Below are 72,089 nucleotides of genomic sequence, written 5' to 3' on the forward strand. Positions count from 1 at the left end.
ATAAAGTTAGTACGTGTGTGGAGTTGAGAGTAGGGGACAGTGAGTAGAGAGTATGACGTACGTGTGTGGTGAGGTAAGTGTGTTGAGAGTACGAGTACGTGTACGTTATGTTGTCTGTGTTGGAGTTAGGTTGTCTTTCGTGGAGTGTCTGTGTGGTTGAGCGTGGATTTAACGAGGGATGTCTAGCTGTGTTGCGGATAGTGGCCAAAATACCGTGCTTCCCGACCAGTGATGACGACTAGGCCTAGGCCTAGCTCTCGGGGTTGACGTAGTGATCGCGGAGGAGCGACTGAGATGTCGCCGCCCCTGCGAGTTGGTACCCGGAGTTAGCTCGGGTATGTTTACGTTTATTTGGGAATAGCAGGCCTCGTTTGCAATGCTCGAGGAAGCCAAAGATTCGCTAACTCCGGATATCACGGGGAGTGATACCGCGGGAAGACCCGCGAGTCCACGGCTTGTATGCGGTGGGAGAAGAATGGACGGAGAAGCGAGAATGTGAGAGTGACTGGGAGTAGTAGAGAGTAGGCATGAATGGAGTAGGAGACGAGAGAAGAGGAGTTGGGAACTGACCATGGTGTCCGAGAGTTGGATTTTAGAGTCGCTCGAGTACAAGTCGACCCAGTAGTCGAGTTCGGAGTCTTGAAGCGAGTGGTTGTGAGTCGGAGAGCCCCAAAGGTAGGCCTCGACCACACCCTTGGCTGATGTCGTTGGAGCTTGTGGCTCTATTTGTTGTTTTGGAGCCGTTTGTCGTGATTTTGCCGTCTTGAGTTACCGCATTAGTTATTTTAATTTTATTATTATCTAAAATGGTGTTAAGTTTTGTGATTCGTCGTCCACGAGGGGTTCCCGATGTCATATTCAGGTATTTATTTGTCTGATGGACCGAGAGTACTCGACCACGAGCCGCTTAGGCCCTTCACGTCGCTCTCGCGTCCTTTTCACGATATTTTATGTAGTTTTCATTCCTGTATTTTGCTTAATTTAATTTTAATTAAGCACACACATACATACACACACTCGGACATCATTCTGAAAATAGTCAGAATAGCTTCCTAGGACCTCAAAACGTCGACATCTGATGAAAACTCGATTTTCGAAAATCGGGGTGAAAACAATAACTTCCCGAAATTTTTGAAAATCGTCGATTTTCTTAGCGGGAAGTTAAAAAAGTCAGAGAAAACGAAAAGATTGAAACTTGTTTTTTGTGATAAAAAAATTTTTTTTTGACGTTTTTTGGATATGTCTTGTTTTTGTTTCTTTTTCCCTCACATTTACTGAGTAACAAACGCAAAAATGAAAGATAAAAAAAAATGATTTTTTCATTACAATTATGATTACTCAATTAAAGGAACAAAACTTGTTCCTTTAATTGTTTAGCAAAACTTTGATCAATCACCCCCAAAAAACGGTTTGACAAATTAATTTGAAGATTTACAGGGTTATTGAAGGGTTCATTAAGCTAAAAAAGTCCTCAGAAACATTAGTCTGTTTATCGATATTTTCAGAGTAGGGTTTGATTTACTAAAAAACTAAAAAAAGTCATTTTTTTAACTTTCCGCTTAGAAAATCGATGATTTTCAAAAATTTTGGCAAGTTATTGTTTTCACCTCGATTTCAAAAATTGAGTTTCCATGAGATGTCGGGGCTTAAGGTCCTAGGAAGCTATTCTGACTAATTTCAGAAGGATGCCCGAGTGTCTGCATGTGTGTGTGTGTGTGTATGTGTGAATGGTCTATAACTTTTTAACTAATGAAATGATTTGGATGTTTGAGGCGGCAATTGGAAGAGCTCGTTGGCCAACAACTTTCCTAAAAATTTCAGATCATTTTATCAAGCAGACTCGAAAATATTGGCGAATTACGAAAAAAAATAAATTTTTTTTTTAGTTTTTTATTGACTTCTCAGAAACGAATTGAACGATCGACGCCAAAATCTAATCAACTCAAGAACTCAATAAAACGTATCGAATGCTGCCTTAACCATCTCAATCGGTTAATTTGTTCGAGAGATATCGTTGGAGAAATAAATGGTCAAAAACGGCTTTTTTTCGAATATCTTCAAGACGTCTGAATCGATCGCTTTCAAATTCTAATCAGCTCTAAAATTCAATAAAACGCGCCTATGGCCACCTGAAACGTCAAAATCGGTTAATTAGTTCAAAAAATATCAGCGTTGAAAAGTTAACAAAATAACATTCTATGTTATTTTTTCCAGATACATCAAAATGTACTGTACTATAATGTATCTAAAATCTTACAAATTTTTTCTCTCTATGGTCTCTTTTGATCTTCATATAATGTCATCTAACTTGTTCTTCAATTAAAACCATATTATCAACAGAAATGATTTCTGCCTCAATTCATTTAGCTTATTAAACATACACTAAAATTAAAATTTAAAAACCACTTGTTCATTAATGATTTTCGATCCTTGAACTTTGAAACTTGAGCATAAAACGTAACTTGTTAGAGTTTGAAAAGCTCATAAAAAAACAATCGCATGCAATAAGATTTTCGAGCTCGAAAATATAGTCACATCGATATTTTCGAGCTCTTTGAGCTCGATTACAGAGGGAAGTTTTGGGGCTGGCCCGCAGGGCCAACCGACGCCCGGATTTTTGTACTTACTTCTAATGGAAGTTAAAAATAAAAAAATTTTTTTTTTCTTAAATGATGAGAGGGTCTTATAGGGGATTTGTTGAAGTTTTTAACGCTGCCCTCAAATTCACTGTGCGATTATTGGTTCCCTAAATATCAATGATCAAAGCCGAAAGGATAATTTTTTTGTTTGAAGGCTGATATCTCTGCGACAAATCGTCTTGCAAGGTTAAAAAAATCCAAGTTCAAGCTGAATAAATTTGCTTAATGACCTATGCATTGGTTTGATTGAAAAAATTTTTCCACAGTCCGTGGGCTCTTCGGAAAAAAAAAAAATTTAGAAATTTTTTGGCTTCCGGTATTTCTCATGTTTGCACAATAACCGGAGTTTTCAAAAATTTTAATAGAAATGCACCAAAACTAAAGATTTTAAGCTATAAAATGCTTTTTTTTTAATCTTTACACGATTATTTTTCACAAAGTTACAGCCTCCCAAACATCACTAAAAAATTTATAAAATTTTTCTGTTTCTTTAATTTTTTGCGTTAGTGTAAAATACTTGGTAGTCGTTTTTTACTTTTTCATGCCAATAACAATATTATTACTGAAAAAAAAAATGGTTAAATCTTTAACAAAAATTTTTCATAACCTCAAAATGAGATATTATTTATATTATAAGGAACGAGAATTCTTCTGATCGGCTCGAATAATCGAGAAATCCCTATCAACAGGAATACAATTTCATAATTAAGTTTTATCTGCGGATATTTTGTCGTTTGGTCCTCGAATATATTATCTGCAGATACCCTCTAAAAATGAATTAGTGAAATTCACTGCGAATCTGTGGATAGTTACTATTTCTACAGATTTAAGTATATCTCTAATTCAATTAGGAATATACTTATAGCTAGTTTCCAGTAAATATTTACTAATTCCAAGTGATTCACTTTTAAAAAGTATGTAGTCATGGCACCGATTTGCATTAGTGTTTCCGACTACAATATATTAAATAACATAATATTTGCGGGACTCGTTTTCTCTGTGTAAAATTTACAATGGAGGTGATGTGATCATTTTCCTCACTCCCATAGATTTAATACTGTTTGTTGTGTAACTCTCACATTACTACGATGGTGTTAAAAATTTTCTTACTACACCGTGGACTCACAATTTTTTACGAAGTGGCGCTTCACAAAGAAAATTTTTGTCTGTTTAAACACGTGTCTTATTTCACTCCACTCTTTATGATGACTCACATTTATGATGACAAATTTGGATATCATCAAACTTTGAACAAAGTTATATGAAATAAACTAGTCATAATTGAAATAAATAAAGTCGAAATTATCCTTGGAAGACTGCTGAATGTAAACTTTGAACGATGTTTAAGTTTATCATACGAATATATTTCATACATCATGAACTTTTATTTATCTAAACTAAAAGTCAAGATTTGTGATTGATATATCATGAAAAAAGTTTCAACTTGATTTATGAATTCAAACATTTTTGTAATTTGTTTTTATGTCTTTCAAACATTTTAGAAGTAAATTTTTAACTTCAAATTATTTCTTTTTAAGTGAAAATTAATTCAACATTAAATTTAATGATTTAAAAGCATTATAAATAATGTTTACAGATATTTCAAAAATTATAAATATTTTATTTTTGGGTTTATAAATCTAACCATTTCCATGAGATAAGTAATTCTAATGTATAAGTGTATACAAGTAAGGTAAACGTCATATATTCTGTCTGAACCAACTCTTCATGTCCTTTATAACACCCTGTCAGTAGTCACCCTCAGTAGGACACCCACTTTAACTCCCTTTTCCAACCCTCTAGGTACCAATGAGGGTTGCAGAGTGCGCGTTAGTCGCTGCGCCGTTTTCACGTTTCTCCTCAGTATACCGTTTGCCGTCGGTCGAAATCCACGTGTGTTATGTAACACTGCCGGTATCAAAACTACTTTCGAACTATTTTATAAATTCTTTGTTTTTAACTATTATAGAGAAAAAAAATTTATTTCATTGATTTTTTCAGATAATACATTAATTAAGTGATAATCCTAACAAAAAAAATATTTCCCCATTAAAATGATAATTTAAAAATTTATAACTCATTATCCACGTGTCTTTCGTTAATACATCTTTTCAATATTTATAGTGATATTTATTCTAAATATATTAGTTGTGAATATGTTATTTAAGTGTGATGTTTCACAAGGGAATATAAAAAGAATTAATTAATGAACAATAATAATCATAATAATGAAAATAACGTTATTCAATTTTAATGTGATAGTATTTTGAAACGAAAATAGAAAATTAATTTTAAATGTTAATACGCAGTCGTATCAAAAAATTCACAATCACCGTAATTCTTGGAGTTAATTGTTGAACCCAAAAACTGCTTGCTGAAAAAATTCAACTACTTAAACGCATTTGATTTCGTCTAAAAAATAAAAATAAGAAAAATGTTTGTGGTGAAACTAATTTTCGTAGTTACGGTAATTTTTTTGTTAAAAAATAAACAAGAGCAAAGAAAGTGACATCAATTGTTATAAAATAACGACGAATGCTTTGAATGTTGTACATGGATAAAGTAAGCTAGTGCTTAGTGATATACAGATGAAAAGCTAAAAGAGTGATCTGTTTTCTAATAAAACAAATTTAAAAATATTTTACTCTTATCAAAATTTCGAATATAAAATTTAAAATTATTTCATTTAAAACAAAGTTGCATTAATTATTTTATAAAATTAATTCATATTCTTATTTTTTGTTAAATTAATTATTAATTCATGAAAGCTTATAACTTTTTTACGTTTTATTAAAACTATACTTGTGTTGTACTAAAGATAATATGGAAATTGAGTAATTAAAATTTTTATTTTTTAATTGATGAAAAAATTATCATAAGTTAACGTGAAAATATAAAAAAACAAGTTCGATAATCGATAATTCAACATGTGGAGTATTGCGTTAATATTCTTGGGATTAGTAAAACTTTTTGATTTTACATTAGGAACAATTTCTTCAAAAAATGAAAAAAGTGGTAAGTTTTTAATAGCATATTATTATTCTTCATCACTCGAATTTTAAAAGTTGTAGGTTATTAACAAATTCCTTATTCAATTTTGATGCGTCAAAATAAATAGAAGAATAAAAAATAAAGGTAAGTCCCAGGAAATTTGACCTAAAAGTCCTGAAGAAACTGGTGCTGGTAAAAAAATGGCGATCTGTTGCAAGAACAGAATCTTTACTGACCCAATAGTCTATAAATGTGTAGGTTATGCTATAAAAATTCGCAACGTGTTACTACTATGTGTCACTTCTATTGGGTTTTTTCGATACAGAAAGTAGATCATGGGAAGATGTAGAAAAAAAGTTTATTTAAGTATATATATATATATATATATATATATATTCTTACTGTCTAGTGATAATTTATACAATGAGGAGAATTATATAATTGTGCAAACACCACGTCTGTATACAGAAATACAAATGCATAATTTAAAAAATAATAATTTTAGATAACTTTATTCATTATTTAAGACATTTTCATAAGAGATATCAGATGTGTTGCTGTTCTATGATGATTTATGAATCAGTCATACAATTCCTCATATTTTATTAAATGTCGACTGTTTAAACTCAATGTAACAGATATGTGGAGTTAAATATTAGATATATTAACATATCCTTGCATTTAGAGATGAACTGAAACTAAATAGTAGAATTAATTAATAATCAATGACCCCTCTATGACGTCAAGTAGTAACCAAAGAGCGTAGCTCTAGTCAGTTTAGCCGTGTTGAATTAATATAATATAGCAAACTCGATAGCGAGAGAAATGCGTTGTAGCTAAACCAGAGAAAGTTAATATCTTCATCAAGTCTTGCTAAGTTACTGGTGTTTTGTCATATTAATTCTTCAATGTTTATCAATAATTTAAATAAACCTGGCAGCTCAACTTTTTTTCAGTGCATGATAAAATAAGTTTAATCGATCGAATCATACATTATTGAAGTATGTAGTTAAATTTTAAGTCTTTTTAGAGTTCTAGTTCATTATAAAGATTAATAAGAAAATTTCAGTAGTTAAATTTACAATGTAGTTAAAATTCACAATCGAATTGTGTTCCTTTTATGCAAAAAGGGCCGATAATGAAGGAGATAATTATCTTATTGGGATATGTTGTCACACATCAATGAAAATCAACAGTATAATTTTTATGACGATGATAAGAAAAAACAATTAGTTCATGATATTCACCGGTTAAGAAGCATTAAAAATTGAAAATATGTCTGTCTTGTTGATTACATAAACTAGTTTATTGACTCGTATAAGATATACTTTTCACCTCTGAATTCTCAAATTTCATTAAAATAAAGATCACGATGTAAATGTTTTATCCGTTAATTCTTATAATTATTTTTTCTTTATATTGTTATAGAATTTTAGGTAAAACTGTTTGAATAATAAAGGCACTCAATAACTTATTTATGTCATAAATTTATTTAATGTTAAATTAATTATACTATCGATAGTTATATAACAAAAATCATTTTTTCTGTCACTATCAAGTATACCCTGGCTAAAAATTTTAATTGAATCCGATTGGGATCCGATTGGAATTAATTGGAACAATACGGTTTCAATCGGTAAAAGATGCATACAAATATCAATATTTTCTTTCGATTGAATCCCAATCAAAATTTTTGATCGGAATGAATCGGTTTCATTCGAACAATAATATTTTTGTTCCGTTATTACTTTCCGATTAAAACTGATTAAAAATTTTGAGTAGGATTCAATTGATCTCAATCGGAATATAATATTTTTAGCTGCTTATTTTTAGTTCGTTATTGTTTATCAGCAATACTATATTAACGTCATAGAATTATAAATAAGAGCTAAGAAATATACATACACAATGATGAATAATCCGGTTTTGATAAATAATAAAGCGCATATTTGATTAATCTGAAAAAACTTTGTTATATCTTAAAATTATTCGGATGTTGACAAACATAATCATTTTTCTCTATTGCATCTGATGGTGCTGAAATACGAATAAATACTAATTTGCCAGCAACATTTGCAAGCAGTGGTGACAAAGATTGTTCATCATACACTGAGAAAAAAAAATACTTTTGTTAAGAACATTTACTTGATACAAGAACATATATTCTTGATAATTTTCAAGAATATATAATTTTGCCTGAAGAATTTGTAGAATTGAAGGAAATAATTTTTATTTAATTCAAGTAAAGCTATTCTTTTGTTTACTTATAATATAATATCAAATTCATATAATAACAAAAATAAATTTGATGCTCTTTTTTCAAAAAATTGATAATTAATAATAATAAAATAAATATTTTGAACGGATTTCTTGAACCAAGAAATTCTTGTTTCGAAAATAGTACTTTTTTTTCTCAGTGTACTTGATCACTTTCCATATATGTGTAAAGTCATTACAAGATTCAACGTGTAAAGTTTCTAAGGGGACATCCATAAATTACGTAACACATTTTGAGAGGGGAGGGGGCTTTCCAATTTGTTATGCATTGTTACGTTAAGGAGGGTGGTCAATGCGACGTATATTACGTAACAAAAATTGAGTTACATTGCTTAGATAAAAATTCGAAAAAAAATTCTAATTGTACGTCCCGAGTCGAAAAATTGATTCTCTGTAAATTTTTTTGATTCTCTCCTGTTTTTCACAACTAAAGAGAACCAAAGGAGACTTTTATGAGATCCCTGTTTAGAAAATCTTATAGAATCTAATAGTTTCTCATAAAGTCCGATGGAGATTTTATAAGAATAAATGAGTTCTATGAGAAGTGCTATAGTTAAGTATAAGGCTTTATATATACAACTATAAGAATCTATCGGATTTTTTAAGCAGGGATTCCACTTCCTCATTTACTCTATGTAAATTTGATTATGGTGTACGTTATTTCCAAAATCAGATTTGTTTACTTGGCTATGATATAAATCATTGATTTATGATTCAAAAATAATAAAAAAGTTGATTCCAATGCCGTTTAACCCTCCTTGAGCAATGATACTTTACCATTTCAGTACACCGAGAAAAATTTACTGCTCTTCAAAAAAAATCTTTTATATTTTTTTCGTAAATCCAACGATTTAGGAAATATTAACAAACTTACAAAATTATGAGTATTGTTTATTTATAATTTGATCATATTTTTAGAATTTTACTAAAAATAAATGGAAATTGTACTAAATACCAAGTTTATTTGAAACTTCTTTTCTGCATAAACGAATTCACTAGAGTACTGATATAATGATGATCTATTGAAGCCAAGTTAAGTATTTAGTCTACAATCACAAACATGGATACTCTTTTTTTGGATAGGTGTTGTCAGTTAGTACTCTTGAAAACGATTGGCAGATTTTTATTTGATTGGATTTTAATTCATAAAACTTTTTGAGTAAATTTTTTAAGAACAAAGGAGAATCAAAAGCGAATCATCGTCCATAACTATTGTTACTGAGAATTAGAAACTTCGAATAGACAACTCAGAACAGCTTAGAGACAACTAAAAAAGCAAAAAAAATGAAAAAAACCTGGCGAGAATGTAAGAACATCAAAAGAAATCTAATGTAGGAGAATCAAAGAAAATAATTTTAAGAAATTGAGGGAACCATAAGAAAACTAATACTTCGATTCAGATATGAATATATAGCAATTATATTGTGCAACAAATTTAAATTTAAATTATTCAAGAACTTTATCTGTTGCGAAAAAATTATAATGTTACGTAACAAATCTTTTAGAGGCATGGGGGTCTGGTCATTTGTTACGATTTGTTACATACCAAGAGGGAGGAGTCTGAAAAATCTTCAAAATATGTTACGTAATTTACGGATGTTCTCTCAGTCACATTTACGATAAATGGTTTAATAGGTACAAATTTTTATTGAATTAATTATGCAGCGTAAAAATTTGTCAACTTGAATCATTTTAAATTGATGCTTTATTTCAATTAGATTTAATTAGAAATTTTCAATTCATTTTAAAAGGTTTCAGTCACAAATTTCCGATTCGTTTCTATAGGATTCAATCGGAAATTTCTGATCAATTTCAATGGGATGTAAGCGGACATTTCCTATTCATCTTAATCTGATTTGAACAGAAATTTTTTATTCATTCCCATGGGATTAATTAGGAAATTTCAAATCGAATCTTATTAGAGTGAATTGGATTCTTCAACCAGTGATTAACTACTTGTATTGATTTTTTTCAATTGTGTTAAAACGTACGAACTAACAATTGAAATTCATGAAAAGTGAAAATAAAAAAAAATTTTATTTATTCATTTCATCTTACACTGAGAAAAAAAAATACTTTTGTTAAGAACATTTACTTGATACAAGAACATATATTCTTGATAATTTTCAAGAATATATAATTTTGCCTGAAGAATTTGTAGAATTAAAGGAAATAATTTTTATTTAATTCAAGTAAAGCTATTCTTTTGTTTACTTATAATATAATATCAAATTCATATAATAACAAAAATAAATTTGATGCTCTTTTTTCAAAAAATTGATAATTAATAATAATAAAATAAATATTTTGAACGGATTTCTTGAACCAAGAAATTCTTGTTTCGAAAATAGTACTTTTTTTTCTCAGTGTATCTAAAAAATCTTAACCGTTAAAGTTATCTAAAAAACCAGGTCTTTGTATTCACACAAAACGAACTTTAGGTATTTTTTCTCTGACCCTTAATTTACGAAAATCAATAACATTATTATTTAAAACTATATGTTAAGAAAATTTAGGACATGTGTTTCTACACATTAGATTGAACTTATCTTCCGTCAGACATAATGCAAATATTCGTGATGACGCTGATGTTTACGTATAGACATTTTTGTATGTGTAAACTATATAAATATGTTTAATATAACCGTGACGATACGTGATCGATCAAAAACAAGTGTACTCTGCCGTTATCATTCATCATTCTCACGTGAGTTTGTGGATGGCTACTTTTCACAGTAAGTATTAAATTTACTCATAATTCTTCATCTATCATCAACAAGTGAAATTTTTTCATATTTTTATGTATATTATTGATATTGTCAAGGCATCTTTATGCCATTATCAATATCCAGTCAAAGGTTAGTAATTATTTCTAACTTAACTAAAGTACACTGATTGATAATGATTACGGTAAAAATTTGTGAGTTCTATAATTTTATTTAGAAAAAAAAGAAATATTGTGTTCGAAAGTAGGCTGACTCAATTAATCAGCTAACTATCGACCTGCCCGACTAGAAATTTCAGTTCGTTTTTCATTAGTTCCGAATTAGGTATGTCCCATTCCGCGTTCACGCGAACTTTTTTTGTCACGCATTAAATTTCCTTTAAAAATATGTAACTTGACTAAAAAAAATTTTAATATTTCTAGTAGTTACAAAAATCCAAAATAGAAACAAAGAATTTAGAAAACAAATCAATATTTAAGGCACGGTTACAAGGAAACGGCTCGTTTTACGATAATTTACTAAAAGAGACTTTTTGTAGGGAATTCAATTTTCTTCAAGAATAAACATTGTTCAAATTTTTCAGATAGATGATTTACGAGTTTTGGGTAAAAAATGTAATTTCTGTTAAAAAATGAATAGTTGTAACAATACACTTCTTAATATCAATGTTAAGGGCTCAAACTTGCACTATAATTGTTTTTGGTCATCAGCAATTATATTTTCACAGTATCGAAAGAAGAAAAAAATAGTCGATTTTTTTGGCTCAGTCTAATATATATATATATATATATATATATATATATATATATATATATATATATGTATATATTTATAATTATATTAGACTGGGCCGAAATAAGTGTTTTTTTTTCGATTAAACGTATCTGAAAAGTTTTTTGAATATAAAAAAAAAATTCTCCTAAAGTTTGAGCTCAATATCTCAAAGATTGAGCTGGCTCAAAGGGCCCTACAAAAAAGGTTTCTTAACATTTTTTGCTAAATTCACTCCTTCTGAGTTATTCAGGGTTGAAGCTGAGTTAAAACGACTTCAATAACTTGAATAACTTTTGGAAAAGTGAATTTAGCAAAAAATGTTGAGAGACATTTTTTGTAGAACATTAAATTTCCTTCAAGAGTATGTATCTTGACTAAAAAAATTTAAGTATTTCTAGTAGTTACGAAAATCTAAAATAGAAACAAAGAATTCAAAAAACATATCAATTTTTAAGGCACGGTTAAAAGAAAACGGCTTGTTTTACATTACTTTAGTAAAAGAGATTTTTTGTGGGGAATTCAATTTTCTTCAAGAATAAACATTGCTCAAATTTTTCAGATATATGATTTACGAGTTTTGGGTAAAACATAAAGTTTCTGTCAAAAAACTAATAGTCGTAACGATACACCTCTTAATATCATTATTAATGCCTCAAACTTGCACAACAATTTTTTTTTTTGGTCATCAGGAATAATATTTTCACAGTATCGGAAAAAAAAACAAATAGTCGATTTTTTCGGCCCAGTCTAATATGTATGTATAGAGTTGTTTCAATGTTTACTCGTCAAACTATTTTTTCGATAATCGGAAGCTTGAACGGTTAGTCAAAACTAGGAAACTGAGTATTAGCATACATTAGGACTTGAGTTAGAGTTGAGGCGTAGCGAGCTCGTAACATTTGAATGAAGCTCTCAAGTGAAGTCTAAAACTTGTGTGGGACGACGGACTCGAGCTTTCAACGGAGCTAAAACGAGGATCACTAGTTTGCTTGTATGGCTAGTTGGATGGCTAAAAGTCGGTTACTGGTCCTTCGGAAGTTAAAACACGTTCTCTGGACGTGAAGAGGTCCTCGAACTCACTTCGTTGGATTCGCCACCAAATCGTCGTGCCAACATCTCTTTGTTTCCGCCTCAATTTTTATTTTTTCATTTCACCCTTCTACACTGTGTATATAAAATTCACATTACAATTTTTTTTTTATTACTAATTATTATTCTTTACGCCTCATTTCCCATACAAAGTGTATGAGCGTATAGTATATAAATCAGATTTTCTTCAAAAGATTATTACAATTATCATCGTTGTGCTAGTGGTAATCAGTAAATAAATATCTTGTATTGCTGATGATTACGTACTTGACTTTGGCTATTCTCAGCTTCATTAAAGTTATAATCACAATAATAGTAGATGAAATGAAAATGAGGGGACATTGAATTTGTTTGTGGAGGTAATTTGTTTGGTAATTATAATCATATTTTAATTGAAATTATTAACTTTTTTTTTGTTCCAATGAAATGGTTTCATTATACATAAACATATAGGAAGGAAGGCAGAACGGGATACTCAAGAAATTGTATAGAAAAGTTTTTTTTTATAATATTTCTAAATCGGTAATTAGTGACTTCTAATATCATTCGGAATCATTAAAAAGTTTTTGGTTTGAGAAAAGTTTGTAGAAAATAAAAATACAAAAAATTAATTTTTTGGATATATCATCGTTGAAATAATTGATAGCACTACATAGAAAAAAAGGAAATCTTGACTCAAAAAATGTTTTCTTGCCGCAAGAATATTTTTTGCAATTGTGAATGAATACAAAAATGTTCTTAAATTTAGTCATCTTGGCGTAAGATTTTTTTTATTCCATCGATAAAATATATGTTTCTTGAATTAAGAAATATTTTCTCAAAGTGAGAAAAGTAAGTATTTCGCCCCAAAATATAATGAATAGTTCGAATAGTGAAATATTCTTTCCTCAAGAATAATTAATTTTGAATCGAGACGATCTGTGATTCTAGTCAAGAATTGAAAGTATTCAACTCAATGGTACGAAATATTTCGGTTCAAGTTTTTTGTTGTGTTGCAGCAAGTAAACGTAGACGTTTGAACCAACAGCAACTGCGCTCATGGCTCAACGCAAAAATTCTCTTGGGAAAAGTAACTATACTACACTTAAGCGACGTTATTGTAGACTCGATATTGTCCAGAGTGCTTACTGGATATATACAAAGTAAACTAACGTTCAGGAAGGGTCGGATAGCATAACTGGTAAAGCTCTCGCTTGACGCCGAATCGGTTTGGATTCGATTCCTAGCATGAGCAAACTATATATTTTTCTCAATTTGTTCATAAACATTTCATCGAAAAAGTTTATTCCTTATTCCCTCTACTATCGTACTGTGATATTTTGAATATACATATAAACTATCCGGCTTCACAAAAGTTAATATTTATAAAAGGTTAATACAGATCAATATATATTTTTAAGCAAATTAATTTATTTTCTTTAATCGAGACAACGTTTTTTTTTTTTCAATCGAGAGAAAAATATCATTAATTCAAAATATAATTTCTTTAATAAAGGAAGTAATTATGTTCTTTTAATAAGATATTTGTATTAAATGGGAGAATTTTACGTCTTCGTTTAAGCAAATATTTACATGCTTCAAGAAAAGAAATCTTATTAAATTAAGAATACAAATTGCTTAAATTAAAATTAAAATAATTTCATTCCAATAGACCATTATCTTGAATCGATAAAGTAGTTTTCTCAAATTAAAAATAGTCTTCTGCCACGCAAAAAAAGTTCTTGGTTTGAGATGTTAATATATATAGTGACAATTAACTATGCTCACCAACTACGGCAGAAAAGCATCTTGTTTCGATAGTTTCTTTTGCTTGGTTAGAAACAAAATAAACTTGACTTCTAATAAATATTCGTAAATGAAGAATATTTAACTTGAATTAAAATTTGATGATTCTTGATACGATATTTTTATGATATTAGTCGAAGAAAATGTTTTCGAATTAAAAAAAATACAATCACTCAGCCCAAGAATAAAAGAATAAAGACAAACATTTTCTTGGGCCAAGTCAACCTTTTTTTCTGAGTGGGCTCATATAGTAGCCAAAACTATGAATTCATAATAGTAGTGGTTACTAAATTTACACTGTTATGATAATTTAATCGAATTGGGCTTGCTAACAATAGAAGTATGGTTGTCGTAACAATCTTCTTCTGGACATGCTGACTAAGAAATAGTTAAATTTACTACTAAATAGTCACCTTTACCAAACTTTTCTGTTATTGTTAACTAGTATCATATCAGTTAACGAAGCTGCAGTTGATGAGATGGGGGACTCATTTAGCATTTTCTTTTATAGTTCAGACAACTATTTTTTTCTCTCTGTTTCATTTTTAATAACGGTGGTAGAGCGAGATTCAACTGGGTTCTTGATGAATAATTAATCAAATTACATTAGATTTACTTCAAAGATTTATGTAATTATAATGAAAAGTGGACGAATTTATTATTTTTTTTTTTTTCAAATCAAACATATTAATTAAATTGCTTTATATATTTTATAAAACCAAGTAGTTTAAATACACTCAAAAAAATTTAGACAATCCAAAAGTGCACGACTCATAATCCTCATTTATCATGAATCATAAAATAATAATAAAAAAATGGCGGGAAGCACGAATAAATTTAAAATATATACAATTTTCTTTTAATAAAATTTGTTATTTATTTTTTTTTTTTAATTATCTTAGTATTTTTTAGTATTTTTTTATAATTATAAGAAAACTTAATTAAAGTATCTCGATTAATAACAAAAAAAATATATGTAAAAAACAAAAATAAAAAATAAAAAAAAAGAATTGAATTGAAAAAATTCAGGCTTACCAATTAGCAATAACACAAAAAAAAAAACAGCTGTACTAGGACGGTTATCCGAAAGCTCCTCTGGTGGAATAAATTTACGTATAATGTATAGGTGTAGATATATCACCATCCATGTTAATTTTACACACATATAAATATATATATATATATATATATATAAATATATATATATATATATATATATAGTTATACGGCCTTTTTATTCTTTTATTAATTGTAATTAAATGACACTGAGTTACCTAGCCATTTTCAATAGGAGATCTTCAAGTCTTTCAAAGAATTTTTTTTAAAAAAATTTGATTCAATAACTGGATTTTTTCGCAAGTTATTGTGTATACGGGAACCGTACTGGACGAACAGGAAATTTTTTTAAACTATTTTGATGTTTTTTTCGGTTTTATTTAACTAAATAAATTTTTCAAAAGTATGGAATCAATCTCCATTAAATTATCTTCAAAATAGTATGCTAAATATCTTAATTCCGTGAACTAACAAGGGTATAATAATTGGAATAGTTGCCAAAGTGAGGCGAAAAAAATTTTTCGTTCGTAAAGCACTCTCTAATGCTTCGCATCATGAGTCGTGTAATAAGTTGATCATTTGAAAGTATCAGTTGAACATTAGTCGGTTGGTTCAGTAGCTACCGTTCAGACCTAGCAATCAGAAAAATCATTAATCTCCCTTGAATAGTTTAAACATTAATAATCTTTAACTCTCTCGCATGGAAACAAAATATATAAAAAATATATTTCATGATGAATGTGAAATATATGTGGCATATAAATAACATATAAGTAAAATTTAATTAAAATATGTGTGAAATATACACACGTATATTTCACATATATTTTCATATAAAATAAACATATTTCAAATACATAACTTTTGGCCGTTTTTCGTATCGCTCGCTACGCTCGTGCAAGAAAGATGTATGTACTCGTTCTCGTTAGGAAAGCGTCATAGCCCAAGACTTGTGTCGCCAATACAAACATACCGCAAAACCTTCGCTTTAATCCTTTGTATCGAAAATAGCTATTTTGTATGGCAAATATATATGACGAAATGTAATCGACATATATGTGAAATACATTTTAAATATATTTCCGTCATTTAAGCATAACTTTAGTGTATGTGTGTGTGTGTGTGTGCGTGTGTGGGGAAGGCGGGGGGTAGCAAAAAGAATGATCAGAAAATCCACAAGGCTCAGGCCGAATGACCAAGCGCTCTAGCTTTCAGACTGTTCAATGATGGAAGGGCTTAGATATTTTTGTACGGAGGGGGGGGGGGAGCAGAAAAATATTTGAGCCCTACCAACATCAAACAATCTGACAATTAAAGCCATTGGTACTCCAGCCTGAATGATTCGGATTTTCTACTCGTTATTTTTTTGCTTCTCCTCTACCCAACAAAATATTTTTTTTTTTCAGTTTATTCAAAATTTCTTAAAAACGACGTGATCGATCGATCCTAAAATATTACCAGCTCTAAAACTTAATGGAACGGGTCAATTGTCTCAAGAGCCGTCTTAATTGGATCCGTTCAAGACATATCGCGGGAGAAAGAAGTGATACAAAAACGGTTTTTTCGAGTATCTTCGAAAAATATGTATTAATCGATTTTTATTTCTAATTAGCTCTACACCTCAATTAAAAGCGACGAATGCCGCCGTGATCATTAAAATCAGTTGATTAGTTCGTTAGATATCAACGATGAAAAATTTAAAAAAAAACAATTTACTTCATTTTTTCCGGACAACGCATTATATAATTCATCATATGTTACAAAACTTATACCGGCTCTTAACCTCTATAGTGTTTAAAGATCTCTAGAAATATTATTGCAATTGGCTTGTTGGTTTAAATCATGTCATGTTCAAAAATTTTGAAAAATCATTGATTCTGACAAGTATTTCGTATGTTTTATATAAAAACTTTCTGATTCAGTTTATAGTTCATGTAACTCTCCATTCTGATCATTTTTAACAATTTCTGTTCGGAAACATTGAATTTATTTATCATAATCGTGAGCACAACTTTAACAAACAATCTTCATTGATTATTTTAAATTTCTTGAATACTTCAAGATTAATATGAAACTTTTTTTGAGCTCAAAAATACAAAAGTACTCAAAGGTATTGTTGAGCTAAAAGAGTTTGAACATGTATTGATATCTATGTTTTCGAGAGACAACCCCTGGACAACCACGATGGTTGAGCCTGAGGACTTCTATTCGAAACGGTTTTACAAGACGTTTGTATAGTGATGTGGCACATTAACAGTGAGATAAAAGTCAGCCGTGTACACACAAATGGCGTTAATTGTACATACAAGTAGCCGGTAACTTACCATCTTATAATAGATTAAATAAAAATCAAAATATTTTATAATTAATTTTGTTTAAAACCGTACGATGGACGGTGGCGTTACAGGTTTAGACCATTTATAATTTTTTGGAAACTTCAGTATTAGATATGAGACAAGATGTGTTGGAGGTGCCTCACTGATAATTCCACCAACACATCTGGGATGAAACCTAATATTGTTTGGTGTCTGTTAAACTTTAAGTTTGATAAAGATCATAAATTTTGGTGAATCAACGCGGCAAATCACACATTTCAATTACACGATATCTACGAATTACAAACTAGTTATTTGGTAGATATTTAAGTGTACACGAGTCAGTTTAACATCAAAATGGCGGTTTGTGTATCATCGTCTTTACATTACTCACAACATCAATTTCTTGTTTAGAGTTGCAACTCTGAATAAGATTAAGGGGGTAAAATAACTGAATACGAGTTCTGGAGAGAATTTGTCGTGGGACCTTTTGTCTGGGGACGTTTTGTCAGGAGATGAAAACGCGTGGAACCAAAAAAAAATCTAAAAACAATGATATGAATGGTATTTTTAATTTCCCTTTTTAATTCTTAAGTTAATTTTAGGACGGGGGTGATAATTTATATGCAAAATATATATTGTTCAATAACCGGCAAAGAAAAATTATGTATAATTTGATATAATCATATAAAATTCCATATAATTTTATGTAAATATGTATAATTATATTGTTTTATATATAATCATCCATATTTATAAATTCAGTCGAAAATTTTTTACATAAATTTATATAACTACATAAAATTTTATATAATGGAGTTCTAAGAAATTCTATCTAATGGGAATTTCTGAGTGAATATAAAGCTGTTCAGGTAGAATCATATCATTTTTGGAAATAATTAAGATATGATCGAATAATGGATGATTATTCGGAATAACTGATTTTACAATGATTAATGAAATTTTATAAACTCTATGAAATTTTATAATTTGCCGCTTTAATAATTGTTATAAAGTATACAAATTTCTTACGAATTTCTAAAATATACTTTAACAAGAACAAAAGCAGGATGGCAACATAAAAATTTTGTAGTTTCAACAATGAATTAAGTTGCAAAAAACTGAGATAGAAAATTAAAAAAATTTTAGTTGTTTAAAAAATTTTCACTTCTGATGTTTTTTTAATTTACCAAAAGAAGTCATCATCGCCCCGCTATTAGTGGCAATGCCGCTAATGGTCTCTTTATTCTATGAACAATAATATAATTTTCTAGAGTGCTAATAACAGAATCGATTATTTATTGATGTCTTTGATTTTCTTAAAACCATTTGAATTCAAATAAATACAATCAACTCATCCAGTCAAGTGTTTAATACGGCACTGCGGATAACAGCTCAGACTCCGGACCAGAAAGACCTGGGTTCGAGTCCATGAGTCGGCGGGATTTTTTTTTGTTTTAGGTAGATTTTTTTAAAAATCTAAATATTGTATTTGTCCTCGTGTTCGAGTTTTCAAGGAATTTTGTCATAAACTATCATAATTAGTTGATTAGAGTTAAAAAATACCATTCGTTAAAAAATTTATGTACATTTATATATATATATATATATATATATATATATCTTATTGAGAAGGTTTGCATGTTTTAGGTTTCCACTATATTAAATTGGTGTTAATACCGTACGATGGACGGTGTGGCTCAATAAGTTATAGATCAAATTGAACGGAATATAGTATAGTGCCGGATAGCTCAACTGGTAGAGCACACGGCGCGATACCGACATGGTCTGGGTTCGATTCCCAGTTCGGGCTATCTATATTTTACTCAATTTATCTATAAATTGTCTTATTGAGAAGGTTTGCATGTTTTAGGTTTCCACTATATTAAATTGGTGGATTTTTATATAGTGGAAACCAATTTAATATAGTGGAAACCTAAAACATGCAAACCTTCTCAATAAGACAAATTATAGATAAATTGAGTAAAATATAGATAGCCCGAACTGGGAATCGAACCCAAACCATGTCGGTATCGCGCCAAGTGCTCTACCAGTTGAGCTATCCGGCACTATACTATATTCCGTTCAATTTGATCTATAACTTATTGAGCCACACCGTCAATCATACGGTATTAACACCAATTTAATATAGTGGAAACATAAAACATGCAAACCTTCTCAATAAGACAATTCATAGATAAATTGAGTAAAATATAGATAGCCCGAACTGGGAATCGAACCCAGACCATGTCAGTATCGCGCCGAGTGCTCTACCAGTTGAGCTATCCGGCACTATACTATATTCCGTTCAATTTGATCTATAACTTATTGAGCCACACCGTCCATCGTACGGTATTAACACCAATTTAATATAGTGGAAACCTAAAACATGCAAACCTTCTCAATAAGACAATTTATAGATAAATTGAGTAAAATATAGATAGCCCGAACTGGGAATCGAACCCAGACCATGTCGGTATCGCGCCGTGTGCTCTACCAGTTGAGCTATCCGGCACTATACTATATTCCGTTCAATTTGATCTATAACTTATTGAGCCACACCGTCCATCGTACGGTATTAACACCAATTTAATATAGTGGAAACAAAAAACATGCAAACCTTCTCAATAAGACAATTCATAGATAAATTGAGTAAAATATAGATAGCCCGAACTGGGAATCGAACCCAGACCATGTCAGTATCGCGCCGATTGCTCTACCAGTTGAGCTATCCGGCACTATACTATATTCCGTTCAATTTGATCTATAACTTATTGAGCCACACCGTCCATCGTACGGTATTAACACCAATTTAATATAGTGGAAACCTAAAACATGCAAACCTTCTCAATAAGACAATTTATAGATAAATTGAGTAAAATATAGATAGCCCGAACTGGGAATCGAACCCAGACCATGTCGGTATCGCGCCGTGTGCTCTACCAGTTGAGGTATCCGGCACTATACTATATTCCGTTCAATGTGATCTATAACTTATTGAGCCACACCGTCCATCGTACGGTATTAACACCAATTTAATATAGTGGAATCCTAAAACATGCAAACCTTCTCAATAAGATATATATATATATATATATATATATATATATATATATATATATATATATATATGGCGAGTGCCACACAGTTGAACTCGTCAACTGTCGGGCTGAATCGGCCATGATCGATGATCGCCATCGATCCCCACTCATCGCATCTTAGATCGGGGGCTTGCCGAAAATTCGAGTGGTCGGAGTGCCGAATTTTCGACGAAAAGATAGATCGTTTTTAGACGTTGCAATGGTAACATGATTGTGTGTTTTATATTCACTGTGTTTAATAAATAATTCGTATAGCGGTTTAACAGTGTGTTATAATTTAATGTAACCCTTACCAGATCGCTATATTGGTGACCCTGACATGATACCTTTTTAAGGAAAACGTTGAATTAATTCAACGAATTATTATTGCAAACACGTGTAAAACCGTAATACCTTTACGACGCTTCGGAAAAAGAAACTACGCGTCATATTTTTTTTTTTTTTGCTTACATGTATCACTATTCAGTGAATTGTGTGGTTTAAGTGCATTCTTTATCACCACCGGTGCATTGCTGAGCACCCTGGACGTTGTGCTGCACTGGTGTTAATTTGAGGGACACTCGCGAGTGCAAATCAAGTCGTGATAAAGTGTCGAATCATCTATTCAAAGATCTTAGTAAATACCGTAAACGCGGGTTTCTAAACCAACGAGTTTTCGTCAAAATTTTTCCCGACGCCGTTACAACGATCCATAGCAGATCAGAACGTTCGTTGGCAACTACGTCACCCGGATAATATCTGGCATTCCACAACGGATCGAGATTGATCGGTCAAATATTATTATTTTTCTCTTTCTCTTTTTTAACTTCCCGCTAAGAAAATCGACGATTTTCAAAAATTTCGGGAAGTTATTGTTTTCACCCCGATTTTCGAAAATCGAGTTTTCATCAGATGTCAACGTTTTGAGGTCCTAGGAAGCTATTCTGACTATTTTCAGAATGATGTCCGAGTGTGTGTATGTATGTCCGTGTGTATGTATGTATGTAAACTCTTTGTAACTTTTGAACTAATGAATCGATTTGGATGGTTGAGGTGGCAATCGAAAGAGCTTGTTGGCCTTCAACTTTTCTGGAAATTTCAGATTATTTGATAGAATAGACTCGAAAATATTGGCGAATTACGAAAAAAAAAAAAATTTTTTTTTAGTTTTTTATTGATTTCTCCAAAACGACTTATACGATCGACTTCAAAATCTAATCAGCTCTAGTACTCAATAAAACGCGTCGATTGCTACCTCAAACATTAGAATCGGATAATTTGTTCGAGAGTTATCGCGGGAGAAAGAAATGGTGAAAAGCGGTTTTTTCTAAATATTTTAGAAACGACTGACGCGATCGATTTCAAATTTTAATCAGCTCTAGAATTCAATAAAACGCGCCGATTGCTACGTCAACTATCAAAATCGATTGATTAGTTCAAAAGATATCGGCGTTGAAATGTTAAAAAAATAACATTTTATGTTATTTTTTCCGGATAAATCATAATATAACGTAACAAAATGTGCCTGATATCATACCAACTCATCTTTTTTATGGTTTCTTTTGATCATATAATGTCATCGAACTTGGTTTTTAGTTTAAATCATATTATCAACAAAAAAATCGATAAAACGTAGTTTTTAATATTTTTATCGGATATTTTATATTTTATTGTTTCTTACATGAGTCAAAATTTATTTAAATCTTGATTTTGATCCCCGACACTGATTTCTGCCTCAATACACTTATTTTACTGAACATAATCAGGAACTAAATTTCAAAAACCGCTTCATTGATGATTTTCGATTCTTAAATTTTCAAACTTCAGCATAACAGGTAACTTGTTAGAGCTTGAAAAGATCATAAAAAAACAATTGCATGTGATAGCATTTTCGAGCTCGAAGAGCTCGAAAATATATCTACACTAATTTTTTCGAGCTCTTTGAGGTCGAAAACAGCGGGAAGTTTTGGGGCTGGCCCGCAGGGTCAACCGACAGACCGATTTTTCTTTTTGTTTCTTGTGAATATAGTAACTCGTACACAACATGAACAACGAAGGAAACGACGAGTTTCAAGACGCCAAGCCAATAATCGTCAGTTTAATGAAAGCGCCACCATTTTGTCCACAACGAGTGGCATTGTGGTTTGCAAAACTCGAGGCACAGTTTGCAATTCATGGCATCGTGGTGGAAAAAGACAAGTTTAACCACGCGATTTCACTAATCGACACTCGCTATGCTGCTGAGGTAGAAAGCCTTATCATTAACCCTCCTGCGAACACTCCGTACTCGGATCTAAAAAACGTTCTGACTGCCTGCTTCTCTAAATCCGAAGAAGCCAAACTTCGCCAACTCCTTGATGGTGAACAAATCGGCGACAGGACTCCATCACAGTTCCTAAGAAACCTCAAAGCACTCGCACCGAGTGTTGACGAAGCCGTAGTAAAAACAAAATGGCTATCTGGCTTACCCGAACAAACATGCGCACTCCTCACAGCGCAAAAAGACGCTACCCTTGATGATCAAGCGCAAATGGCCGACAAGCTGCACGAAATCATGCAAGGCCATGTCGCCGCAACACAGGCGGTTTCCACTTCGACGCAGTCTCAACTGGAGCAGCAGATCAGCGCGCTAACGCTACAGGTCGAGGCCCTGTCAAAGCAGCTGAATGAACGACGAGGAAGGGGGACCTCTCGCAACCGCCAGCGCAACAAGCAACGCAGCCCGTCAGGTAGGCGCTTAGATACGAATACTGGCATTTGCTGGTATTACACCAAGTTCGGTAACCAAGCGCACTAATGTTTGCCTGGCTGTAAGTTTCAGGAAAACGTCAACCAGAGTCATTAGAGACGGATAGTGACTCTACGACATCTTCACGCCGTCTATTCGTCAATGACCGAGTCAATGGAACACAACATCTCGTGGACACTGGCTCGGATCTCTCAGTCTATCCACGCGGCTTGCTGAAGAAGACCTCATACACGCCAATTGGATACCAATTGTACGCAGCGAAAGGTTCGACCATCCAAAATTATGGATTGGTCAACCTAGCACCGGATCTCGGACTTAATCGAGATTTCACTTGGCGATTCATCGTCGCTGACGTAACCAAGCCGCTCATCAGGGCTGATTTCCTGAGTCATTTTGACTTAACCGTCGACCTCAAACGCAAACGTTTGCGTGATGGCATTACCGAGAACTACCCCAGCAACTTCTATGAATACAGCATCGTTCTCTTCAATCAAAGCAATCGAAGGCAATTCAGTCTACATTATGCTACTTCGCGATTACGAGGACATCACTCACCCAGACACAACGTATTCCCGGACTAAAAAGCACTCTACGCAGCATCACATCAAAACAACCGATGGTACACAGATCAAAAGCAAAGCTCGTCGTCTCTGCCCGCAGAAACTCAAAGTTGCGCAAGATGAATTTAAAAAGATGATCGAATTTGGCATCTGCCGACCTTCCGACAGTGCCTCTATAGAAATATAGAAAAATATTGTCTATTAAAAAAAAAATAAATTTGGGGGGTGGGGGTATTTTTTTTTTTGGAAAAAAAATGATCGATTTTCGAGCAAAATTTAAATAAAAATCCGAGTTGATTTTGTTATTTTCGGTCTAGTTTCAGGAAAAGTGGTCGGAAAAAAATTGAAAAATGTCCTCTCCACTGCACCTTGTGCAAAAGAAGACCGCTGAATGGCAGCCATACGGGGATTATCGCCCTCTCAACGCCGGGACGGTGCCAGATAATTACTTCCTGCGTTACATCGACGACTTCGGTGCTAATCTGCATGGCAAACGTTTTTTTTTTCCGTTTTGGGCTTGGTTCGCGCGTTCCTCCAAATCCACGTCGCACCGGAGGATATACCAAAAACGGCGATCATCACAACTTTCGGGCTATTCGATTTCATGTATATGACGTTTGGACTCCGAAACGCTGCACAAACGTTCCAGAGGTTCATTGACGAAATTACTCGAGACCTGGACTTGGTCTATCCCTATATTGACGACCTCCTCGTCGATCCAAAGACGAAGACGAACATCTTCAGCACCTGAAAATTCTATTTCAACGCCTCTGTGACTACGGATTAGTTATAAACGTACTGAAGTGTCAGATTGCGCAGCCCGAAATCAAGTTTTTGGGCCATCTTATTAACAAAGACAGAATCAAGCCACTCCCAGAAAAAGTTGAGACCATCCTCAAAATGGAGCCACCGAAAACCGTTAAATCTCTACGCGGATTCCTCGGTACAATAAATTTTTACAGGAAGTTCATCAAGAACGCCGCAAAGATTTTATTACCATTCAATAAAATACTTGAAGGTCCGAATGTCAAAGGATCACATCCCGTCCAGTGGACCGTAGACCTTCAACACGCGTTTGACGCCGCGGAACAAACTCTCGCCAACGCGACCCTGTTGGTTCATCCAAACAACGACGCGAAATGAGCCGTTTTTACTGACGCGTTGGAATGTAGCATCGGTGCCGTTCTGCAACAGCAAGTCAACAACAATTGGCAGCCACTGGCGTTTTTCAGCCGCAATCTGACACCGTCCATCCAAAAATTATCGACTGACGATAGAGAATTACACGCGATATACGACGCGGTCAAACATTTTCGACACATATTTGAAGGACGAAGCATCACGATCTTCACCGACCACAAGCCGTTGCAACATGCATTCCAACAACGCACAGACCGGGAATCGCCATGGCAGTTCCACCGTCTCGACTTCATCTGACAGTTTACAACCGATATTTAGCTCATATCAGGCAATGACAACATCGCCGCAGTTATGCTATCTCGCATGGAGGTCATCGCATCATCGATTACGCCTCAAGAACTATCTGACGCCCAAAAAAGCGATAACGAACTGCCACAGCTGCTGCAAAACACGACAGCCTTAATTCTCAAGGTCATTCATCTCGACAATGGACCTGCAGTGTACTGTGACATCGCGTCAGGTACAGTGCGTCCATATGTCCCAGCGCAGCTCAGAAAAAAAGTTTTTGACTCACTGCACTCGCTCGCGCTTCCCGGCGCTCGAGCATCACAAAAACTCGTAAGAAAACGTTACGTTTTTCCGTCAATCAACAAAGATTGTCGTGAATGGGCGAAAGCTTGCATTGATTGTCAACGCAACAAAGTACAACGACATGTAGCATCTCCGATAGCGAACTTTCAACCACCACCCGAGCAATTCAAGCACATCCACATTGACCTCGTGGCACTGCCAGCGTCAAAAGGTTACAACCAGTGCCTCACCATCGTTGATCGCTTCACACGTTTTCCAGAAGCCATACCGTTGGAAAATGGAAATGCCGAATCCGTTTCTCACGCATTAATCCACCACTGGATTTCTCGCTAGAGCGTCCCACGGCAAATCACCTCTGACCAAGGCCGTCAATTTAAATCGTCGATCTTTCGTGAATTAACCAAATTATTTGGTATCAAACACATTCTCACTACACTATACCATCCGCAAGCCAACGAACTCGTCGAACGCCTGCATGAAAACCGTCGAGCATGAAAATCGCGCCAAAAGAATTATTAAATACGTTAAAAAATCATATTAATACCTTGGCACCGGCCGAAATGTCGTGACATGGAAAACATTCTGTTTTTTGTTACAGGAACCTACGAACGTGTTCACATGTGCTGGTACGAAACGACCTTATCGAACCGTCGTACTCAACACCGTACGAAGGACCCTTTCGCGTCATCAGCCGTCATGACAAATACTACGTTGTTGATTTCAAACGTTCTCCTAAGGCAATATTAATCGACAGACTCAAGCCCGTATATGAAGCGAACAACGACGAAATTACAGTTCCGCAGGAACCACCTACACCCATTAAACCGCCAAGAAACGTCAAGTTTCTTTGAAATCACTTATTTTTTTGTTTTCGTTTTTTTTTTCTTTCCTTTTTTTTTCTTTTTTCTTTCTCCTTTCATTACGCATAATTTTCATGCATTAATATTTATTCGTATCATAATTACTACATTCACCATTGTAAATATCCCATAACTAATCATTCTTTACTCCAGTGTAATTTCATTTTACTCATTCAAAAAAAACAGAAAGGGGAGTACTGTGGCGAGTGCCACACAGTTGAACTCGTCAACTGTCGGGCTGACTCAGCCATGATCGATGAACGCCATCGATCCCCGCTCATCGTATCTTAGATCGGGGGCTTGCCGAAAATTCGAGTAGTCGGAGCGCCGAGTTTTTGATGAAAAGATAGATCGTTTTTGTACGTTGCAATTGCAACCTGATTGTGTGTTTTATATTCACTGTATTCAACAAATAATTCGTATAGCGGTTAAACAGTGTGTTATCATTTAAGGTAACCCTTACCAGATCACTATATATATATATATATATATATATATATATATATATATATATATATATATATATATATAAATATATTTACACATATATATATATATATATATATGTAATAGAACCGACTTTTGAGGACACGATTGCGTCTACAATTCTTATCCGATCTTAGTGAAACTTTCTACACTCATTTTACGTGTAATTACCGCGGTTAAGTTCGAAGATGAGCTGAATCGGTCGATTAGTTTAGAAGTTATGGCTGTTTGAAATTTTATATTAGTGAATAGTGATCGATTAAATAAAAATATTCACAAAGTAAAATATTTTAACATCGGTAAATAATATCTACACCAGTGGCGGTGATATTTTAACACCGGTCTAGAATATTCAGACCAACGGCGACGTTATTTTAACACCGAAAAAAAAAACGGCCATTCGGTAGCCGAAATCGAAGGTAGATTTTTCAATTAACCGATGTAAAAAGTTAGTTTTATACATGCATATCTTGTGATATATGCTAGTGTATAGTCACGACATGGAATTAAACTCATTCTCTAAGAGTGAGGGTAAAAAGGACAACGATTATTTTTGATAGAGAACATCAGATAGTTGATTTGACATAACATTATATTGGCAGGGAGCCTAGTATATAGTAGGGACAACTGAATTGATCACAGCGCTCGCTGTGGACATAATTTCGTTGAATCATGCTTTCGTTGAAAATAAACATGTGAAAATTAAATATAAAATGTTAGTGGAATGAGAAAAATTTTATATCTTGCTGGAAAATAAGCGTACAGCTATAACTAATACTAATTTTCAAACTTTGACTTATTTCTAAAAATTGACGTCTTTGTTTGAAATTTGATTATTCTATCGCATAGACATACAATTAAATGCTATAAATTTTTTTACTTTTACTATAACTATATATTAATTAATTAAATTTATATACGGATACTTGTTTTATAAATCCTTAAAGTTAAAACTCCAAGCGGACGCAGCTTACCCCGCTTTTACAACGGTATTACTCAGCTTTTACACCCGTTCTACTCCGCTTTTACACTGGTTACCCCACTTTAATACCGGTATTTTTAATCCCGGCGAATTACTCCTCCTACTCCGGTGTAATTTCATTTTTACACCAGGCAGAGTTAAAATGAGTCCATTTTTAACACCGCTCTTTTTACAGTGTAAGAATAGTCTATAGTAATGTTAAATTATAATGTTTCATAGTTTATAGTAATAGTAATAATCTTTTACTTTTAAAATAAAAAAAACTGAAGAACCAGTTATAATTCTGGAGATGGAGGCAGCGGAGGTGGTGTTACCGCATAATGTCTGTCTTGCTGCTGCTGGTCCGGCCTCATAATCAACAATCCGCCAAATTATGGACAATTGCCGATTTTATAATTCCAACTTCGTCCTTGATGAAGTGGAAAATTTTAATCGCAGGATGTCGACACAATATATCAAATTCCGAGGCCCGAGATAATGGATACCCGAGAATTAAAAAAATCTACGCTTTAGTACAATCATTTATAACCAGAAGAAGCGCCAGCTTCTCGATTGTAATGATTGGTTGGCGATGAATGTCTTCATCACCAACCAACAACAAAATAATTTGCTCTCTAATGAGCTTAAATTTCTTGAGTTTATCGTACTCCAGCTTCACCGAAACGAAGACTGGTACCACTACATTGTAGTCTAGCCGTCTTTCAGTGAATCCGTAATGTTTTTTTTTTTTTCATGTAAAAATAATAATTCAATGAAAAAATAAATATTTATGCATAGTATTAGTCTTAAGTTTGTAATTAGGAATAAATAGAATAGGTAAATTTATTTAGTAATTACGTTAATGATAATTTTAAATGTAAAAAATAGTTTTAAGATACAAAATCATTATACTTCGTCATAAATTTTTTAAATTAATTAATTGTAATATTCATGAATAAAACGATAATTTTCTGAGTAAATAAAATTATTTTTTTATGAGTTAAAAAAAATGTATGATGCAGTAAATGATTAGTAAGAATAAAAAAATATTTTTAAGATATTAGATTCCTAATATATTAGTTAATTTATTAATTTACTTATGAACAATAATAATTTTTTTACAATTATCACTAACATTATTATTATTTATTAATATAAAAATTAAACAAAAACGGCTTACCTTTTTTTTTAGAATGTTTACAGATGTATAATACGCAGTTCATTTAACTTTTGTGAAAAAAACAGGCCATTCAAAAGCCAAAATGGACGGTAGATTTTTTAATTAATCAATATAAAAAAATAGTTTTATACATAAATATTTTGTAAGTGTATAGATACATGTTAGCCCTGATTAAACAAAACAATTTGTGACGATTAAAAACGATTAAAAATTAAATTATCATCAATCGTCTTTAATTGTCATAATCGTCATAGATTTTCAGATTTAATCGTCCCAAATCATCAAAAAACAATTTATTATTTTATAAATAAAAACGATTAGTGACGATTAAAATTTCAAATCGCCATGAATCGTCTTTAATCTTCATTCGAAAAATTTAATCGTTTTTAATCATCAATTGACGACTTAAAACGATTAAAACAGTTTTAATCTTCTCAAATCGTTTTGTTTGATTAGGAAGTGTATAGTCATGATACGAAATTAGACTCGTTTTCTAAAAGTAAGGGTAAAAAAGGACAACGATTATTTTCGATAAAGAACTTCAGATTGTTGATTCGACATAACATAATTTAGGTAATATACAAAACTAACCTTCATGTAAATAAAGTATTGAAAATTCAATTAGTATGAGGTCATAATTGTAATTGTTGTTACCACCCTGCTTAAAAAAGCTCATAAGATCCGATAGCTTCTTATAAATTCTCATAGGAATTTTATGAGAATCAATGAGTTCTATGGGAAGCGGGAGTCCTCTTCTCATAGAACTTACTGAATTTTATGAGATTGTATAGGAGGTATTTAAAAAAATTATTTTCTCATAGATTCTGATAAGGGATTCTTTATAAGAATCTATCGAAAAATACAAATGTTTATAAAAAATGAGTTTTTATAAGGTTGGATGGGATAAAATATTCACGGGATTTATAGGGATCTATAAGAAAATAATAAAATTTACAAAATTTCTATTCAGTTGAGAATGTATGAGGAAATGATTTAGTCACTAACAAATGGAATCTATGAGAAAACAATAAAATTAGCAAAATTTTTGTTTTAATGAGAACGTATGAAGAAATCATTCCGTCAGTAATGATGGGATTCTATGAGAAAATAATGAAATTAGCAAATTTTTTGTTTCAATGAGAACGTATGAGGAAATCATTCCGTCAGTAATGATGGGATTCTATGAGAAAATAATAAAATTGACAAAATTTCTATTTGGATGAGAATTTATAAGGAAATGATCTCGTCACTTACAACTGGAATCTATGAGAAAATAATAAAATTAGCAAAATTTCTGTTTCAATGAGAACGTATGAGGAAATCATTCCGTCAGTAATGATGGGATTCTATGAGAAAATAATAACATTGACAAAATTTCTATTTGGATGAGAATGTATAAGGAAAAGATCTTGTCACTTACAACTGGAATCTATGAGAAATTAATAAAATTAGCAAAATTTTTATTTTAATGAGAATGTATGAGGAAATGATCCTGTCACAAATAATTAGATCCTATGAGAATATAATAAAATTTATAAACTTCCCGTTTGGATGAGAACGTATCCGAAAATATTTTTATCAGTCACAATTGGATTCTAAAGGAAAACAATAAAATTTACAAAATTTCTGTTTTAATAAGAACGCATGAGAAATTGATCCTGTCATTAATAATTGAATTTTATGAGAATATAATAAAATTCATCATATTCCTGTTTGTATGTTCAATGACTTGTTGTCTCATGTAAGTTACGGTATTTACGCATATAAACATATTAGTCTAGTCAACAAGTGCCTTTTTGACGAAAATCTGTCCAAGACCACCGAAAATTATGATTAAGGTCTGATTTGATTCGAAATGGCATCTATAAAAAAAAATGAAAGTGGAAATTTGGGCCTGTCAAAAATTGTAAGTTATTAACAATTTAGTAAAAAAAAAAAAAAAAAACAAAAGTGGTTTGGTATTTTACAAATAGTTCAACAACTATTTACGATATTCAAAATCTGTAAAAAGATCCTCAAAGAGCAGGAAATTTCCAAAAAAAGTCTTGACTCCCCGAACTGTACCAACAATATTTATAACTTTAATTTAGCGGTGAAAATGGAACTAAAAATGGGTAGCAGCGCATGCACGCGCGTTAATAGAATCAATAGCATAATCGAGAAAAAGTATTTTAACCGATTTAATATAAATATTAAGAAATAAAAAAAATTTGGTTCTTTCTAAACACATGGATTAATAATAATCCACCGAAAAAAAAAAATTTACCTCAATTTTTCAATTAACTATGCTTTTGTTATTTAGTTCATTTTTACTCGTTTAAAGTTTATATAAAAACCCTAATTATTTCTAAACTAAGAATCCAGGATTTTGTTCACTTCGTAGAGCTGTTCTTGAAAGAGTTTAGAAAATATCGCCGTTGGAAAAATTAAAAAATTTCGATTTTTCACTTTTTTATTTGCGATCTGAGGAATTGAAAAATTGAAAATGTAAATAAAGCAATTAAGGAATTTTATTTTTTTTTATTATTTTGTTTTTTTATTGCTAAAAGCTACTTAACAATAATTTAAAAAAAATTTTACTGACATCGTTCAAATAATTATTATAAACAAATGCATTGTTAATAAGATTTAAAAAAATTTTTTTTTGGGAATAAGATGCTTGATGAAAATAATGATTTTTAAGAAAAAAATCGTCCCTTAGAAAAATTTTTTTATTGCTAAAAAGCGCATTTGCTAATTAACAATTTTTTTTTGTTGCTTAGTATTAATATTAATGAACTATTTTTTTTTAATTCATAATTTATCATGTTCTCTTGTTTTATACAAAAAATAATTTTTTTCATAATTTTTCATTTGTTTATTAAACAAACAATTTGTTGTAAACAAATGAATTTTTACGCTATATTGTTTTTTAATACTAAAAACAACCATGTGTTTTTTTTTTTATCGGAAAACATTTTAGGAATATTCGAGTTGAATTTTATCTGCTTTTTCTTGTAATTTAATCAATTTAATAAAATTTAAAACTGCCATTTTTCAAGAGTATGAAAAAAGAAAAGAAACAATTGAGTAACTTTCTTAAAAAAAATGCATCAAATGAATTTAAAACTATTAAAAAAAATAAAGAGAACATCATATTATCAAAATTTCAATAACAAATGAAAATAATTTTTTTTAAGGTTAGTCTTGGCCATATATAGTACTAGATAGCTTTAAGTAAAAGAATAAATTTCAATTTTCAAATGCATGTGGTGGCTGAGCGTGCTAAAGCACTTGACTTGAACTGTTTTCAGAGCTTCAATCGAAGGGTCGTCAGTTCGAGTCCCATCACATGTTGGAAAATAATTAAAGATTTCCTTCTTTACCGAAGTTGAAAAATAATATACAGTAAACTCTGGTTATAAGTTATATTTCTGTCTATACTCTTACTTACAGAAAAAAATGAAATTGACGTGAAAGTGAGTAGAGCGTCCGATGTAACTTATAACCAGAGTCTACTGTATAACTCTCAGTGGGTTAAAATGAGTTGTCAACTAGTAATTAAATTATTTTTTTAAACAAAGAAATAAATGATTTTGTTTTCTTATTCAATTCAACTGAAAATAATTTAAAAATTTAAATTACTCCAAACAATTTTTAATTATCTTAGGAAACAGAAATATACGATATTTCTCTTATTTTTTTATTATTATCTCATAGAACCCCATAAGTATGTCGCCTATGAATTAACGTAAAAATAATAAAACTATTTTCTCATTCATTCTTATACAGCGGTAAGAGTGGTATAAACTGGTACCCATCGAATCTTATAAGAAATCGACGCATTGCAAATTATTATCTCATAGATTCCCATAAGAATGTCGCTTACGAATTCACGTGAAAAAATGAAAATTTTTTCCCACTCATTCTTTTACAACAAGAAGAAACAAGACGTCTATATTTCCAATTGATTTTTTTACGAAATATATAAGTACGACGCTTTCCTAATCATTCCGATAAAAATGTGAACATGGACAACAAATTTTATATAAGAATGAATGAGACATAAGTTGAAGAATTTGGTAAGTTTCTATCGGATTATGCTCGGGTTTGAATATTCTCATAGGTTCTCATATGAACTATCATTTTTCGATGGAACACTTTACCGATTCATTCTCATAAAAATTTTTTTATGAGAATCTATCGGATTTTTTAAGCAGGGCACGACAAGTTCAGTTATAATTATAGGGCGTACAGGGACCATTGAAACATCATAAATAATAAAAGCAATATTTTTTAAATATAAAATAGCTGTGAAATTGACAGGTTATTTTGTTCACAATAAAATACAAGTGACAAAATTGTATTACAATGGGAAATGCATAAGTTATGTGGAATGAAAACCATATTTTCAATATTTTTTGATTTCATTAAAAAGTTCGAGGCTATCAAATTATTGGAAGAAATTGGCAATACATAAAGCTTAAGACTATAAATAAAAGATTATTAGACAAGCTTTCATATACTTTTTACGGAAATTGTCTATAAATATTAGTTTTGGAGTTATATGAGCTTTAGCAGTGATTAAAAAATGATTTTTACCAAAAATCATGAAAAATTCAAACAGCCATAATTTTAAAACTAAGGTACCTGCGGTTAATGAAGCCTAGCTAAAGGATATTTTGAATAAAATCGAAAATATCGCATTTAATTATCAAAATGTATCATTAATCGTTATTTCAAAGGGAACGTGGTATCGGGACTCTATAAATTTGTCGTAACATTTCTATGCAAGACCTTTCTACTAGAGATACTAATAGTCAGAGAAAATATCATTTGAGTAACCTTGACAAAAGTATAATACATATACTAGATATGGAATTGATTTTTAGATGAAAAAAAATTTTTAACTTCCTTTTTTTTTGCATAAATGGAATATTTTCTGGAATGGAGTTAGACAATTTGCTAATTAGAACGTCGATATATATGTATATATATATATATACATATATATACATAGATAAATTTTTTAGTGACTGGTATTTTTGAACTTTACCCAACTAATTAAGATAGTTTATGTTGAAATCCCTTGAAAAATCGACCATGAGGACAAATACAATAGTTAGATTTTTAAGAAAATCCACCTAAAATATAAATGTATATAAACATAACCACGTGCTGTCAATAAAAGTAAGACAGCATTTGAAGATGAAGTATGAGAAAGACATGAAGTATGAGACATAAGATAAAGAGTTGGTGACGCTGATTTACCGATGCTATGTGCGTTCACGAACACCGCACATATGATTTAAATAAATGATAATAAACAGTAAATTTATAAAAATATACTGAATAATAATAAATAATTATAAAAAACACTTTATTGAGATAATTTGTGATCAATGTCACATTCATTAATAGAGTGAAAAGTAGTCTCAAAACTGTAGTTAAAAAAATTCGGGAAGAAATTAAAATTTGAAAATTTTAATCGAAATTTTTATTTTACGAAAAATTTATTCTTCCAAATTTTTTTTAATAAAAACGCTTACTTTCATAGAATGATCTATAAAAACTTTATTAATTGATTCATTTTTATCTCGTACTTTTATTAAAAATTTTTTAAATCTCATCAATTTCCCGCCATATAGTCGCGGTCGATAAACGAAGTCGATAGAATAAAAAAAAAAGGCAATTTGGCAGCCGAAATAAAAGTAGATTTCTCATTAACTAATTATTTCAACTTTTCAAATAAACATTAATTATAAAATGAATGTTTTTCTTGATATTCTCTAAAATTCTCAAGGTTATAGACAAAGAAAAATTGGCAAAAAATTTTAAGTTTTATGAAAAAATTTAAGAATTAAAATTTAAAAATCGTAAAAATTATCGAAAAGATAAGTTTAATCACGAAAATTGAAGTTGGAGAGAATTAAGGTAAATGTCCCAATACCGGAACAAGACCCAATACCGGAACGATTTGATAATCATTATATTATATTTCAACTCGTACGCGATGAAACTAAATAAAACTTTCTTTATTTGAAACCTTAATCTTTCAGTGAAAAAATAAGATATAAAATAGATTTTAGAAAAGATTTCAAATATAAAAAAAAAAAAGTTAATTAGAGCAATAGTCTCGGATTCGTGACTTTTTCATGCCTCAATGGTTTTGCTTAGAAATCAGTCAATGGTCTTAAGCTTATAGAAAATGCATAGAATTACTTTTCAATAACTTTTTTTTTTGTATATGCATCTTGAATGACATGAAATTCAAGAAAACATATTAAAAATATGAAAAAAATAGTACTATTATATTAATTTTACTGTTTGTCTATTGGTACACCAAAATGAACCCGTGCCCAGTACCGGAACAGCCAATCATATTAATGTTATCGATAGACATTATCGGTGAGTTTTATTGACTAGCTAAATCAAGTACAATATTAATTATTACTGGAGCCTTAATATTTAATGCAGTATGTATGATTAATATAAAAAATAGATTAAGTATAGATAAACTCTAATTTAAATTATAAAAAATAAATTTTTGTTTTTAGTTTTTTTTTTTCTAATTATTTTTCTAGTATAACCTCAAATGATTCATTTTGTTTCTATTCTTTAGTTCAAAATATTTATTTTTATCGAATATTCAATCATTTTGAAATATTAAATATATTTTACATTATGATTGTGATATAGCAGACATCAGACAAATTTAAAATTATTAATAAATCAAGTAAATAATTAATAATATAAAATTTAAAAAAATGCAAATTCAACAAATTTTGAAATTAAAAGTGCTTTTTTTGTAAATATTATTCTTTTAATTATTTATCTTATTTATTTATAATTTTAAAGTTCTCTGATGTCTGCTACATTTATACTCGTTTGACATTAATATTATTTAAAAATTATTAATATTTTCACCATGAATAAATGCGAAAAATAACTTATTTTATATACTGTTCCGGTATTAGGACAACCGAATTCCCGTATTGGGACAAGGCTATTTCAGCGTTCCGGTATTGGGTCGTTTGGGTGAAATAGAAAAAATTTTTTTTTTATATTAAATTTAAGATAAATGAACTTATTTGATTATTTTTGAATTGGTAAATGTCTATTCTATATGATGTAATAAATTATTTTGGTTTATAATTTATTTGAATATTTTTAAAACGATAAAAATCAGTCATATACCCTTCGTCGTTCCGGTATTGGGACATTTACCATACATTATCCACGAAAAAGTATTCTGTATTTTTTACTATAGGATTAATCGTAAATTCAAAATTAAATAAAATAATTAGAGTAGAAATTTCAATTATGATAGATCTACGGGTCATACTAGAATTCAGTCATATACACAGAGAAAAAAATGTAATAAAATTTACTTAAAAATATGGGAATAGTTACTAAATTTAGATAGTAATCTTGAAACGCTTATGATTTATATGAAAAATTCATAAACAGATAAGTAAATTTTACTATCCCGTTCAGTAAATTGTACTATTCCGTTTAGTGAATTTTACTATCCCGTTTAGTAAATTTTACTATCCCATTTAGTAAATTTTACTATCCTGTTCAGTAAATTTTACAATATTAGAATGGGAAAAAATAAAATAAAATATTTATTAGCTTTCAACTTTTTATTATTATTATTACTATCATTTTGATTATTATTGTAATTTATGTCATCTGTATTGGTGTTGGTGTCGATTTTTGTTTTGTAAAAAATCACTTGGTTTCAACCGAGATTCGAACCCTGATCTCCCGCGTGCAAGTCCTTTCCTTAGTCTGTCAGCCCGATGTCTCCTTTGGACAAAACTTTTAGAACTTATAATACATATTTGTATATGCTATCCCCACCAAATTTTACTTTTATCTATACATAGTAGAATTTACTATACAGGTAGTAAAAAAATATAATCGTGTTCGCAAAAAATACATTGCGTATAGTAATTTTTAATATTTTGTATAGTAACAAATCCTATATTTTATTAGAAAATTTACTGACTTAAATTTGTATTTATTTAAAATACTTATAGTAAAATTTACTATACAGATAGTAAAAAACATAATTTTGTTAGCAAAAAATACATTACGCATAGTAATTTTTAATATCTTATTATGTAATTATTACTAACTAGTAAATTTTACTAAACGTTTAGTAATAATTACAGTACAGAATGTATTTTTTCATATCTGTTAGTAAATTTTACTATAGGATTGTCATTTTTACTATATTTTTTTCTCTGTGTACACTGTCAAGAAAGCAGAATTGAATATATACACGTGAATTGAGATATTCGAATTTTATAAGTGTTACACAGCAATATTATGTATTCAGTCACTTTAATAAATTTACGAATGACTACAGTAGTTAGATTTCTATGGAACCTTCGAAAGTAAGAGAACCAATGCAGTAGCAAAATTTCATTTAATGAATGGTACGATAAGAAATTTCATTGGTTTAGGCACATATGTAAGCATGAAAATTAAAGCTTATTCAGAGAGCTTTCAGATGAATTATATAGAAAGTCGATAAGTTATCACATTCAGAAGATATTGAAGAAACATAAGTTAAAAAATAAATTTTGGACATTTTGAAAATTTTTAGATGCTATAACTTCTAAACTAATCAACCGATTGAGCTCATTTTCAAACTCGATCAAGGTAATCACCCAAAATATGTATAGCAAGTTTTCAAGGAAATCGGTTTAAAATTGTGGCTATAATCAAAGTGAAAACCTGCATAAAATTAGTTTTTATAATACGCTCATGCCATAAATTAAAGGAACAGAAAATTTTTAGAAATTTTTCAGTGATGTTTGTGAGGCTGTAACTTCGTGGAAAATAATGACATCGGAAAATAAAAAAAGGCATTTCGTAGCTTGAAATCTCTAGTTTCGACGAATTTTTACCAATATTTTGAAGTGAAACTTCTTTAGGCGTGGTAGGGAAAAAATGCTGTAACTCCTCATCTTTAGAGTGGATCTTATCTTGTAACTCGAATTTTGTAACTCGTATACGTGAAGGTATATATTTATGTGTTGTGTAAGCGTGTATGAATGACTGTGTGGATTTAGTAGTATACCAAAATGAGTAAATGTATAGTTGAGTATATATACTCCAGAACTTCGTATAGTATATAGTTTATGAGCAGTCTCAAATAATATATATGTATACATACATACATATATATATATATATATATATATATATCTGGTATATACTGTAATATATATATATATATATATATATATATATATATATATATATATATATATATATATATATATATATATATATATATATATATTACAGTATATACCAGACATTTAGTTTGTTTATGTGTATTTAAGTCATATGGACGCCTTGGTAAAATTAGCGTGTTTACGAAATTGATTTTGATCATAGTCAAAGTGTGGTATAGTGATTTATAAGTTTGTATTTTAAAATTATTAGGCTAGTCAACAAGTTCGAAAACTCGAAAATTCTTAATAAAGTTCTCAAAAATGTGAGCAATAGGTCATTTGATTAAGAATGACGTCTAAAAAAAATAATCTAGGGGATGTACTAGCCCATAAAAAATTTCAATTGTTAATTAACTAATTAAGGAAAAAATAATGGCACTCAGTTTTTCGTTAATAACTCAAAATCTATGAACATTTTTGAAATTTTCTGAAAAAATATCCTTAGCCGGTAATATCAACTTATTGTCGATCCAATTTTATTCACGGACAAACACTGCAAACCAAAAATAGAGAGTTCTTAGCGTTTTTCGAAACCTTAATAGAGAGCTAAAAATTTCGTAATTTCAAAAATTCTAATTCGTCTCCAAAAAATTGTTTTGAAATTCTCATTAATTATACAAGTTCAACAAAGATTGTCCTCGTTATTATTTGAAAGTGAAAGAGAAGTCTAGTGAGATATCCCCTTAAAGAGGCGCAAATTTCTAATGAAAAAAGTCACAACTCATTAAAATTAATTTAATTTTTAAAAGATACTTGGAGTCTATCTTTAGGAAATAACAGAATGATGCCAACAACGCAATCAAATACAACGATCGATGGAGTGTTCTCGAAATTTTTATATAATATTCAGGGCAAAACATATTTTTCTTATTCGTTATCGTTATTCTTCGATAACAAATGTACATATTGAAACACCCAAAAGTATAACTGAAATAGAGCAATAATAATAATACTTTTGTAAATATAGACAATAAAATATTTTGAATTTATTATTTATTGAAAATGAAAATTTTGTTTCTACCCTGTGAAAATCGGGAGTAAATCCAGATTTGATACAGATGTTATTTAAATTCGAATTCACTCCGTCACTCGAAGTTCCGGAGTTTAAAAATAACACTTCGCACTCGAAGTGAATAAGGACTTCTTTACGAATGAAGTAATTTCGGAGTGCCGCGGATTTTATTTCAATCTGCATTCACTCCGGCCTGCAGTTTTAATATTTAAATAAATTTATATTTAATAGAAACAGCTGTTAATTAGAAACATAATTATTTAAATAAATAATTTATTCAGATATCAATAATTAAACTTAAAATATTACGTTTTTAATTCATAAAATATTTTAGTAACTCACTAAATTATAATTTCATACACATAATACATAGTGAAAATATTAAATTATTAAATAGCTATAATGACATAGATTTTATAGGAATATTTGATACTTTGGTGGAATATGAAATTTTATCTCATGGTATGGTCATGTAAATCGTACGACAGTTTGTGACTTAGTGGCATTATATTCGTGCAAGTTTTATTATCAGCTGCTTATAATTTTTAAACATCATTTAGCGTGAATATATGGAAAGGGAACTCGTAATTATTTCCGTACTCGATATAAATTTCAAAATCTCTAAGACCTGAGCCCACTATGTATTAGTAATATTTTTTTAATAATTAATATTTTCTGAAAGCCTCCTTCGGAGTAGAATTCACCCCAAAGAGGAGTAAACAAATAAAAAGTCATTAATTCCACGTTGTTTCTGGATTCATTCCACGGACTGCAAATTTTTTACAGTGTACTGATACCTTTTCCATTCTAATAACATTTTAATATACTGTTCAAAACGATAATAATAATATTAAGAATAAATATGTTACCTAAAGATTGCTGGAAATGTTCCTTATGATTGTCTGAAGTAAGTTATCGATGAACTTATTGAAAATAAACAATATGTTTACGTAAAAAGGCTTCAAGAAAAAATTTTGGTTGAAAAATTTTATTAATTCAACAGAAATATCAACAATTCATTCAGAAAATTTTGACTGCCCACCACTAAAAAAGCAAGATATTTACAACTTTAATTTTGGTAGTAAATCATAAATCTGACAATTTTTAGTGGTGTGCAGTAAAAAATGTTAAGGAATTAAAAGATTGGTTTTTTGATAATTACGCGGGAAATCTATCGTTGGAAAGATCTTTAAAAATATTTTGTAAACTGAAAAAAAATATTTAAGATATGAAGACAGAAAACATTGCGATGTTTTCAATGAATTTATCATCACTTGTGCCTCAGATAAAATTCACTGATTTTGGAATAAACTACCATTAATTATACAGAATGACAAGGATATTATTGGATACAGACGCTGCAACCAACAATATCACATCAACAGCAATTCATTCTAACAAATTTTTTAATGATATTCCCCTTATCATGAATTGTAAGCTATGTCATAATAATAAATAAAAATAATTTCTTCAAAAAAATAAAAAATAATAATTTTCATTTTTTTTTAACTTAGTACTTATAATAAATTTATATTTTAAAAAAGTATTCAGTCATTAAAAATAAATATTAATAACCAAAGTAGTTTTAGGAATTTATTTTTTATCGTTCATATTAGCGCTGAAAAGAAATGGCCGATCTCAATTAAACTTAGTATACTTATTCTATGGACGATTACTTTGGACAAGTTCAAAAATGAGCCAATTCGGCCTATAAGTTTAGAAGTTATAGTTAATTAGAATTTTGTAAAATTTTCAAAAAAAAAATTTGTTTACTGATTTAACTGGATATAACTTTTAAACAGCAAGAGATAACTTATTTTTGTTTGTTCTGTGTGAAAGCTCGTTCGATTGCCTTCAAGTTTCACTATTATTCAGCTCATTAATTTGAATATTTCTTCTAATAAATAAATGGTTTGGAACATTTACAAAGTACACTCATGCCATAAATTAAAGGAACAGAAAAATTTTAGAAATTTTTCAGTGATTTTTGTAGGGATGTAATTTCGTGAAAAATAATCGTATCGGAAAATAAAAAAAGGCCTTTTGTAGCTTAAAATCTCTAGTTTCGACGTATTTTTACCAAAGTTTTTCTATACCTTCAGCCATTGCGCAAACATGAGAAATATAATACCGCGAGAAAAAATTTTCTAAATTTTTTCTTCTCTTTGAGAGAGTCCACGGGCTGCAAAAAAATTTTTTCAGCTAAACCAATGCATGGATCGGTTTGCAAATTAAATCAGCTTCAACTTGCATTTTTTTGAGATTCACACGATAACTTCTCGTTGAGATATCAGCCTTTAAACGAAAAATGATTTTTTTGGGTTTGATCATCGATATTTCAGGTACCCATGAGCTCACAGTGAATTGAGGGGCGGCGTTAAAAACTTGAATAAATACTCTACAAGAGCCTCTCATCATTATTTGAAAAAAATTTTTTTTTTATTTTTAACATTTATTAGAAGAAAGTACAAAAAAATGACTTTTTTTGGTATTTTAGTAAGTCAACCGCTACTCTGCAAATATCGATAAAAAAAAATAATGTTGCCAGGGACTTTTTTAGCTTAATGTACCCTCAATGAACCCGCAAATTTTTAAATTGATTCATCGAGCCGTTTTTTGGGATGAATTGATTAAAGTTTTGCAAAACAATTAAAGGAACGAAACTTCTTCCTTTAATTATGTAGTCATAAGCAAAATGAATAAATATGTTTTTTCGGCTTTTCTTAATTTTTTGCATTCGTTACTCATTAATTGCAAGAATAAGACAAAAAGAAAAAAATTTCCAAAAAATGTCAAAAATAAAAATTCAAACACAAAAGAACAAGTTGCAATTATTTTTTTGTTTAATTTTTTTTCGACATTTTTTGGTCTTAATCATTATTAACAATTAACGTAAGACAAAGTTATTTTATTTGAGTTATATATGAATACATATATATATACACTTATCAATAATAACAACTTTTTTAATTATTATTATTTTATTGTGGATTGAACGTCTATAGATAAATCATTGCGTAAAGAAAAACAAATAAAAATTATGTAGGTTTTTGGTTATGGATCACTGATATGGAAAGTTGATTTTCTATATGAAAGAAAACTAGTTGGTTACATCAAAGGTTATATTAGAAGATTTTATCAAAAAAGTACAGACCATCGAGGAGTACCATCAAAACCAGGACGTGTTGTTACTCTACTGGAATCAAAAAATCTAGATGACCAAGTTTGGGGTGTTGCTTATCATATAGCAAATGAAAACATTGACAGTGTGGTAAATCATTTGGATTTTCGTGAAAAAGGCGGCTATGAAAGAAAGACGGTACTTTTTAACCCATGTAATCCAGTGAAAAAGAAACAATTTAATTTAATTGACTCGTCAGAGGATACCAATGATTTGAAAAGCGATGACAATTCAGTAAAATCTGAATTTATTTCTTTAAAAGAAAATCAAGTGGAAAAACCGTTTTACTTGACAATTTATATTGGCAATGAAGACAATCCAAACTTCGCTGGTGCTGAAAATATTGAAACGACTGCTAGTCATATTAAAAGTTCTCACGGTCCTAGTGGTGCCAATACCGAGTATCTTTATAAACTTGCTTCTGCTATGAGAATGATAGCACCTGGTGTTATTGATGATCATTTATTTTCACTGGAATCTGCTATTAGACAATTAGATGACGAGAAAAATAATGATTTATAAAAATTATTTTTTTTTTAAAAACCACTTTCGACAATTATTTTTATTTATTATTATGACATAGCTTACAATTCATGATAAGGGGAATATCATTAAAAAATTTGTTAGAATGAATTGCTGTTGATGTGATATTGTTGGTTGCAGCGTCTGTATCCAATAATATCCTTGTCATTCTGTATAATTAATGGTAGTTTATTCCAAAATCAGTGAATTTTATCTGAGGCACAAGTGATGATAAATTCATTGAAAACATCGCAATGTTTTCTGTCTTCATATCTTAAATATTTTTTTTCAGTTTACAAAATATTTTTAAAGATCTTTCCAACGATAGATTTCCCGCGTAATTATCAAAAAACCAATCTTTTAATTCCTTAACATTTTTTACTGCACACCACTAAAAATTGTCAGATTTATGATTTACTACCAAAATTAAAGTTGTAAATATCTTGCTTTTTTAGTGGTGGGCAGTCAAAATTTTCTGAATGAATTGTTGATATTTCTGTTGAATTAATAAAATTTTTCAACCAAAATTTTTTCTTGAAGCCTTTTTACGTAAACATATTGTTTATTTTCAATAAGTTCATCGATAACTTACTTCAGACAATCATAAGGAACATTTCCAGCAATCTTTAGGTAACATATTTATTCTTAATATTATTATTATCGTTTTGAACAGTATATTAAAATGTTAAGAGATTTTATGACAGCTTTTAATTACCCATTTATTAATGCGCTGACCATGTTCTGATTAGGGCTGTGCGAATCTCACTCGTATCGAATAATTAGAATCTTAAATAAATTGAGATTATCTCTTACTTTTTATATTTACACCTTCATCATCGCTATATTCGAATAGTTAGTACTTGCGTAACCTATTTAATTTCTAAATCATCCAAATTTTACTTCTATTAATTCATTATATTACTTGAAATCAAGGCTAGAGAAATAAAATATTAACCATTTATTTTTATATCTATTAAAATTAGTTATAACAATAAGAACAACAACGTTAATTACAATTATAATTATTTATAAGAATTTGAATTATTTAATAGGTTTTTCAAGTTTCTGTAACATCAAGTTGTTCGATTTAAATTTTTATGTAAAAATAATAATCGGGCAACATTATCTAGTGACAAAGAACTTTTTTTCTCTGTGACAATATCTGCTGCAGCTGAAAATAAACGTTCACTTCCCACCGATGTGGACTGAACCGGCAGATATCGTTTTGCCGTCAACGATAACAGTGGAAGTTTTGGTGATTCTTCCCTTCACCATAAAAGTGGATCATTCCAAGGATCAATCACGTCTCAATACAAATACTGAATCAATTTTTGGTCGATGTCTTTTTAAATTAGAATATTAGCGGATTCATTTTCACTTGTTTGTCGCTACTTCATAAAACCCCAAAATTTTGTAGGTTTAACGCCAGCCGACTCAGAAATTGATTCAGACTCGACTTGATAAACTTCATTCGGTAATCTATACGCTATTATTCCATCCTTAATCTCTTTTTTTATTACTTCTTTTGTTTTTTCATCTGGAAATAAGTAATCACTGTACTGATGATCGAGAAAGCTGCATTTGCGGTCTGGCGTATCGCTTTCAATTTCACTAAAACGTATGTTCGAACTTTGGATTAGATTTTTCGAGAAGTTATACGCTAATGGTTTATCAGTATCATTCTGGTAGATCTCAGGCATCTGGTCAGAGTTATCTATACTATTTCTCTCGTTATTATTGTTATCAGTAGTGCCATGATCACTTCCATCGCTTTTGTCATAAAAATTATTATAAGCATTGTTTGATTCCTCGATGAAATCAAGATTCTCTAATGCTGTTTTGATTTCATTAAAGATCGATTTAATCATAGACATGGTAGGATATTTTGAACCACAGGAGATTTTTGTTGCTTCGTTGTAAGGATCGATAACGTTTATAATCAGCTCTTTTTTCCTACTCAGTACCAGATAATCCAGGTATCGTAGTGCAACGTGAAAGGACATTTAATAACGGTTGTTGTAACCGCTTCATACGTTCAAGTATGTCGAACTCTGAATTCCAGCGTGTTTTCACCATCTGAATTAATTTCAAAGAAGGTTCATCACTCAAAGTTTTCTGTGCATTTTCAAGATCTCTGCGCGCTGGATCCGAATGGTGAAAGTGGGTTGCAACACGTCTTGTCTAAAAGATAGATAGATAGATAAATAAATAGATAGATGTAAACACAACAAAAAAAAGAATTTCCCGGCGCAATTAATTTTTACTTGACCCAAGAAATTTTTTGTATTATGAAGTGAAAACAAAAATTTTCTTGAGGTGAAAAAAAATTTCCTCGGAACAAGAAAAAAATTTTTTAGGCGAGGAAAAAATTCTTGAGCCAAAAAAATTTTTGTTTTCAATTCATAACACAAAATATTTCTTGCGCCGAGAAATTCTTTTTTTCTGTGTAGATATAAATAGATATATACATATACATATATATAGATATACATATCAAATAGATAGTTGTTCCTACCTTACTAAGTAATTCAGCGATCCCTTCAGTATGCTTTTGAGAATCGTTTATCACCAACTGAAGCGTGTGCGCGAAGCAATAAACATGGTTACCAATCACCATGGCGAATAGTATTGATAATGTTCGCCGCATTGTCCGTAGTAAAAAAGATTGGAATATTTGGTAAATCTAATAAGTTCCATTCACTCATCATATTTTCAAGTATCGATTTTTTATTTACGGCAGTGTGACGATCTTTAAATTGTCTCATGCCTAACATAATATTCTTCAATTAAAAGTTGGTTGTCATATAGTGCACCGTCAGAGATAAATAATGATGTCCAGACCGAGATTTCCACCCATCAGTCATAGTAGACAAACTCATCAATCCTGCTGCTATGTCACTTTTTAATTCATTCATTAATTCTCGTTCCGTTTCATTATATAAATCAGGACAAAGACTACGAGAACATATAGTACGAGAAGGTCGATCGTAGGTGTTATCCAGTCGACTCAAAAGTCTTTGAAAACCTTTATCCTCAATACACGAAAAAGGCTTCAGATCTATTGCAATCATTTCCATGCATAATTGGTCGAATGCAGATTTACAACGAGGTGCAAGTTTTAATCGTTTTGATGATTCATCAACATTATTATTGTCTTCTATTATTTTGCGTTTGTTCCTCGCTTTAAAACATTTACTGTGGAGATCAGGATGATTTGATAATGAGTGCTTCAACATAGGCGACGTTGTAGCTATTGAATAACATGTTTATCAATAAATATTTATTAATTAAATAAATTATAAAAAAAGTAATCAAACCCAAAAATAAACATTATCTTACATGTTGGTAGTTTCAAAACAGCAGGTGTTACAAATCGCCTTTCTAAATTCTTTTGTGCAAAGCTTAAAATAAGTCCAAACAGGGCTTCGTTGCGTACTAGGTAAAGTCTTATTCACTTCTGTCATTTCAATATCTGATTCCACATCGACATTCATACTTTCTTTTTTATAATCTCGAGATGACATTATTTTAACTATTAATTTAAACTTAAGATTTTTGTTCTTAATAATTTTTCACAATAATGATGATCGTTGGGCGTTCAATTTTTTAAATTAAAATTTTACGTCTCGTGATTATTAAATCTTGTTATTGCTGCCAATCGTCAATTAAATTTGTTTACCCGGAAAATTTAGATCTGTTCTAATCAAATTAAATCAGCTCAGATCAAATTTGATCATAATTTATAGTGAATCCAGATCAGAGTAGATCTGATTTGGTATGTTCAGACCAAAGTAGATCTGATCAGATATGACATTTTTCTTCGGGGAAAAATAGTCCAGATCTACCCTGATCAAATCTAATCAAGTCAGATCAACCTAGGTCAAGTTAGATAAATCTAGATTTAGTCAGATAAAAATAGATCAGCATTGATTAAACAATCAATTTATGAAGTAAATATAAATAGATCTAATTGGACCTGTACGAATCAAACCAGATCTGAGCTGATATAACTCTTTCTCGAAAAAAACAGATCTGCTCTGATCAGGTTAGATCTGTACAGATTGTAAAGAAATATTTCTTTACATTAGATTGTAATTATAAGATTAACTAGCTGAATTTTGACACATTCACCAAAATGTTGATAATTGTAGAAAGTCTATTGTAATTAAAATAAATAGATTTTATTATTTATTCAGCTACTAATTCTTTTATTATAGAAAATATAAACATGACAATAATATATTATCGATATTGTCTGATATTCATATAGGTACTTTATGTACATCGTTACATTACATTCTCGGGTAAATAACTATAAAATACTTTGAGGAAACATTCTTTATGTATCCTAAAATGAGTTTACTTTCATTATTGTTTATAAAAAAGTGATCCTTTATATTTATGCAAAATGTTTCGTATTGATTATGATCATTTTTATTTAACAAAAAATCAGCCTAATTTCTGACAATATTTAATTACTTATACTCATTTTATTTAACCGTCGAGAGCAATAACTATTGGATATTTTGTTTTATCTAAATTAGTGTCTTCTTAATTATAAGTTAATTTGTATTATGTGGAGAAGAGTGATCTTGAATATGAATCTTTATTAAGTTAAATTTCAATTTTATCATTTAAAGGAGAAGATAAAGCTGATCTCATACAGAACATGAAACGTTTACTTTTAATTTTAATGGCTTCAATTCTATATATTTTATATTATTGTGATATATTTAATACATTTTTAATCAGACTTCAATTTTTATTAGGATAGAGATAAAAGAACAGATCTATTTAGTTCTAGCAAATTAAATCAAATTTGATCTGAGCAGACTAAGAGGGTTTTTTATTTACCTTGATCTGTTTAGATCCAAGCAGATCTATTCTGATCAGAGTAGATCTAATTTTATCTAAACAGATCTAGCCAAAATGCAGATCTGAAATATCAGATCTAATTTGATCTGAATAGATCTAAATTTTTTTTCCCGGGTAGTATATTTATTTATACATATGATATATACATACAGTTTTGACAGTAGCAATGGTATGACACCTGCTGCTACTTATTTTATTTTTACGGTTATAATTTTTAAATTTTTATTTACCGCCGAAGTGTCTGTTTGTGACGTAGTGCGCTATCTTACAGCTCTATTAGCTTAACTGACTCTTAAGGCAAAGAAAGTAATGGAAGGTGGGAGAACTCGTACGCTCAGTACTATTCGAAGTTCCTTACAAGCATGCCCAGATTTTTGATGCATTAAAAAAAAAGAGCATCTGGCCTTACCCGGAATGGAAAGGTAGATTTCTCATGTAAATACGATAAAGCTATAATAGTGTTATTAATACTTATTTTAAAAGGTTAAATATAAATTTCCGGGAAATGAGTTATGCCTTATCAATTAAAAGTTATTAGAATACTAAGCTGCAAAAATAAGCTTTTTTTATTTTTTGTGAAATTTTTAATATCATCAAATTGTTAGACTAGATGTTTTATAAAATCAAGTATTACAGTGAAAAGAAAAGCTAATCGTTTGAATTTTGAGATGTTTTTTACAGAATTATCATTTTCGGTTCAAAAGCTATTTTAGGATAAAGCCAGAAAATTTATTCTTATGAAAATCTGAAAAAATTTCAAACACCCACAACTTCCAAACTAATCGACCGATTGGGCTCATCCTCGGACTAGATCAAGGTATTCGTCCAATAAATAAATAAGTGTGTAAAATTTTATTAAGATCCGTTAAGAATTACGGGCGCTATCGTGATGACAAGGCGCGTTATATTGTACATATAAATATATATATATATATATATATATATATATATAAACTTTTGAGTGGATGGTATTTTTCGAACCTACTAGGTAAAATAAGATATATGGTCGCAAAATTCTCTGATAATTCGATCATGAGACCCATTGCAATAGGCCGATTTCTAAAGAAATCGACCTAAAAAATAAAGACACTCAAATTTATTTCAATATGCCAAAAATTACTTGAACGATTAGCTCGTGGTGATCCCGGTATCAATCCTCTGGACGCAGCGTGTAAAGAACACGCTATTACGTACTCGAATAATCGTGAAAACTTGGAAGCACATCACGAGGCTGATAAAATACTTGCTGAGAAAGCGTGGCAACGATTTCAGGCTGCGGACGCTGGTATTGGTGAAAAAGCTGCTGCTTTGAGTGTAAACACAATCAGGAAAGTGTAAAAAAGATTTGGTATAGAATCGAAGAAAAGAAAAACCAGCAATAAGTCAAAATTAGCGCTGAGGCAAGTTATCGCAGCAGCTAAAAATTGCATGCAAACTGGAGGTGATTCTATTAAAACGGCACTGCAAAGTGCTCGTGAAACTGTTAAGAAATTTAGTGAAAGAAAAATATGTCACATTGCCATGAATTTTACCACTTCCACCTAAAACTGGTGGTGCACTTCCTTTTTTAATACCACCATTTGCTGGCTTCAGTGCAACAAGAGCTTCGGCTGGTGGTGCTGCTGGTATAGCAAAAGCTGTCAACGATGCAAAAGCTGCTAAAAAAAATCAAAAGAAAACAAGCGTCATAATTTAAAAATGGATGAGTGAGCTATGGGTAGAGGCTTATACTTGAAACCTGGAGTAAAGCGTATGGGTCTGTATTTAGATCCCTATCGCCGAGTAGGCAGAGGACAAAAAAAAATAAAACAAAAAAAACAATTAAAGCTACCAGATTAAGCACTCATAAACATTGACTTGTTAGAATATGTCAAGGCACTCAAAACTCCTTATTTTCGTGGTGCATTTATGAGAAATGAGTTACCATGTCTGGTTCAAGAGAAAATAAATAAGCAATTGTCAATCTTGATAATTAAATCGGACCTGGTACTCATTGGGTTGCATACCAGAAATATGCTAATGAAGTTATTTACTTTGACAGCTTTAGTAATTTGCTACCACAAGATTTAATGGAATATCTTGATGTTGGCAGCGTAAAATATAATCACAAAAGATATAAAAACTTTAATACAATCATATTCGGTTATTTGTGTTTTAAATTTCTCAGTGGGCAACTATAAATTAAAGTAACTCAGCTTGCAGTGTATCAGTCATGGCTAAATCATTGACATTGACACATTTCGAATCCTCTTCCGTATTGGAGACTAATTATTTTCCTCCAATCGAATTATCATCAGCTAAAAATTATGTTCTTGGACTTATGGAGATAATGACATTTAATTCAATACCTAATATTGATGATGGCGCTAATAAATTCTACGTGATTTATCCTCTGGATAGTATTCCCTCGCAGGTTTGAATTACGGTGGGAACACCGTGGAAGTGTAAACACCGGGGATCCACCGTGGTTACACGGTGAGTTTGTTCCACTTGACCATCGTGTATACACAGTGTATCCACTGTGATTACGCGGTGTATCCACCATGATTTCACGGTGGCTTTGTGTCATTTCAACACCGTGTTTCCATGGTGTATCCACCGCGTAATCACAGTGGATACACGATGGTAAAACCACTGTGGAATCACGGTGGATACACAGCGTAATCACAGTGGGAAAATGGAACACGCCCACCGTGTTTCCACCGTGATTCTAAGCCACCAGGGTTGACATTAACAGTATCGATAGCAATAGAATTGAGAAGAAGAAAACTAATCGAAATGTAGTCATGATTGAGAAAAATGATGATGAGGTCTTAGCATGTAACAATATGGATGCTGAACAACTTGACTATAAAAAAGTAATAACAATACCCACTGGAAGTTATGAAATAACAGGCACAGAAAAATATATATGTACATCTTTACCAAACCTCAGTATCAATATAAAAGCCAATAATAATGAATTAATAAGTGAAATAAAGTGTAATCAAGCAATAAATTTTGTACCTAAAGATTCTATTGGTCAACTATTGGGATTTACAAATCGTATTCTTGAACCTCATAAGACCCACTCATCTGGCTTACCAGTGGCTATACTTACAATTAATGCTTTGAGAGTTGAGAGTAATATCACCACTGGTGCTTATGTAAATGAACACAAAAATCATACAATTTATGAATTTTTTCCGAGTGTGCCTCCAGGATTAATGATAGTAGAGGTATCTGCAAACATCATTTACCTACCAGTTGTTGTACAAGCAATATATCACTTACGGCTTCACATAGTTGATCAGGATGGGAGATTGGTGAATTTTCGACGTAATACTGTAATACTCAATATAATACCATAAGACTACACATAAAAAGCTTATGGAATCATGGGAATTGTATTTAATATTAAAACAGGACATGGGTATAAGAACTTGACACCCTTTCTAAAACCAATCAGTCATTGACGTCCTCCCAAGGTGTTAACACGTCAAAACTCGCAATTCCTAAAAAGTCTTGGATTAAAATTACGTGGAAACTAAGATAAAAACTAATTTTTGTGGCCTTAGTTGTATTATTCTATTGTGAAAATCATAGGTGTCACCCAATCCGGCAATAAATAATCTCAAGAAAAATTTAGAAAGCAAACAACGTAGGTACCGTCCATGTTTTAAAAACGATAAAGATAATACCAGTAAATACACACCAGGAAACTTAAGGATCAAGAATACAATGGTCCAGAAAAAAACAATAAATACGGTACAATAGGAGACGGTTGTTATAAAAAATATAAAAGATGACCGAAATATTAAATATTCAACAACCAATAATTTTTCATGAGTCTACTACACATTATCAAGCGCATGCTCATCTTCCATATGCTTCATCAACATTCAACAACAGCGATGAAATAAAAATCGCTGTTTAACATCGTGATCTATGCTTACTTCCAAGTAAAGGTACATTACATATATATGTAAAATTAACGAAGGCTGATGAAACAGCTGTTAGTGCAACTATATAAATGGTCAGCAAGACAGTTAGTCATATCACGATGAAAAAAGATTTTATACAATTGGATTGAAAAAATGGCCCGATTCATTTGTATACAATCATACATAATTATATCTTATTTGTATATAATTTTTATATAATCACATACTGTATTTGTATAGATTATATATAATTACACACAATTCTATATAATTGTATACAAATATATACATTTGTATATAATTTTATTACTCTTTTTCGCATTTTTATATAGAATTATATACGATTGTATATAATTGTATATAATTATGTAAAAATTTTATATAATTATGCATCACGTCTATCCAATTGTATATAATTCATATATAACTGTATACAGTTATATAAAATCTTTTTACATCGGGATGTTTGAAGAAATACGCAATAAACTCAATGCTGTCGAGATTGATGGAAACTAAAATTTTGGCATCACAAGTCTCATGAAAGGATACGCATCTCTGAGTCCTGCACAAAAAAATACACTGGGAAATGCTGGATGGATTATAGCTGGAAATGTTAACGAATTGCACAAATACCATGGCTACTTTGATGTATCTGTACCCCTGAGTCTTCTACTTGGATTTGCTGAAGATTACCAAAAAGTTATCATTGACGCTAAACATGAACTTATCATAATACGATCAAATACCGATTTAAATGCCTACGTTGTAGCTCCACCAGCTGCTGAGGCTAATCCTGAAGCTGTTAAAATAACTTTGCAAGAAATCGAGTGGATTGTACCGTATGTGACTATGTTAGACAAACAAAAAATTCAAGTGTTTATCAGACTATATCAATCAGTTTTCGTGCTTAGGAGTTGTATGAATATCCATTGTTACCGAATACTTCAAACCACATTAAGGCTGTCAAAACATCAACGCAACTTGAGAAGCCTCAATTTGTGATCTTAGGATTTCAAACTGGAAGAAAAAATGATGCTACTAAAAACGCCAGTGAGTTTGATCATTGTGATATTAGAGATATAAAATTATTTTTAAACTCTTAAAGCTATTCTTATCGGAACTTGAATCCAAATAATGTTAATAATCAGTGCGCCTTACTGTATGATATGTATATCAATTTTCAAATCAGTTATTACGGTAAGCAACCTGAACCACTGCTGACGAAAAAACAATTCCTTGAAAAAGCACTATTGTACATTATTGGCTGTTCAAAACAAAACGAATCGATTAAATCGGGGCCAGTGGCTATAGGGCTGGAATTTAAAGTAGTGAATCAGTTTTCCAACGAGACAGCAGCTTACTGTTTAATTATACATGAAGAAAATGTAGAGTATCATCCTATAAGCAGCAGTGTTAGAAAACTAATATAATGAAAATTCAATTCAATTCAACACCTACTATATGAATATGTGGAGTTTAACATCCAGATAAGTGAGAAAAGGCGAATAAGAACAAACTGCGAGTGATCGATTCCAACGTTGAACAGATCAATAAAGTAATGGAATCGAACCTGTATTATTAAAAAAACTACATGTAATTAAGGATAGTGAATAAAAGAAAACTTGACTTGTAAACAAAAAATGTTTTTGTTTATTTTTCTTTGAACCTAATTAGAATAAGTTAGGATAACAAAAAATCATCTAAGTTAAAATCAGCATTACATTGATAACTTTCCTTCTTGTATGGATTTGGACCCACCAACGTATCTTTACTCAGTGCACTGTAGTGATCGATGCATCTTGTGTGTCCTATAAACCTTGAATCCGTTTGCATGTGCAGAGAGAGTTTTGAGCAAACGCTATTGATTTCTTCTTTTGTAAATTGCAGGATAAACTTTTCGACTAAGCATGCTATGTCTTGTAAAACCATTTTCAACAATGACTGCAACTGATAGAATAGCTGCAGTGACTTCTTCAGCAACGAAAATAGACCTCAATAGTGAAGAAACAAACGTTTCATCTTCTGTACGGTTTCAAAGGCGCATGCGTAGTTGAACTTTTTTGAATGTTTATCCTTGAGATGGCAGTATTAAGAAAAATCATAATCTTCCAGTCGTGGACAAATCTCATTTAACTCAAGTCAATAACTAACTAATTTATCAGTCATACTTTTAAGCCCATCCCTGATTCTCCTTACTCAAAACATAGTCATATAGTACCTTGAAGGGTCTTTAACAGCACTTTCTTGATGTCTGAATACGGATAAGTACCATAGTTCCCACTGATGCCGTGATTTCACTGTCAGAAATCTTTGCTTTCCAACACTAGCACTTCATTGTGATATTCGATCGGTCGCTCGAACATAGCTAGCACAGCACCAATCAAAAACTTTCTTCACTACTCAGAGGGATTGTAGCAAGCTCTTTCACAACAAAAGCGCCATCTAGCGTGTAGAATCCTTCGGAGTCAACGAAAATCTTCATAATTAACTGTCACTTTATGAATTTCATAGACTCTAAATAAATACTGAATTGCCAGCACAATCCTGCGTTTAGCTTCATACTTTTATTTCTTTTATGCTGAAATGACGTCACAAAGGGTAAGTATTGCGACATCCTTGATTAACAACATATTCTCAGAAGCACTCCAGATCCAGAAATATCGTAATTGCGTGGGAAGGGGACTCGGGTATATAGTGAGTATAAAACAGCTGATACTGATCCTACATTATCAACCGTCAATAACTGCGTATACGAGGTTTCACCTGGTAACATGAAATGGATTTCAATTATTATCAAATGGATGTCAACAGGGGCCCTGGATAAGCTCAAATAGATGACAATTTTCATCGAATATTCTACCATTAGCATCACACGGATGTCAACAAGGCCCTAGATAAGCTCAAAAACGAGCTCGGTCGGAAAAATGGAGCATATCGACTGCCAACACAGTGCGATGTTGGTAAGACTTACTCATCTACACTGCCGACTGAATATTAATTCAATCGGTAAAACAGTCCAGCGCGGACCCGAATTCGAGGCCAGTAAAGCAGATCTTTACATTATCGGAGAGCAGAAGTTTCTCTGTTTATCTACTCACATTTATAACTAAATTCCGTACTTTGGAATCTGATACTTGTACTGTAGACTTTATCTTACTTATCCTTTTCTATTTCATATTGGGTGCCTAGTATATGGTAGGGACAACTTCATCGATAAAATTTTAGTGCAATGAGAAAAATTTTATAACTTGCTGGAAAATAAGTGAACAACTATAACTAATACGAATTTTTGTAGGAAATTCACAACTTATCAAAAAAGGTCTCTTCGGTTTTCTTCATAAATCCAACCTTTTAAGAGATATTGAAGCTCAAACAACGATTTCTTTCTAAATATTTGCGTTTTTGGTTAAAATTTAATTACTCTACCGTACAGACATACAATTAAGTGATAAATTTTTTGAAGTTTGTTAATTATATATTAATTAACTAAATTTATATACAGATACTTGAAGAGAGCGAGTCAAAATATTCGCTGTGGACATATACCGAGGGCATTAAAAAATTAATGAGTGTCCATTGGTGGTAGACCGATTGAACGTTGAAATTAGTTGAACGGATATTTTCAGAGTGGCCTCATAGAGAGAGTCGACTGTACTTCAATTTTGTTAAAAAACTCAAATTAATATTCTACTATTTTTTCAACTTTTATTATTGTAGCTGCCATGTATTATTTTGTTTTAATTTTATCTGTTAAACTTTTTCTATTCTAAAATAATAGTATTCGATATTTATAAAAATTTTTTATATTTATTTTCTTTATGAAAACATCGTTAATTTAATTTTCTCGATCGAAAATACAATTGAACTTTATCAGTTATATCATCATATAAATTTTTGTATTTTGATTTTTTTACGAATTTTTATTTTTTACACTGATTTTATATATCTCGAACAATTCTAGAGCATGATTTTTGGTAACCATCAGGTGTCGTTTTTGTCGCGCTCCCTGCCAATGCATAGACTAACCGCTTCTTTCGTTTCTTTATTTAATAAATATATTCTTCGTAGTAGTTAACTGACTCACTTTTGTCCAAACTTAAATTTGTCATCAATTTTATCATAAACTTTAAATATTAGTGAATTTAGTGATTTCCTTACTATAGTGAATTAATTCAATAACTCAGATAATTTGGCACCCACAACTCTCAAACTTGACCCCCACTTTTTTATTTTTATTTGAAAAATTATACTTAAATATACTGGAGAAAAAAAATCAGAATTTTTTACCACGTTGTTTAAGAGATATAATTAATTAGAATTATCTAATTATACACGGGCTCTTATGCTTGTCTTTATTTAATTTTACCGGAAATCAGTCATTTGTAAAAAATTGACAAGCTTGACCTCCAAAAAAAAACTTTTTATTCGATAACTTAATACCTAAATCGTATAATAAAAAAGCTTTGGTATGATTTACCACACGGTTATTTTTAAATAAATTTTTTAATATTGTGATTAATTATCTGTCTTCGTTTTTAGACACACTTTCTTTCCTCATATTTACTACAGAAAAAATGGTGGCTTCATTATGCCCACTTAATTTGAAATAGTCACTAAGTGAATCTTGTAATTTGCTTATTGATATCGATAATATTATTGAGTTTGATTTCTACAGTTAAATATTATTTTACTTTTTTAAATATTTCTAATTCCAATCATGATAATAATTATGATACCAATACATATATCATTTAAAATTATTTACATAAATGCAGTTGACATCCTTTATGTTGAGGATATACTTACCTATTTAAAGAGTGAGTAAACATGACATCTTAGAAAGATTATGGTACCAACTGTAAAAAATTTATGACAGTTGGTATAACCTCGAAATATTCTAGTTCTAGTCAATTAAATTTATGTGAATTTTATAATTATAATTATTCAACTTTAATACATATTGATTTAATTTTAATTAACACTAATATCAATTATAATTATAATTAATGAAAACAGTTCTTTTATCACTTGTAATAAAGAAAAAAAAAAAAAAAAAAATTATTTTTTTGACTTGGGAATGCGAGTGCCAAACTACCTTAATTCTGGCTTCTTTGCCGAAAATCGATATTTTCAAACACTACTGGTATGAAGACAATTAATAATTTCAGACCCTCCTACCGTGAATTATTCACATAATCACTAATATTGATTATTGATTGACGTATGATAACTTTTAGCTTTTATGCTGAGAACTTATTTTTCCGTAAGGCACTTTTAATTAACACTGATTTTATAACTTGGTACTGAACGATTCCTAATTAAATAATGCTGGCTTTCTTTCCGAGAATTATTTTACCGAATTTCATTGAGAAAAATGGTGAATCAAGATTACTAAGTGGCCAATGATCTCCGCGAGGTTTGATAATAACAGGATTTATTACGAATCATTTCGTTTACCAACAAGTTAGAATTCAGATTTTCCTGATTAATCTTCACGGGCAGATATACGTCTGTCGGCTTGTCCGCTCGGTTGACTCTTCCGATTTTCAGTCACTGTCTTACGTTATGTATCATTAACTCAAGCATTTTCGGAGCGAAAAACTGTCGAAAAACTGATTCTGGTACTCATTAGTAGTTGCGGCTCGGGTAACTGAACAGCCGCAGAAAATCACGATTTTAATCAATGATAAATAATTCTTACCCCGTTACATTAGACTATTTCTTGTAAAAGTTTATGGCTTTGAAATTTATAAAGAATGTCAAAAAAAATTTGGCGTCAATTAACTGTTATCTGAAAGATTGGAATTTAATGAATGAGTAATGAGAAATAAACTTCCCTTTCGGATGCGAATGGAATTTTTTTTTAACTTCCCGCTAAGAAAATTGTGAATTTCCAAAAATTCGGGAAGTTATTAGTTTCATTCCGATTTTTGAAAATCGAGTATTCAGCAGATGTCGACGTTTTGAGGTCCTAAGAAGCTATTCCGACTATTTTCAGAATGATGTCCGAGTGTGTGTATGTATGTATGTGTGTGTGTGTGTGTGTGTGTGTGTGTGTGTGTGTGTGTGTGTGTGTGTGTGTGTGTGTGTGTGTGTGTGTGTGTGTGTGTGCGTGTGTGTGTGTGCGTGTGTGTGTGTGCGCGCGTGTGTGTGTGTGTGTGTGTGTGTGTGTGTGTGTGTGTGTATGTAAACTTTTTGTAACTTTTTAACTAATGAATTGATTTGGATGATTGAAGCAGCATTCGAAAGAGCTTGTTGGCCATCAATTTTCCTGAAAATTTCAGATCATTTGATCCAGTAGACTTAAAAATATATGCGAATTACGAAAAAAATAAAAATTTTTTTTTTAGTTCTTTAGTGATTTCTCAGAAACGACTTGAACGATCGCCTTCAAAATCTACTCAGCTCTAGAATTTGATGAAATGCGTCGATCACCACCTTAGTCATCTCAATCGGTTAATTTGTTCGAGAGATATCGAGGGAGAAAGAAATGGTAAAAAACAGTTATTTGCAAATCTCTTTGAAATAACTTAACCAAACAATTACAAAATCTAATCAGTTCTAGAACTCAATAAAATACGCCGATCGCCACTTCAAATGTCAAAATCGATTGATTAGTTTGGAAGATATCATCGTTGAAAAGTTAATAAAATACCATTTTATGTTATTTTTTCTGGATAAATCATCATATAACCCACTAAAATGTGTCTGACATCATACTAACTCATTCTTTCTATGATTTCTTTCGATCATATAATGTCATCGAACTTGGTTTTTAGTTTGAATCACATAATCAACAATAAAATCGATAAAACGTAGTTTTTAATATTTTTCTCGGATATTTCATATTTTATTGTTTCTTACATGAGTCAAAACTCATTTAAATCTTGATTTTGATCCCTGACATTGATTTCTGCCTTAATACACTTATTTAATTGAACAAAATCAGTAATTAAATTTTAAAAACCGCTTCATCAATGATTTTCGACTCTTAAATTTTTAAACTTCAGAATAACAGGTAACTTGTTAGAGCTTGAAAAGATCGTGAAAAAACAACTGCATGTGACAGCATTTTTAAGCTCGAGGAGCTCGAAAATATATATCTACACTAATGTTTTCGAGCTCTTTCAGGTTGAAAACAGCGGGAAGTTTTGAGGCTGGCCCGCAGAGCCAATCGACGCCCAGATTTTTTTTCTTGAAAATACATTTTTTTGTTCAGTGATCCATCAATAATTAATGAAATCGACCGAGTATTTATGGTAAATAATTTATATATTTAGGTTCGAAGTAAAATTCAAATTATTTAATGTAGAAATAACGAGACTGATGAGTATAAAGAACTCGATGACGAATTTGATAAAATTAAAAATAAAATGTTAGATTGCTGTAACCTCCAAAATATGAGTTTTTATCGTCAAAATTGAAGTTTTAACTTACTATCAAAAAATTCTCATTGAAATTGATAATGAATCTGCTAAATTATAAAATTTATAATGCCTAACGTGTAAAATTTAAAATAACATAATAAAGTTTTTATTTCACTAATACCCCAATAATTATATACCATATAAATTTTATTCAATAACAGTAATTCTCATTGAATAAGTGACCTAATTAAAAAATCAATGGAAATATTTAAATGATTGTATATGTAACTTATTTTAAAAATTAAAATTAATAGAGTTGAGTGTTATTTTTAATCTAAAAATGACAATAATTTATTTTTTACTTTCGTTATTGTTTATTATCACTACAAAAAGCTACAATAAAATATTATTGAAACTAAAAATATTCGATGAAAGATATCAGAATGCTTCCGTTATAAATCAATTGTTCTGATTTTCAATTCAAGTAATTAAACTGTCTCGGGAGTTACTTATGCATGTTCCAAAGTTATGTATAACAAACTCACTTATGAATATAAGTTTTGTAAATAGCCATACAAGTATTGATTGAACTTTAGTTGAATAGTATGAAATGAATTTTATGTTGCCTTGGAGCATTTCGACTTTATATACAATCATACAAGTCCACACGAGTGGTGTTTGCTTTTATGCTATAAAAATAATTGTTTTTTGTAAGAGATTTATTATCATTGGACAAGTTTGTGATATTAAAGGAGTGTTAGTATTTGTTGCTGTAGGCAAGGATTTTACTTTGGTATAATTTAATCTTTTATTACCACTTTTAATATCTATCAAGATGAGGAAATAGCGAATTTGAGTACATTTGTATTTTAAGTACTGTTGAAGTATTTAATACTTAAGTGATCTTAATTTTGATTTTCTTACCGTCAATAAAAATATCAATGTCAATTACGTACTCAATTAAAGTATTTTCATTCTTAATAGTTATTTTTTATTTACTACTTTTCTTTTTATAATTATTTAATTCTTTTGTATTTCAAATTATAAGTCATATCTTAGTTTTAATTATTTTTATATTTTTAGTTCAATACAATTACTCATTATTTTTTAATAATTTAATCAAGTCGATGATAACAATACACTGCCAAATGAAAAGCTCATTCGGCAGCCGAAAGAAAGTAGAATTTTTTAAAGTAAATATCTAAGTTGAATAAGTCGATCTGCTCGAATTGACGATCAAATTTATAGAAATTTATTTCGATCGGTACAGATTCTCATAAATTTTATCTAGACAAAGAAAAAAAAAATCTGGGCATCGGTTGGTCTTGCGGGTCAGTCCCAAAACTTCCCGCTGTTTTTGAACTCTAAGAGCTCGAAAACATTAGTATAAATACATTTTCAAGCTCTTCAAGCTCGAAAATGCTTCCCTTTTTTATGAACTTTTTAAGATCAAAAGGGTTACGTGTTGTGTTTAAATTTAAAAATTTAGGATCCAAAAGAATAAATGAATAAGCGTTTTTTATATATTTATTCACAATAATGTTCAATAATTAGCTCAAAAGTAAATATTTACGTGATACTTTGTATCTATATCGTGTAAGTATATCGTGATACGAGCGAACATGTCAATTTTTAAGAAGTCACTTCTATACTGAGAAATACATAAGGTATCGGGAATAAAAACCATATTTTAAAGTTTTCTCGATTCTGCTGAAACTTTCAGAATTATCAAATTATTGAAAAAAGAAGTCAGAACATAATGTTTAAGGTTAAAAATTCAAACTTATTAAACAAACCTTAAGGTACTTTCTCCAGAAATCGTCTAAGAGTTCTGAATTCGAAGTTATTCAACCTTGACAGTGAATATAAACTGACTTTTCTAAAAAGTCGTTAAAATATGAAACAGCTATAACTTTTGAACTAATCGACCGATTTAGCCCATCTTCGAACTTAATCAAAAAAATCACCCATGGAATATGGAATATCTGTAGAAAATTTCATTAGGATCTAATAAGATTTCTAACAGTCATCACGATAACACGGAAGTTATAATTATAAGGCGTACAGGTACATTTGAACCATCAAAAATAACGAAAGAAATACTTTTAAAATATAAAAAAAATGTGAAATCTACAGGTTATTTTATTCACAATAAAATAAAACTAATGAAATTGGATTACAATAGGAAATGCTGAAATTGTTTGGAATGGAAACCATATTTTCAACATTGTTTGATTCTATTAAAATTTTTAAAGCCATCAAATTATTCGAAATAATGGTCAAAACATAAATTTTTAGGTCATAAATTAAAGATTATTAGATAATCTTTCAGATACTTCTAACGAAAATTGTGTATGAATATTAAAATTACATAAGCTTTAGCAGTGATTAAAAAGTGATTTTTACGAAAAATCATAAAATTTCAAACTGCCAAAACTTCAAAGCCATTCAAACGATTCAGCCTATCTTCGAATTAACTGTGATAATCGCCCATGGAATAGGTGTATGAAATTTTATTAAGATCTGATGAAAATTGTAGACGCAATCGTGTTCTCGAAACTGCGTTCTACCCCACACATATATATAAAAACTTCTGAACCAACGGTATTTTTCGAACCTACTTGATCAATTATGATAGATTATGGGGGAATTCTTTGGAAATTTCACCATGAGAACAAATGCAAAAGATAGATTTCTATGGAATCTACTAAAAAATTTATGTATCAATGTACGAGCAATATTAATTGAATCGCGTATGAGCAAGATCACGTCAAGTGCCCCCCCCCCCCTATTTTCCATTTGATCAAGGAATTTAGGTTTATATATTTTTTCAGGAAGAAGTCACCATCAGCAATTAAACTTCAAAACCATTTTTTGAAATTTTTGTTTTAACAACAATTATTTTTATGATAAAAATTTTGCGGACTTTTAATTAATAAATCCATTACAGAAAAACCGTTAAAGATAATTCAATGAAATTTTTAGAATTTATTGTTTACTATTCATATTTTCGAATCAGTAAAACATTTGGAATTTATTTCTTCAGTATCATATTGCTTATTTAAATTCAAATAATCAAATAAAAATTTGGATGGCTTCGATCAAATTTGGATAGTCTAAATTTTTCGAGCGAGCGCCGCATTGAGATAGGACGGCGCGTCATATCGCACTGTCGACTCAGCACCAACACTAGTCATTTTTTAATAAATAAAAGTATTATTGATTAACAAGCAATGTTATTTGAAATTTGCTTTTATTTATTAAACATAACATAGATAAAAAATAATGGAAACTTTTAGTTCTTAATAAAAAATGACAGTTAACAAAAATAAATTATTGACAAGAAATTTTACATTTTTTAGTGGCATTCTATTTTTTATTTGATGCTTATATTAAAAATTTTAGTGCTATAAATTTTTTTATCTTCGGATAAAATTTTACACTTTAGGGAACTTTATCTAACGCTCATATTCATCTTAGAAGCGAAAACCAAAATTTATAGTTTTAAAAGGATTTTGTGCTCATTCATATATAAATAAATGCCAATTCATAGATATCTATATACTAGCCGTTACCCATCCACTTCGCTGGGAATTTTGTAATGTTAGACGACTCTACATAGAGTTGCCACCTCTCCAGTTTTAATCGGGAGACTCCCGAAATCGCTTAATGTCTCCCGACTCCTGATTTTAAAATAAGATCTCCCGAATTACGTAAATTTATTTTTTGTTAAACGGAATTAATTGATTTTTCTATGATGTCTGTCATGCTCATGTTGCAAGTTATTCAACAATCTGAGCAAAAAATAAAACTTGATTTAAGCTCGCTTCACCTAATTTTCTATTGAAGTTATCTATTTTCTGATAAGATCTCGACTTTTTCGACTTAAATGAAATTTTTCTTAACTTTTAGAGATTTTTTGATTTTAGTTTGTACTCCCTAATTAAACAAAACGATTTACTCAATGTTAAATATATATCTATATAGTTGTAAAATTGAATCGTTTTAAATCATTTTGGATTGTTTTTTTTTTTTTAAATCAGGCTTATTAATCTTCACTTCGTGCAAAACAGTCGTTCACCTTAATTTTTACTTTCTTAAATAAGTCAAAAAAAAGTTATTTTTTCGCCTTACTTTAGACTTGCTAAACCAAGTTGAAAGCGAATTTCTTTTTTAGTGTAAAATGTGTTTTTCATAGTTCACCTCAGTTTTAACGTTGGAACCAAGTCAATTTCGACTTAATTTCAACTTTTTAAATCTAAGTAAGTCAGTTAAGCCGAAACCAAGGTAAAAACTCAATGTATTTCATGCCTCCGTAAAAAACGTCAAGTTTGTCTTCCCTGATTAGAAAAAAACCATTCAAAACGATTCAACTTTACTATTATATAGATAGAAATTTATCATTGAATAAATCGTTTTGTTTAAAAACGTCTCCAAATTTTGACTTCGTATGCTAAGTTTAAATCAAGTTTTATATTTGAGCCGAGAATCAATTGAACTGAAAGTACAAAGATAATAGATAATTGAACTTAAAAAATGTTTGAACTTATTCAATTTTATGTATTGTTGTCTATTTTGACGAAAAAAAAAAAATAATAATGTATCAATTTATTGTTAATCGTTGAGATTTTATTTAATGAATAAAGTATATGCATCTATCTCCCGACTGTTTGAAACTTTGAGGTGGCAACCCTAACTCTATATTTTGTTTTGATTATTGATATTAATATTCTGGCGCATATCGTTGGAACATCAGTAAATATTTTTATTCTCTCGCACTTTTCTATGTAAAAAAAAGTTGTAAATAGTAAAACCACAGGATAGTGTCAATTGTTAATATGTACTCCAGCTAGCCCCATAACAGTCGGCCCTAACTTTATCATGAGGCAGAGGTAAAAGAGACATTCCCTCTCTTACGCATGCGCACTACACCGCTTGCCCTACTTCTTTGCGGCAAGGAAACACGCATCACTGAACACGCAGTGCTTCTAAAAATCATTGTTTCTTAAAATCTCAATAACTTTATATTAAATAAAGATATCGCAATAATTTTTTTTTATATAAGAGCCAAGTGTCTAAAAAATAAAAATTCGAAAACGGAATTGAAATCCATCCAGTAGTTTTTCCATGATGCGCGCACAACTGCAGACCTCTATGATTTTATTTATGTAGATATATATTTAGTGACTGGGATGAGGTTCTTAGAACTTAATCACTACGATAAATTAATGATCTGACTCCAAATTATTAGTGTTAACAAAATAATAAATAATTAAGTTTATTAAACTAACTATATGATATAAAATGATGCTAGTCGCATAAGATACGTGTTAGCTAGTTGCCGTGTATATCTCTAGTTGTACGAGAGTACGGTACTGTGTACTGGTGTGTACTGTTGCTACCGAATATCGTATCCGCGTGGGGAAAAATATTCGGCGATCGATGACGATTGATGATTGACGGACTTATCCGAAATTATGAAGACCAAATAATTTAAGTAGTGACGTGGTCGCTGTAGGACTTCCCCTCTTAAACAAAAAATATGATGCTTACTTACAAATAAAAAATAATAAGAAATATTTACAATGCAAAACAAAAATAAAAAATATAATTTGAGCATGCTTGCTACGTTGTGAAGAGAGTACTAACAAGAGAGAATACAATAAATAATAAACAAAAAAAAAAAAAAAAATGAATTTAAATGGGTTTATATAAAAAAAAATAATTTTATACGTCGTCGGCTACGAAATAGACAGGTTTCAGTCTGTCAACGGACATCGCTGTATTTGTGCGTTTGTAGTTCACGATAAAGTATTTATCGTGCCACGCGACGACTTTGTATGAACCCTCATACGGAGCTAAGAATGATGGTCCAATCTGTCCAACTCGCACCAGTACGTGGGAACAAGTGTTGAGGTCTCTGAAACAGAAAACAGAACGCTGTCCCTGACGCGAGGTTTCAGCCGGTGCCAAGTTATTAAAATATGCTTTTAAATCACATAAAACGTTTTCCGCATTTGCGTGTTTATTTGACGGAACTCGTAGTTTACCTGGTAGACGAATCGGTTCACCGTATACAAGCTCAGCTGAGGTAGCTTGTATGTCCTCTTTTCAGGCAGCTAGTAGATCAAGTAAGACAACTGGTAGCGCGTCATATGAAGGCTCGTCGTAACACAGCAGTGCGGCGTTGAGTTGTTGGTGTAGGCGTTCCACCAGTCCATTAGATTGAGGATGATGCAGCGTCGTCACCAAATGTGTTATGCCAAATAATTTGCTCAGCCATTGAAACAACGATGATCTGAATTGTCCTCCTTGGTTTGACGTTATTCTGGTGGGTACACCGTATTTTGAGATTCATTCTCTAAACAGCGCAAGTGCGACAGTATCTGCGTCTTCATTTTTAAGTGCCACGACTTCTGGAAACCGGGTAAATCTGTTGACGATCGTCAAGTACTTGTTGTAGCCGCGAGGTACTGGTAAAGAGACCAAACCGATGTGGCTATGCTCAAAACGTTGCGTCGGCAATTCAAAACGTGCGAGAGGTGATAACACGTAATGATGGATCTTGTTTCGCTGACAATTTATGAAAGCTTTGGCCCATTCTCGACAATCTTTCTGGATTGATGGCCAAACGTAGCGTTTGCTCACCAGTTTCTCAGATGCTCGGATGTGCAAGCATTGCAGCGTTGGCTAATGCCTGCTTTGCGTTGTCATAAGCTTGTCGGAGTTCTGGTGTCTCGACGATCAGCGTTGATCCTTTAACTTTTGGCCTCTCGAGCAGTTTATTCAACGGTGTAAGGATTTCTGCAGCATTTCTGATAAATTTCCTATAGAAATTTATGGTACCTAGAAAACCACGTGATACAGAAATCGTACTAGGAAATTTGAAGTTAATAATTGCGTCTACCCTGTCGGGCAATGGCTTGATACCTTTGTCACTGATGTGATGACCTAAAAATTTTACCTCATACTGGTCCAACATCGATTTGGCTGCGTTGATGACAAGTCGTAGTCTTGTAAGCGCTGAAATTAAATTTTTAAATGCTCGAGGTGTTGCTCCTGGTTCTTTGAAGCTACTAGGACGTCATTGATGTATGGGAAGACAAACGGTAAGTCTCGTGTGGCCTTATCCATGAAACTTTGGAAAGTTTGCGCAGCATTTCGGAGTGCAAACGTCATGTATGGGAATTCGAATAAGCCAAAAGGAGTGATGATGGCTGTCTTTTCGATGTCTTCTTCGGCGACGGGAATTTGGTGAAAGACTCTAACTGAATCTAGCAGTGAAAATATCTTTTTACCGTGCAGCGTTACGGTAAAATCATCGAGTCGTCTGACCGGGCAATTGTTGTGTATCATGCGGGCATTAAGTGGTCGATAGTCACCACATGGTCGCCAGTCTCCAGATTTATTGGGTACAAGATGGAGTGGAGATGCCCAACGACTGGTCGATGGACGTGCAATACCCAGTTGAACCATCTTGCGAGATTCTTCTTGAGCAATTTTCAATTTATTGGGCGCAAGACGTCGCGCTTTACACGAAACTGGAGGTCCCGATGTCGTCTTAATATGGTGTACTGTGGAATGCTTCTTTACTGAAGTTATCCCTTCAGGTCGAGTGATAGCCGGGTAGTTTGGTAACAGTTTATGGTAAACTGTATCACCTTTAATTAATTGGATACATTTTGCATCCCAGCGTATTGAATCTACGCGTGTTTGGAGACCGGTGGGGCCGTCACGTAGTTGTTTATGCTTGAGGTCGATTAACAAGTTAAAATTACTCAGGAAATCGGCACCAATGATTGGATTCATGACGTCAGCGATGATAAATCACTAAAAAACTTCTCGACGTAAAGCGAGGTTTAATGACAGTGTGATGCAACCGTATGTTCCGATCAACGAGCCATTTGCTGCGTGAAGTTGGTATCCTATTGGCATAGGCTTGCATTTCATACGCCCATGTGGATAAGCAGAGAGATCTAAACCAGAATCCACGAGATATTGTGTGTTCGTGGTTAGATCGACGACGAAAAGGCGGTTTGAAGATGCGTGAGAGTCGCTTTCCGCCGCTAGTGACTCTCGATTACGTTTACCGAAAACTTGCAGCCTGGCGTACATTTGTACGCAGTTTTACCAAACTCAGTGTAATAATAGCAGATGTCTGTTTTGTCAAGCTTACGTGTCTTCGATTTTCTTCGGGAGAATCGGTTTTGTTTTCGAGCTGGAGATCTATCGCGATTCTGATTAAAAGCTGTCGTCAGTGCTGCTACCTGACGAGATGGTTCGCTCACTTGTTTTTTCAGCGTCATCGTCTTCTGCGAAGATGATGATGAAGCTACGGCAGCGGTGTAAGTCACTGGAATCATCTCGTGTAGCTTGTCAGCTGTCTTGGCTAACTCATCGATGGTAGCCATGGTCGGAGAAATGGCTAGAAGCTCTTGTGTCTTTTCAGGTAGGTTTGCCAGCCATCTTGCCTTCAAGACTGCGTCGTCAATGGCCGGCGCGAGCGATTTAAGATGGCGGAGAATCTGTGATGGTGATCGCTCACCGATCGCTTCGCCATCTAGAAGCTGACGTAGTTTGGCTTCGTCAGACTTTGAATAACACGCAATGAGCGTGGCTTTCAACTCGCCGTATGGCGTCATTGTTAGTGGATTGATAATCAGGGACTCAACTTCACAAGCATACTCAATGTCAATGAGAGAAACAGCGTGGTTGAATTTCTCTCTCTCAGCTGCTACGCCGTTGCTCGCTAACTGAGCCTCGAGCTGCGCAAACCATAAACTCACTCGCTTCGGGTTGAAGTGAGGTGCCTTGAGAGAGTCGATAATCATTGGTTTAGCGTCAACAAACTCATCGTTTACCTTTGGATCTGCCATATGAAATGTATGTGAAACACTAACACAATAAAACTAACACAAAATTTTAATACCACTGGAAGCGAAGTAGTGTCCGTCGAAGCTGACGCACCGTTTGGGAATGTTCGAGACGCTTCGCGTCGCACGAAAATTATCACTGGGTGAAAATTGAACGCGAACGATAATTTTTATTCACTGTTCACTTTTATCACAATTTAATTTGTACCCCGATGGTGTCCCTTGAATTATAAACCAGTGCGGCATATGTCCAAAATGCCTCGAAATGCACCAGCCGTGATAAAACGCTTGCACAACACTTAATTCACACACTTCACTGTTGCAAAGAACTCGCGGAATTAATATGTCGGGATTTGCTATCAGCGTAGACACGGTGTTGTATACACTCAACGTGCTATTTGCCACGTGAAACGTGTGCGCGAAATGGCGTTCTCTTGAAATAACGTCGGGCAGTCACCAATGGAGTGACTGGGATGAGGCTCTTGGAACTTAATCACTACGATGAATAAACTAACTGACTCCAAATTATTAATGTCAACAAAACAATAAATAATTAATTTTATTTAATCATTATTTAATTAACTATATGATACAAAATAATGCTGGTCGCATTAGATACATGTTAGCTAGTTGCCGTGTATATCACTAGTTGTACGTGATTACTGTACTGTGTACTGGTGTGTGCTGTTGCTACCGAATATCGTATCCGCGTGAGGAAAACTATTCGGCGATCGATGACGATCGATGATTGACGGATTTATCCGAAATTATGAATATCAAATAATATAAGTGGTGACGTGATCGCTATATATATATATATATATATATATATATACATATATATATATATATATATAGATATTAGGGTGTGCTAAAAAAAATCGATATTTTTTTTGTACTCTCACCCAAAAATATCATTGAATACATCCAAATAAAAATTCTGTCCAAAGGACAGCTCTTAATTTCAATTTTAAGAGGTTCTCCATGGAAATTTAAGATTTCCCATTTAAATAACATGGAAAAAAAGTTTTTGAACCGTTTTTTCTTCTGCACGCTGGGAAAAATTTCTTTTTCGATAATATGAATGTATAGATCTTTTTTAACATTAACTTTTTAAGAAAAAAGTTCATTGCGTCATCTGTCAATCATCAATATTTGAGTTTCTACGGATCTTTGAAATTTAATTTTTCTAATACTTCGCATTTTCTACATTTTGCAGCTAAGCTATAAGAGATAGAACAAAAAGTTAAATGCCGATTTTGTAGTTCGTTCGATGCCCTATTAAAAAGTCCTTAATGAATTTTTCATATTATTAACATTAACAAAGTTACCGACTCACAAAATTTCCTTTTTCTATTTTTTCGCTTTTATCAATTGAACTATTGATGATGGAACAAAAAATTTCGTGCAAACTTTTTGGCGTATCAAATTCGCAACAAAGTTTCAGAGGTAAAATTTTTCGTATTATAAATAGATGAAAGTTACAGACCCGGTAGTTCTTAATTTTATGATTTTTCATGTATGTTATATAATATATTAACGATAGATATAAAATTTGAATAACAAATATAAAGTACCTTCACTTACAGACTATTAATTGAATACGAAGTACAGGATATTAAATTATGAAGAAAATTCCTTCTTCAGTGGAAATCAGAAGAAGGAAATAAAAAGTATTTATAAAATTGAGTCCTCTTTGAAATATTTTATTACGAGTGGACTGTTATAATTTTAATTAATAATAAAATTTCCACTAATAGATCAAATTATGAGAACATTATTTTTTAGTTTCTATACAAATAAAACAGACAAAAATTATTTTTATAGTTTTAAACATAATTATGATACGAAAGATTTAATGTTTCTTCCAGGATTCAGCAGTCTTTACCAGTATTTTTGTTTTCATTATCAGTCGTAATTTCCTTCGTAAAATTTCTACTGTAGTAAAAATTTACTTCTGGAATCAATTTTCTGTACTTCGTATTCAATCAATAGTCTGTAAGTGAAGGTTCTTTATATTTGTTATTCAAATTTTATATCTATCATTAATATATTATATAACATAGTTGAAAAATCATGAAATTAAGAACTAGCGGGTCTGTAACTTTCAACTATTTATAATAGGAAAAATTTTACCTCTGAAACTTTGTTGCAAATTTGATACACTAAAAATATGTACGAAATTTTTTGTTCTATCATCGATAGTTCAATTGATAAAAGCGAAAAATTAGAAAAAGGAAATTTTATGAGTCGTTAACTTCGTTATTGTTAATGATATGAAAAATTCATTGAGGTCGCTTTATTAGGGAATCGAACGAACTAAAAAATCGGCATTTAACTTTTTGTTCTACCTCTTGTTGCTTAGCTGCAGAATGCAGAAAACGCGAAATTTTAAAAAATTTTAATTTTAAAGATCCGTAGAATCTCAAATATTAATGATTGACAGTTGACTCAATGAAATTTCTTGTTAAAAAGTTGATGCTAAAAAAGATCTATACATCTATTTTATCAAAAAAAAATTTCTTCTCAGCTTGCAGGAGAAAATACTGTTAAAAAACTTTTTTCCATGTTATTCAAATGGAAAATTTTAAAGTTCCATGGAGAACCTCTTAAAATTGAAATTAAAAGATGTCCTTTAGATGGAATTTTTATTTGGATGTATCCAATGATATTTTCGGGTGAGAGTACAAAAAAAATATCGATTTTTTTTAGCACACCCTAATATCTATATATATATATATATATATATATATATATATATATATATATATATATATATATGTATATATATATATATATATATATGTATATATATATATATATATATATATATATATGTAGCGTTGCTACACTAATTACAATTGTTTAATTTCGGCAATCTATGTCGAACATTGATTTTCCCATATTCCGTCTCTATCTCATTCGTAGACACACAATAAATTGTATACTGCTGGACTGCATACAAGCATCCTAGCACTTTTCTTTTCTGTATACTTTCTTTTTACTTTGTTAAATACGTTGGTGAAACAAAACATTTATTTAACATAATTAGTTAGTTTGAATAATTTATTTTAATATATTTAATTTTACCCTTAACCGCTAAATTGGTGACTCCGACGTGATCTCTTTTTAAGGGAAGCGTCGAACACGTGCATTACACAGTGTAGAAATTCCGCAAATTCTCGCATCGTTTTGCCACGAATATTTTGTCGCGTTGCCATTCAATCGACGAGACCAAGATTTTTTATCCACATTTAATTTTGTATGAATTGGTTTTTGAGTTGATATGCGCAGTGATTTTTCTATCATTGTGCACTTTATTTTTCTCTTCTATCTCCGCTTGTGCATTGCTGAGTATCTTATGGACATTATGCCGCATCAATGTTGATTCGAGGGACCTTTGGTACGAATCGAATAGTGATAAGAATTTTCGCAAGCTGTGGTAAAAAAATTGTACGTCATCGATAACCTTTTGGTAGCCCAGTACCGAATTAAAGACATTGTTGACGGGTGATGTCAGACTCTGGAACTGGGAGTGTCAAGAAAATAACATAATTTCAAGTGCAGGTAAAATTATTATTTGAAATATTATTTTTATATTCTATGTTTCAAAATTTACGCATCTGCCGCAGAGGAAATCGCTGCTTTGCGTAAGCAACTTGCACTGTTGACTGCCGAGGTTAGTAAAATGCATGCTCTAGAGCAACTTCCAAGTACTCGATCCATGCCGATACCATCGTCCTCGGAAGGTTTAAAAATCCTATTATTGCTGGTACCATTACAAGCACGGTAAAAATGCCCGATCGTACATTCCTGGCTGCAAATGGCAGGGAAACGCAAACGA

General features: G+C 31.2%; 2 protein-coding genes and 1 pseudogene across 2 annotated transcripts; 2 read left to right on the plus strand and 1 right to left on the minus strand.

Annotated features, from left to right (window-relative positions):
• Positions 1-22,776: 22,776 nt before the first annotated feature.
• On the plus strand, positions 22,777-24,062 carry LOC103580627 (uncharacterized). The gene is made up of 2 exons (XM_008562448.1): positions 22,777-23,461; positions 23,554-24,062. The coding sequence occupies exons 1-2, from the start codon at positions 22,777-22,779 to the stop codon at positions 24,060-24,062; spliced, it is 1,194 nt and encodes a 397-aa protein (XP_008560670.1).
• Positions 24,063-42,544: 18,482 nt separating this feature from the next.
• Positions 42,545-43,207, plus strand: LOC128668425 (putative glutathione-specific gamma-glutamylcyclotransferase 2; annotated as a pseudogene).
• A 24,231-nt stretch (positions 43,208-67,438) lies between these two features.
• Positions 67,439-68,248, minus strand: LOC103580629 (uncharacterized). The gene has a single exon (XM_008562451.1). It carries the CDS (start codon positions 68,246-68,248, stop codon positions 67,439-67,441), a length of 810 nt encoding a protein of 269 aa, XP_008560673.1.
• Positions 68,249-72,089: the final 3,841 nt, after the last annotated feature.

This window comes from Microplitis demolitor, chromosome 8 (genome assembly GCF_026212275.2).
Source record: "Microplitis demolitor isolate Queensland-Clemson2020A chromosome 8, iyMicDemo2.1a, whole genome shotgun sequence".
NCBI classification, from domain to species: Eukaryota; Metazoa; Arthropoda; class Insecta; order Hymenoptera; family Braconidae; genus Microplitis; species Microplitis demolitor.

Coding starts and splice junctions, on each gene's coding strand:
- LOC103580627 (XM_008562448.1), top strand. CDS start 22,777: ATGAACAACGAAGGAAACGACGAGTTTCAAGACGCCAAGCCAATAATC. Junction 23,462..23,553: donor CAAGCAACGCAGCCCGTCAG/GTAGGCGCTTAG, acceptor TGTAAGTTTCAG/GAAAACGTCAACCAGAGTCA.
- LOC103580629 (XM_008562451.1), bottom strand. CDS start 68,248: ATGGCAGATCCAAAGGTAAACGATGAGTTTGTTGACGCTAAACCAATG.